Source organism: Phalangium opilio, unplaced genomic scaffold (assembly GCF_054372755.1).
Source record: "Phalangium opilio isolate 3A_F unplaced genomic scaffold, DU_Popi_V2 ptg000217l_1, whole genome shotgun sequence".
Classification (NCBI taxonomy): Eukaryota; Metazoa; Arthropoda; class Arachnida; order Opiliones; family Phalangiidae; genus Phalangium; species Phalangium opilio.
In genome coordinates this window covers 7,719,358-7,778,150 of record NW_028324218.1, presented here as the reverse complement: position 1 = coordinate 7,778,150, position 58,793 = coordinate 7,719,358, and the positions used below count along the sequence as shown (strand labels likewise).

At 37.6% G+C, this 58,793-nt stretch overlaps 7 protein-coding genes across 8 annotated transcripts; all 7 read right to left on the bottom strand.

The window, feature by feature from the left end:
• Positions 1–11,111: 11,111 nt before the first annotated feature.
• Positions 11,112–14,446, bottom strand: LOC149616039 (sulfotransferase ssu-1-like). Of its 2 annotated transcripts, XM_089857449.1 has the most exons (3): positions 14,305–14,446; positions 12,975–13,394; positions 11,112–11,706 (listed from the first exon to the last, which is right to left on the bottom strand). In XM_089857449.1, the coding sequence occupies exons 1-3, from the start codon at positions 14,345–14,347 to the stop codon at positions 11,213–11,215; spliced, it is 957 nt and encodes a 318-aa protein (XP_089713575.1). In that variant the 5' UTR covers positions 14,348–14,446; the 3' UTR covers positions 11,112–11,212. The 2 variants fall into 2 exon arrangements, with proteins under 2 accessions (XP_089713575.1, XP_089713574.1); XM_089857448.1 differs by having other exon boundaries at positions 12,975–14,446.
• A 1,157-nt stretch (positions 14,447–15,603) lies between these two features.
• Positions 15,604–17,128, bottom strand: LOC149616038 (sulfotransferase ssu-1-like). The gene is made up of 2 exons (XM_089856083.1): positions 16,742–17,128; positions 15,604–16,547 (listed from the first exon to the last, which is right to left on the bottom strand). The coding sequence occupies exons 1-2, from the start codon at positions 17,103–17,105 to the stop codon at positions 16,054–16,056; spliced, it is 858 nt and encodes a 285-aa protein (XP_089712209.1). The 5' UTR covers positions 17,106–17,128; the 3' UTR covers positions 15,604–16,053.
• Positions 17,129–18,466: 1,338 nt separating this feature from the next.
• LOC149616037 (sulfotransferase ssu-1-like) lies at positions 18,467–20,055 on the bottom strand. The gene is made up of 2 exons (XM_089856656.1): positions 19,472–20,055; positions 18,467–18,970 (listed from the first exon to the last, which is right to left on the bottom strand). Exons 1-2 carry the CDS (start codon positions 19,935–19,937, stop codon positions 18,537–18,539), a joined length of 900 nt encoding a protein of 299 aa, XP_089712782.1. The 5' UTR covers positions 19,938–20,055; the 3' UTR covers positions 18,467–18,536.
• Positions 20,056–20,609: 554 nt separating this feature from the next.
• On the bottom strand, positions 20,610–22,299 carry LOC149616036 (sulfotransferase ssu-1-like). Its single transcript, XM_089856698.1, has 2 exons — positions 21,819–22,299; positions 20,610–21,407 (listed from the first exon to the last, which is right to left on the bottom strand). The coding sequence occupies exons 1-2, from the start codon at positions 22,282–22,284 to the stop codon at positions 20,914–20,916; spliced, it is 960 nt and encodes a 319-aa protein (XP_089712824.1). The 5' UTR covers positions 22,285–22,299; the 3' UTR covers positions 20,610–20,913.
• Positions 22,300–23,550: 1,251 nt separating this feature from the next.
• LOC149616035 (sulfotransferase 1B1-like) lies at positions 23,551–25,752 on the bottom strand. The gene is made up of 2 exons (XM_089856139.1): positions 25,290–25,752; positions 23,551–24,332 (listed from the first exon to the last, which is right to left on the bottom strand). The coding sequence occupies exons 1-2, from the start codon at positions 25,750–25,752 to the stop codon at positions 23,551–23,553; spliced, it is 1,245 nt and encodes a 414-aa protein (XP_089712265.1).
• A 429-nt stretch (positions 25,753–26,181) lies between these two features.
• LOC149616034 (sulfotransferase 1B1-like) lies at positions 26,182–28,266 on the bottom strand. Its single transcript, XM_089856138.1, has 4 exons — positions 27,801–28,266; positions 26,722–27,207; positions 26,551–26,624; positions 26,182–26,313 (listed from the first exon to the last, which is right to left on the bottom strand). Exons 1-4 carry the CDS (start codon positions 28,264–28,266, stop codon positions 26,182–26,184), a joined length of 1,158 nt encoding a protein of 385 aa, XP_089712264.1.
• A 2,297-nt stretch (positions 28,267–30,563) lies between these two features.
• LOC149616033 (uncharacterized) lies at positions 30,564–36,356 on the bottom strand. The gene is made up of 5 exons (XM_089856137.1): positions 35,512–36,356; positions 34,145–34,627; positions 33,508–33,513; positions 32,005–32,532; positions 30,564–31,057 (listed from the first exon to the last, which is right to left on the bottom strand). The coding sequence occupies exons 1-5, from the start codon at positions 35,975–35,977 to the stop codon at positions 30,564–30,566; spliced, it is 1,977 nt and encodes a 658-aa protein (XP_089712263.1). The 5' UTR covers positions 35,978–36,356.
• Positions 36,357–58,793: the final 22,437 nt, after the last annotated feature.

The window sequence follows — 58,793 nt, the reverse complement described above, 5'->3', positions numbered from 1 at the left end:
ACGAGGAGCTGATCAAGGAACGATGTTGACTGGTCGCCGGCGCAGAGAGAATAAAAAACCTGGACAAGTGGCGTCCGAGTTTTATAGTAAATTCCGTCGTTGGGGGCGCTTCGAAGTGTGACGTGGGCGCTAATTCAAATTAAAAAAACACACCGTTAGGCCTATATAATATCATAGACAGCGCCCCTAGCGGCAAATTACTTCATGTATTAGATGTCAGTAAATACGTAACTACGTATACAGCGCCCCTAGCGGCAATTTATGAACTATCTATTGCTTACACGAATGTCAAGCAGAATTTTATCATGTTTTAGATGTCAGTAGATACGTAACTACGTACACAGCGCCCCTAGCGGCAATTTATGAACTATCTATTGTTTACACGAATGTGTAGCAGAATTTTATCATGTTTTAGATGACAGTAAATACGTAACTACGTATACAGCGCCCCTAGCGGCAATTTATGAACTATCTATTGCTTATACGAATGTCTAGCAGAATTTCATCATGTTTTAGATGACAGTAAATACGTAACTACGTATACAGCGCCCCTAGCGGCAATTTATGAAATATCTATTGCTTACACGAATGTCTAGCAGAATTTTATCATGTTTTAGATGTCAGTAAATACGTAACTACGTATACAGCGCCCCTAGCGGCAATTTATGAACTATCTATTGCTTACACGAATGTCTAGCAGAATTTTATCATGTTTTAGATGTCAGTAAATACGTAACTACGTACACAGCACCCCTAGCGGAAAATGTGTGAATGCTTAATAATCAGTTCATAACTAGTAAAATAATAACAACCCGTAGCCCCTAAGTTACCCACAATCCCAATCCCGTTTAAAATCGGTAACGAGTTTTAGTGAGTAGCCCCTCGATGATTACTTGTAATTCAGACGCAACCATTAATCCCCATCCATTTTAAATCACCAATGAATCCCTATCCCTTTTAAAAGCGTGAATAAAAATCACCAATAAAAGAAAATTTTCATTAATGAATAGCCCCTCGACGCGCTGCCTTTAACAGTGCTAAAGAGATTACCGGGAACCTATAATTAACCCATATTTCCAATCCTTTTTAATCTAATTAATGCATTTTAAAATCCTATATATGCCTGCTGTAACTTAATTGACAGAAAAGGAATAAAAAATGAGATTCATTAAATCGACGAACAATTTATTTATTCTATAGTACATTTATGAAGTATGAACAAAAGCATATAGATATAAAAACAGAAAGTAAACTTCGTTGAATCTTGCTCGCGTCGTGTGATATGAGAAGCCCTCCTTTATCACTGAATGGCATCGACCCCGTCCCTTCTGCTTGGCACTGGGAAGATGACGTGAATAGGCTCATAATGCGGCAGATGCTTGTATTTTTCTTTGAAATTAGAAAAGTTCATTTTTAACTCATTATCGACATAAACACTAGTATTAATACTTGGAATGCATTAGTTAGCACCACAGAAACTACAATAAAACACACAAAAACCACAATAAAACGCACAAAAACTACAATAAAACGCACAGAAACTACAATAAAACAGCATAGAACAACATAAACCACAGTAAAACAGCATAAAAACACAATAAAACATCATAGACACACATTAAACAGCATAAACATACTTTTAACAGCATAGAAACACAATAAAACAGCGAAAACAGACAATAAAACAGCTTAAAACAGAAAAAAAACAGCATAAAAACACAACAAAACAGCATAAACACAAATTAAACCGCTTAAAACAGAATAAAACAGCATAAACACACATTAAACAGCATAAAAAACAACAAAACAGCATAAAACCAAAATAAACAGCATAGAACAACATAAACCACAATAAAACAATTAACAAACAAATAGAACAATAAGGTAACAAATTAAAAAATAAACGAGCAAATAAGAGAATAATTTGTTCCAAAAATCAGATAGATAAAATTTAATTATGTTAAATTGGACAAGAAAAATCTACATTCTTCACTAGATCTCTATAATCTACTTTTGAAAAGAGCTTAAGGTTATATCCAGCCCTGGGGATACCTTTTTGTATACCGTCACGTGATTACTGTCACACGCTTACTTCAAAATCAAGTTAAGCCTACTTTTTTACCTCTCCGAGTGACAAGGACTATATCTGAGCATAATTTTCTGTTATTCAACGAAGGCGACGAAGATAAGATACTCATTTTCGGAACTGATCGGATGGTTGGGAGAATCTGTAGTGCTCAACGCATATGCATGGATGGAACATTCAAAGCTTCACCAGCACTATTTTATCAACTCTCTACATTGCACTGTCTCGTTAAAAAAACATATTACCTCAGCTATTTGTATTGCTACCTGATAAATCTCGCGAAACTTATGATCGTATGTTTCGCGCAATACAAATAATCGCCGCAATCCGTGGTTTATCTTTCAGCCCTGCAGATTTCATGTGGTGCAAGAACGAACAATGATTGTGAAGGCACACATAACAAGTGGAACAAAGCGTTGAAGGTCCCTCATCCCAAAATTCTCAACATCTATGAACTCATACAGTTTATGAAAAGAGAAGAGGTCCACCAAGAAATTGAAATAGACTCCACGAGCCGTCTTCACTCTGTAGACCACCTCTAAAAAGTTCCGCGATCTTGAGAGCAAACGGAATATTCTAAGAGAACAATTGGACACCGGCGCTAAAACACCCGAAGAGATTTTGGAGGCAATAAAATATGGTTTTAATTTAGAATAGTAAAATGTATACGATACTTATTTTAATTTTGGGAGAAATAAATATTTGGGTTAAAAATCATTGGGAGAAATAATTTTGGGTAAACTGGGATTGGGATAAGTAGCGTTTGGGAGAACTATTTTGGGGGAAATGGGACTAAATCCTTCAATCTCACTATAATTATATTTATTGTCGAGGGGTCCGACATTTACACGAAATCCCGTACAAAATATTTGGGAAATCATGAAATCTTTGGGGAAATCACGAAATTGCGTGCGCTTTTTTTTGGGGTGACGGGGTAGAATGTCGGACCCCTCGTATATTTCGTTCCTATGCATGTTTTATCTGTAAATATTTATACTTTCAATTATTTGGAGCTGTTTGGCCATCTTTTTTAGCCACATCATATGATGAACATCTACGATGTGGGTCTTAGTTTGACCTGGCCTGTTGTTGTCGGTGGTGGTGGTGATGGTGGCGTCGTGAAAGAGAACCGCATTAGGCAGTATAAATTTTTTCGTTCGTCAGTGAAGGGAGAGTGAATGAGAGAGAATTGTGGTGAAGTGATATTTTTCGTTCGTGTATTTTAAAAGGATGGGGACTATAATAGTAAGTTTAAGCATCGCATTTAATTGTACTAGTAAGGTTAAGCATTGTAAATTGTGTTTTACGTATGCTCGATATATTTAAAGCGAGAGAGAAGATTATGGTATTGCCTTAATTTAAATTGAAGGTTTAATACTCCCTTTAAAATTCAAGCCATTCTTTTTTAAAGTGTAAACAGGGATAGATTTAATTTTAGAAGTAGGAATGGAGAACGGTTAGTATTTTCTTCAGTCCGACTCATAGTCCAGTATAGACCCCCTCCCTCCAACACGTAACGAAAAGTTTAAATTATCCTATTGGCTCATTAAACTACGTTTCGATGACGTTGCTGACGGGGACAGCGAAAAATACGAAAATCCTTTTTACCTCTGTTGCCATGACTCGCCTCTTCTTTCATACCCCTCCGTCCAGTGGAAGGGGGTCCGGGACTTTGACGCGCGCCCAGATTACTCTGTTCTCCATTCCTACTTCTAAAATTAAATCTATCCCTGGTGTAAACTAAAAAGAGTTTGAGAAAAATTCATCAAAAATTAACCGCAAATGATTTTATCGGATACGGGCTAACTAGTGAAGCTACCACCCTTTCTGGCAAGAGAGCTAGGACAGAGGACCCTGATCCCTCGCCTAGCTTACAAGCTGCGGCGTCAAAGAAGACCAAGTCTTACTGCGACGTCGCCAGTATTGTCAAGATGGCCATCGTTAAAGATGGCTATCCGACTAATGCGGTCACGGAGGAGGACGTCGTTCCTATCCAGGCCGCTATACTTGACGCATTGGACGCTGAGCTTTCTTCGGGAAGCTCGCTGCCACGTCCTCTCAATTTCCACATCATGGCTGGGGCCATGATCTATTCATGTGGGGATTCTGCGACCAGTGAATGGCTCGTGAAGGTGCTACACCATAATGAGCGTGCCATAGGGGGAACACGGCTTTCAGTGATGAAGGCCAGTGAACTCCCGAAGCCGTTCAAGGTGTCCTTCCGGACCAAGGACCGTCGCACCACTGATCCGGCGGCTCTTCTCCGGCGATTGAAGGCCTACAATGGAAGGTTTCTGACCGACTGTTGGCGGTGCCTGAAGTCGTTCGATGAGAAGAGCACCAGACGCTGGATCTTCCTAATTGATGGCTCCTCCATGGAGGCCATCAAGGAAGCCGGCTTCGAGGGTCTTACTGGTGTAGATGTCGGGACATTTAAAGTCCTGAATGCGCCAAAGGACCCTCTCCAGAATGCCTCTGAGGCTTCTGAAGAAGAGGGTAATACTGCAGCCAGCGTGAGTGGGGAGCTGGCAGCAAATATTGCTAGTATTAATTTAGAGCCATCCCTTCCAGATAGCTCAGACATTGACCTCGGGACAGAGTCCGACTTCTTGAAGGACTCTGATACCGAGAGGACCTGCGCTCCTGTTACTGGGATGGAGCTGGGGGCCGAGGGTGCTGCTGGTGGTGGCGAAGGAGATACCGGTCCTGGATCGGGACTCCACGCTACCGCCAAGCGGTAGCCGGGGCCGCCTCTCTCCCTAAGTCATGAGCATCAAGGTGATCCAGATCAACCTGCATCACTGCAAAGCAGCCTCGGCAGTTCTCTGCCGGAGGTTTGCCTTAGAGGGCCTGGATGTGGCCCTCATTCAGGAACCTTGGATTCATAATGGCAAAATCCTTGGTTTAAAGAATGCAGGTAATATCTCTTATGACTTTACCTCACCCAACCCCAGGGCGTGTGTTCTGACCAGGAAGGGTCTTGACATCCTTCCGCTTCCGAACTACCTCACTAGGGATACTGCTGTGATTAAGGTAATGCCCTCCTCTTCTGGAGAGGCAACTGGCCTTATCATGGCGTCTGCTTACTTTCCCCATGATGCCACTGGCTCCCCTCCACCACAGGAGGTTGTCACTCTTGTCGACCGCTGTGAGAGGCAGGGGGACAGGCTCATTCTGGGTTGCGATGCCAATGCCCACCATGTCACGTGGGGCAGTAGTGACTGCAACAGACGTGGTGATGAACTGCTAGAATATCTGGTCGGTACGAACCTGCATATTCTCAACAGGCACAATGAGCCAACCTTCGTTACTTCTAACAGAAAGGAGGTCATTGATGTCACCCTGGCCACAGGCAATATCAGTCTGTCGGTTTCTAACTGGCATGTGTCTAATGAACCGTCTCTTTCGGATCATAGGCACATCTGCTTCTCGGTCGCGGTCAAGTCAACTTCGGTTAAGACGGAACTGCGTAATCCCCGTCGGACCGACTGGTCCGGCTACAGGGAGGAACTTTGCATCCTACTCAGAGGTAATGCTCCAAAGCTTTCCTCGGTGCTGGAATTTGATTTGGCAGTTGATCTCATGCAACAAGCCATTATCAATTCCTACCACCACAACTGTCCGGCGAAGCCTGCCAGCCGGCCGAGGCTCGTTCCTTGGTGGAATACGGAACTTGGCAAGCTTCGCAAGCTCACTCGTAAACTCTTTAATAGGGCTAGGAGGACTGGGGACTGGACTATTTATAGACAGACCCTTAACAAGTATAATAAAGCCATCCGGGAGGCCAAAAGGAACTCCTGGAGGGACTTCTGCGGTAGCATCTCTGATGCCCCCGCTACTGCCAAGATCATGAGGATCCTGGCTCACGATAACACTCACCAGCTCAGCACCATTAAGGTGGCAGAAGGTGAGTTTACCAAGTCAGGGACTGACACCCTTAAGCATATGCTTAAGGTACACTTTCCGGACTCCGAGGCTTTTGACCCCACAAGCACCGACACTCCCCCCGTGCACTTTCGAAGAGCACACAGGGCGGACTGGGGCATCGCCAATAAGATAGTTACATACTCTAGACTTAAGTGGGCTGTAAATTCGTTTCAGCCCTATAAGTCCCCTGGCCCAGATGGCGTCTTTCCCGCCCTCCTTCAGGAAGGCATAGACGCCATTGGCCCCTATCTGTGCAGGATATTTAGAGCCTGCATTGCTCTGGCGCATATTCCAGATATCTGGAAGCGCTCGAAGGTTATCTTTATTCCCAAACCTGGGAAGACGAGCTATCTTGAGGCTAAGGCATTTAGACCTATCTGTCTTACCTCTTTCTTCCTAAAGACTTTAGAGAAATTGGTGGACAGGTATTTGCGGGATGGTGTTCTTTCCCACACACCCCTGTCCACTTTTCAGTTTGCCTATCAGAAAGGCAAATCTACAGAGACGGCGCTCCATGGCATCTTGAACTGCCTTGACAGGGCCATCGAGTTCAAGGAGATGTCTTTGGCCATCTTCCTTGATATTGAGGGGGCCTTTGATAGGGTCTCTAGTGAAGTTATCCTTCGCGCTGCGGAGCGGTTTGGTATTGACGACACTTTGTGTCGTTGGATAAAATCCATGCTCACGTACCGTAGGGTGACGGCGTCTCTTCTCGGGGAATCCTTGGAGATCTCCACCGACCGTGGCTGTCCTCAGGGAGGGGTTCTTTCCCCTCTTCTTTGGTGCCTGGTGGTGGATGAGCTGCTGGGCCGACTCGGGGAGGGGGGGTGTCACTGCTTTGGCTATGCGGATGACATCGCAGTGATTGTTACAGGGAGGTTCCCTGCAACTATCGCTGCACTGATGAAATCTGTCTTACATGATGTTGAGGAATGGTGTAGGGAAGTTAACCTCACCGTCAATCCCAATAAGACTGTCCTTATACCGTTTACCCGGAAAAGGACTAATGACCTCTTCAATGATATTTCCTTCTTTGGACAGGTTTTAAAGAAGTCCTCCGAGGTCAAGTACCTTGGCGTGACCCTTGATGCCAAGCTTACTTGGAAATCCCATCTTGATCTGAGCATCAAGAAAGCCAAAATTCTATTTTGGCGTTTAAGGAGTTCAGTCAGCAAGTCCTGGGGTTTAAGCCCTAGCGCTGTAAACTGGATTTATACTAGGATCATCAGGCCAGTGGTCTCCTATGGAGCCCTTGTCTGGTGGCCCAGGGTTCGCCTTAAGACAGCCCAAGATGAACTACGCAAGCTTCAAAGGCTGGCGTGCATCGGTATCACGGGGTCCATGAGGACAGCCCCCACAGCCTCTCTGGAAATCCTTCTCAATATGCTTCCCCTTCACCTCTTTATTGAGGAAGAAGCTATTATGGGAGCCTGTAGGCTCAACAACCTCGGCTGGTGGAAGCCCAAGCACTGGGACTTCAGTCACACCAAGCTTTTCAGTGAGTACAGCAGTACTGAGCCATCACTTGTGATGGTCTCAGATAAGTCTGTTATATCACACCACTTCGACAAGCCCTTCAGCGTGCACTTTCCCAGTCGCGCTGTTTGGGAGACCACCCCAGTCCTTGGAACTGGGGGGGAGTCCGTCTGGTTCACGGACGGCTCTAAAACGGACTCTGGAGTTGGTGCCGGGGTCTACTGCTTGACCAAGAAGTTTGGTTTTTACGAGAGCCTTGGCAACTTTGCCAGCGTTTTTCAGGCGGAAATCATGGCCATTTGTTTATGTGTGGATTTCTGCAACAAGAAAAACTACCGCGGACGGACGATTCAGATTTATTCGGATAGTCAGGCCGCTCTCAAGGCGCTAAATCAGTGCCTTGTCGATTCTAGACTGGTGCTCAGCTGCCTGGATCTGCTGAGTTCTTTGGCTGCCCGCAACAAGGTTCAATTGCTGTGGGTGCCAGGGCACTGCGGATACCTGGGCAATGAGAGGGCTGATATGTATGCCAAAAGGGGGGCTGAGGCGAAGTTCTTCGGACCTGAGCCTGCGGTTCCCATCCCCCATGGCATCATTCGCCATAGGATTCACTGCCGGATGTCTGCACTTCAACTGCAACTCTGGCTAGACATGGATGGGCAGAGACAAGCCAAGGAGTTTGTCCCGGGTCCTTCTATTACTAGGGCAAAGGAACTGCTTGCCCTTACCAAAAGCAAAATTAGGCTGGTCACCAGTCTCCTCACTGGACACTGCCGGCTGAATAGACACCTGCACCTACTGGGCATCGTTGATGACCCACTCTGTAGGTTCTGCCGGGAGGAAGAGGAAACCTCCTCCCATATCCTATGTTGCTGCGACTATCTCGCGGCCATGAGGTTTGAGCATTTCGATATGCATACTATGGAACGTCACCAGTTCTCTACTGTCTCGGTCAATCGGATTCTCCGATTCATCGAGGCGACAGGACTCTTCGCAGTCTAACCAGTTCGGGGCGCACAATATACCCTTGGTATCGGTGCTCGACGCGGCGACGCGTCACCCCCTTCAACAATAACAATAATAATAATAACTAGTGTTTAATCTACATGCTCAATAATTTGCGCAAAAAACGTGGGGCCCGTTATTTAAGGTACAAAGTATAAATAAAACGTTATCCAGACTAATATTTGTACAAAGTTCAAATATAATGCTACAATATGTTTTAGGAAATTGAAAGTCATTTGCGGTATATTTTGGTCAATATTTGCGTAAAAAACTGAACATATGTATTGAGTTTTTATCTCTCAAAAGGTTATTCAAAATACGAAAAATATTTCGCATTCGAATAAAACTAAAAGTTTGTGTATTTAACGATTTATACGTTATGTTTGGTCAGTAAAATTGTACACGGTCCATGACCTCAACATCAACTTTTTTATTGTGATAAAATATTCAATATAATCGTGTGCAATATGATCAATATATTTGTCCAATAAAATTTAAAATTTTTGTTCTACATATTGAGCTTTCAATATCATGATAGATTTTTATTTGCACAATTAGTGAAAAGTCTTGGGAATAATTTATAAGATGATGAGTTTTATAAATGTCCCCCACTTAATTTGTGCAAAATATTGAGCGTGTAAAGGCCGCTTTGTTAGATTTATCAACACAGTTGAATTTGAATAAAAATTGTTATTTTTTAACATTCGCAAGTTCGAGGATATTATCTTCAAAAAATTATCCAAGACTAGCTCAAATTTTGCAAAATAATTATGTAGCTAGTGGAGATAATAATAAAAAATAGGAATATTTCTTTCTTTTTTTTTTGATGCTGCAAGATTGTAATTCCGTTCATAATAATTAAAAAACATAGTACAATAGACCACTTCGACGTAAAAAGTGGAGGTAGGCAACCTTCGGTATTGGGACATACAATGGGGTTAATACATTGCCATCCGTCTCTGCGCATTCTCATGTTAGAAAAATACTACAGCGCAGGCGCCAAAAAGCGAGTTGGAGGGCAGAGTTTTACCCCCGGTGTCTTTCCCTCTTAGTTACATCAAAATGGTCTATCATTGATCTGGAACATAGGTCATTAATTCAATTTATTTCTTTTTAATGCCGTCTATATTGGAAAATTCTATGGAGTAATTTTCTTGGAGTGATAACGAAAGTTCCTAAAAAATTCCTTTAAACACATTGATGTCTAATTTATTATTGCTCCATGGTGGCAAATTTCTTGCAGCCAATTCAAATCGGCATTAGAGGCATGTTTACCACTAAAATTTCTCTTTCTTACTGGATGTTAAAACATTTCTGCCTTAAAATTCTCTCTACCGTTTCCGATAAACCTAAAAGTTATGTCAGGCGATGTGTAGTTTAAACATACCTTCAATTGGTTCCGTATATAACGCAGGTGTTGAATAAACCATAACAAAACACGATTGAAAAAGCTGATTTTTAACCACAGGAAATGAAGTGAATTAATATTTCCGATTCCACGTTCCAATTCCTACACTTTCATTGTCCACTTTTACGGTTTTCCAGTCCCCATTTATGTGTCAAGAAATTAAGAAGATGCGAGAGAAAGAGAACGTTTCAAAAAAGACGTTAATTTGGTTTTAAAATTTAAAAAGCATTTCTGTATGTTAATTAAGGTTCAAAAATGTTATGCACAAAACAAGAAACTTCGAATTTATTGTACTTTTTTCAACAGTAGATCTCTTAACAATGAAATGCTCGTGTAACGTTGGGTAGTTTAAACCAAGGGCTGTATAATTGTTTATTAAAAGGTACCACATTGTACTTGAATTTAGGCCAAAAAGAATGATATTATTTATTCATCAAGTTTAATTACGGTATACAATTCTAAATCTATGCACTAAATACAACCAATTGACTTCCAATACTGGTACAATTCAGTTTCTTACCATTTATCATCAATTTTGGCATCCAAATTTAGCTTTGTTCACTGGAAAATAAATTTCTCCAGTCTCCAACGATTTCTTTTCTTGAATACTTCAAAGGTCCTTCTTCATTCGATTCAACTTTCGAGGCATTATCCTTGGACAACAAAAATTGAGCGGACTCTTTCATTTTCTCGAAACGACTGTGATTTACAACGGAGTGTAGTACATTCGAGTCTTTTACCATCTCTTCAAATTCTGGTTAGCAATGTCCTTACAGCTTGGACAGCATCTTCCTTAATTTTCTCATAAAACAAGATCAGTACGTTGGGGTCGTTCCGGTGCTCGTACCAAGACGTTGCATGTTCAAAATGGTCGTTGTAAATCACTTCCCCTTTAACGGACATGGTTCTAAACAAAAATTTTCAAGATATCAAATTAGAATACTACATGGGCAAAAACATGTTGACTTGTTCATTGCAAATAGTACCATGAGTTCCTTGTATTGAAATGGGGACTGGGAATATGGTGCGCGCATACTTAGACATCTAATACCTTCTCCCTAGTAAACTAGAAATCGCTACGTTAATAATTTTAAGATTGCAGTGTTTTTACCATGAGGCGCTAAATAACTAATTTTGCTTATGATATCCGATCGCTGCAGCATGTAACTCAAAACTCGAATAAATAAATAAGTGAAATCTATTAAAATTTGTAAAATATTTAATAAAATACGAATTTAAAATTCTCATTAAGCTTAATTAAAATTAATTCTGCCATGGATTTCAGTCAATTCAGAAGCCGTGAAGTTGTCCTAAAGACACCTGATTGAGTGCCAGTATTGGAACATCTCAGTCGAAAACAATCGATCTTTTATTACCCTGTCCACGATATCACTTTGTAGAAACGTAAATAAATTCTTCCAATCATTCACAATTCCTTTCCTCATAATGGTTAAGGGGGGTTTCATAGCAGGCCCTTCAAAAACAACTTCCTTCAAACGATTTAGAAACTCATTTGCCGGATGCTCATGCTCGTAAACCTTGTAATTGATAACAGTGTACGTCATAAACAACTCGACGGAAGATTTCATGTGTACGAAAGAAGTGCATTTCAACACTTTGTTGAGAATTTCCTCATCGTCCAGCATTTCGTTATAAGAATTGCCCATGAACATAGCAATAGACCGAATAGCTTTAGCAAGGTTTTGATGAACATCCTCATAATACAAAAACAGTACGTTGGGATCGTTACGATGATGGTACCAGGACAAGGCGTGTCGAAAATAATCGTTATAAATCAATTTACCTATAAATGCAGCATTGAATATTTAAAATACAATACTTAATGTCCTGATCACATTTTCACCAGGAATGTATACAGCTAATAGGTTTCGTTGTGTAGACATTTTCTCAACGCATTTAGTCGGATTTTGTGTGCAGAGGTAGACTAATTACTATGTATGACAAATTTTACCTCTAGCGTTGCTCCCAACCAATGAAAGACGTTTGAAGAGACGGGTTGTACTCAAAACTAACTCACAAAACCGGCATAGAAATTAAAACGGAATATATGGGGGCCCAATGATTCCAATTAGCTCTATGCATTCCTGCTTTTACCATAATAATTGCTTAAATTAATGTACCATAGAGTTTAAGCAAGGATAGATTTAATTTTAGAAGTAGGAATGGAGAGCAGGGCAATTTGGGCAAGCGTCAAAATCCCGGACCCCCTGCCACGGGACGGAGGGGTATGGAAGAAAAGGCGGGTCATAGCGACAGAGGTAAAAAGGAATTGGGTACTTATCGCCGTCCCCGTCAGCAACGTCATCAAAACGTAGTTTAATTGTACCAATAAGATAATTAACTTTTCGTTACGTGTTGAAAGGAGGGGCTCTATACTGGGCTATGAGTTGAACTGAAGTAAATACTAACCGTTCTCCACTCCTACTTCTAAAATTAAATCTATTCCTGGATTAAGTCAAAATAATAACGAGGCATATTTTACTTCGCGTTGTCATTGATGACACTAAAAGCCTTTTATGTGAACCCATACATTAGCATTAACTGGTTATGGTGTAAACAATGCAAAGTTACTTTTCACGCTTAGATAATAATTTTTGGGTTTTTTTGGCCCTTTTTTCAAGTCGCATACAAATCTTCATACCTCATTACCAAACACCATCAGAACCAAGTTATTGCTTACATCATGAGTTCGTAAGATATGTTCCATAAGTTTGTCACTGGCTATCTGACTGCTTGACATGAAATGACGTAGGTGAAACACCATAGGTGCTCCTAAAGTGAAACCTGGTACTGTGAGGCTTAGTACAAACTAAATAAGAAGACGGACGTCCTGCAGAATTAACTGAGTGCAATCAATTCTCGCTTTTCGGACTCGAACTAGTAAATCTCTAGCATTATCAAGTATACGTAGTGTCATACTTGTGGAACATATCTTACAAAACTATGCTTACATTAACTACTACCTCATTAAACGGTAATTAAAATTGATGAATAATTGATTTAATTGCCTTCGCGCCAAGGAAGACTTAGTGGAAATTATATCATATTTACCTTCCAGAAATAAGTGCAAAAACTGATCAAATCGACAATTTTTGTATCCATATAGATCGTTTTTCATGGAATGATACAAAGAAGTTACGCAGTCCTTCGGATTTCTTACTATGACGATGTATTTTGCGCCTACATTCTTGGGTACTGTGTCGTAATCGTAATAAAAGCAGTATCTTCTGGGTTCAGGCATTTCATTAAGAATTGCCACACCGTAATGCCCAAGGAATGGACAACACTTAACGTATTCTGAAGACGTTTCTAACGGCTCTCCTCGTCTGATAATGAGTTCCATAATATAGGCCACCCATATGTTGCCACATTTCGGGTAGCTAGACACAATTATGTCTCCGGGTTTCGGTTTCATAGATTGAGCTTCGAATTCCGTAATAGTTGGGCAAAATCCGGGAATAGTAACACTACCTACATTGACCGTATAGGGAGGTGCTTGAGCTTGAGTTTGAGCCATTTTTTTTAATGTAAACTAAAACGCGATTGAGAAAATTAACCGCAAATGATTTTATGGAATACTGGCTAACTAGTGTTTAATCTTAGAGCGAGATTAAATTTAAACTAATTCAAGAGCCAGGACTGAAATGAACAACGATGTTGTTAGATTTACAACGCAGACTTTCATTTGAATAACAATTGTTATTTTTTCACATTGGCAAGTTAGAGGTTATTATTTTTAAAAAAGTATCTAAGAGTAGCTCAATTTAAAAAAAAATAATTATGTAGGTGGAGATAATAGAAAAAAATAAAAATATTTTATTTTTACGATCCTGTAAGATCTTAATCCCGTTCATACTTCTCAAACAAAAATCAAACAGTACAATAGACCACTTCGACGTAAAAAATGGAAGTAGGCAACCTTCGGTATTGGGACATATAATGGGTTTGATACATTGCCATCCGTTTCTGCGCATTCTCATGACAGAAAAATACTACAGCGCAGGCGCCAAAAAGCGAGGTTGGAGGGCAGAGTTTTACCCCTGTGTCTTTCCCTCTTAGTTTCATCAAAATGGTCTATCACAGATCTGAATCATAGGTCATTAATTCAATTTATTTTTTTAATGCCGTTTATATTGGCAAATTCTATGGAGTAATTTTATTGGAGTGATAACGAAAGATCCTAAAAAATTGATTTAAACGCATTTAATATTGCTCCATGGTGGCAGATTTCTAGCAGCCAATTCAAATAGGCATAAGAGGCATGTTTACCACTAAAATTTCTCTTTCTTACTGGATGTTAAAAAATTTCTGCACTAAAATTATTTCTACCATTTCCTATAAACTTAAAACTTATTGCAGTCGATTTGTAGTTTAAACATACCCTCAAATGGTTCCGTATACGGTGCAGATGTTAAATATACCATGACAAAACACGGTTTAAAAAAACTGATTTTTAACCACAGGAAATAAAGTGCATTAACATATCCGATTATACGTTCCAATTCCTATACTTTCATTGTCCTCTTCTACGGTTTTCCCGTCCCCATTTATGTGTCAAGAAATTAAGTAGTTACAGAAAATTCGACGAGAAAGATAACATTTAAAAAAAGACGTCAATTTTGTATTAAAATGTAGCATTTATGTATTAAGGTTTAAAACCCTTATTCACAAACAAGACTTTATTGTATAGTAGATCTGTAAACAAACAAAGTGTCGTATAACGTTGGGTATTTAAGCCAATCCTATATTAGGGCTGTATAAGTATTTATAAAAAGTACCACATTGAATTTATGCCAAAAACTATGACATGATTTAACTTATGATATACAATTTTAATCTATGAACTGAATACATCCAATTGACTTCCAATACTGATACATTTCAGTTCCTTTCAATTTCTCATCAATTTTGGCGTCCATAACTTTGCTTTGTTCGCTGGTAAATTAATTTCTCCAATCCCCAACGATTCCTTTCCTCGAAAACTTCAAAGATACTTTTTCATTTGATTCAAGTTTCGAGGCATTATCCTTGGACAGTAGAATTTTCGTCGAAAAGACTGTGGTTTACAACGGAGTTTAGTACATCCGGGTCCTTTACCAACTCTCCAAATTCAGGTGCCATGAAGTTAGCAATGTCTTTTACAGCTTGGACAGAATCTTCTTTAATATTCTCATAATACCAGAACAGTACGTTCGGGTCGTTCAGGTGCTCGTACCAAGACGTCGCATGTTCAAAATTATCGTTGTAAATCAGTTCCCCTTTAACGGAAATGCTTGTAAAGAAACTTTTTCATTATCTTGAGCCTAAATATGTTGACTTCTTCATTACAAATAGTACCATACGTTCATAAGACATGTTCCATAGGTTTTTCGCTGGTTACTGAGAGCTTATCATGAAGTGACGTAGGTGTCACGTCATATTATATTATATCGTAAAGCGACGCCTGGTGAGGCGCTGTCAAAGGCTTAGTACAGACTAAATAGAAAGATGGGCTACAAAACCGCCTGAAGTCAATTCTGGCGTCGTTCTCGAACTAACTTGAGAGCTTTACGAAGTATGGGAAGTGTTATATTCATGGAACATATCTTACGAACTTATGATAGTTCTACTATCCTTATAATTTCAAGATCGTAAGTGATCAAATATTTATGAATAAAATTATCTCCCTGGCTCACTTGACCTACGTCTTGATGACGTTGCTGACGGGGACGGCGAAAAATTAGTAATTCCTTTTTTTACCTCTGTCGTTATGACCCACCTCCGTCGAAGGGGTCCGGGACTTCGACGCGCGCCCAGATTACTCTGTTCTCCATTCCTACTTTCCAAAATTAAATCTATCCCTGGTATTGCCAAGAGTAAACATAAAATTGCTTTCAATTTTGTCTTTGCTGTATCAACTACGTTCATGATTTTAAGATTGCAGTATTTGAACCGCATGAGGCGCTAATTAACCTTATTTCGCTTATGATATCCGATCGCCGCAGCATGTAACTCAAAACTCGAATAAATAAAAGAAATGCATTAAAATTTGTAAAATATTTAGTAAAATATTATTTTAAAATTCACATACATTAAGGGTAATTAAAATTAGTTCTGCGATTACAGTCAATTCAGAAGCCACGACGCTGTCCTAAAGACACCCGATTTCGCGCCAGTAAAAGTACATCTCCGTCCCAAACATTTTATCTTTTACTACCCTGTCCACGATATTACTTTGTAGTGGCGAAAATAAATTCTCCCAGTCATTCACAATTCCTTTCCTCGTAATTGTTAAGGGGGGTTTCATAGCAGGCCCTTCAAACACAACTTCCTTCAAACGTTTTAGAAACTCATTTGTGGAATGCGGATGCTCGTAAACCTTGTAATTGATAACAGCGTACGTCATAAGCAACTCGACGGAAGGTTTCATGTGTGCGAATGAGCTGTATTTTACCACTTTGTTGAGAATTTCTTTATCGTCCAGCATTTCGTTATAAGAATTGCCCATGAACTTGGCAATAGACCGAATAGCTTTACCAGGGTCATTATGAACATCCTCATAATACAAGAACAATACGTTGGGATCGTTACGATGAAGGTACCAGGAAACGGTGTGTCGAAAATAATCGTTATAAATCACATTACCTATAAATGGAACGTTGAATATCCTCATCACATTTTCACCAGGAATGCATCCAGCAAACGTATGACAAATGAACATATTTTACAGAACTATGCTTATATTAACTACTATCTTATTAAGCGGTACATATTAATGAATAATTTATAAAATTGCCTTCGCACTATAGAAGAGTTCATGGAAATTATATCATATTTACCTTTCAGAAATAAGTCCAAAAAATGATCAAATTGACCATTTTTGTAACCATATAGATCGTTTTTCATGGAATGATACATAGAAGTAACGCAGTCCTTCGGATTTCTTACTATGACGATGTATTTAACGCCTACATTCTTGGGTATTGTGTCGTAATCGTAATGAAAGCAGTATCTTCTGGGTTCAGGCATTTCGTTAAGAATTGCCACACCGTAATGCCCAAGGAATGGACAACACTTAACGTATTCTGAAGATGTTGTTAACGGCTCTCCTCTTCTGATAATGAGTTCCATAATATAGGCTACCCATATATTGCCGCATTTCGGGAAACCAGACACAATTATGTCTCCGGGTTTGGGTGTCATAGATTGAGCTTCGATTTCTGTACTAGTTGGGCAAAAACCGGGAATAATAACACCACCTACATTGACCGTGTAGGGAGGTGCTTGAGCTTGAGCCATTTTTCTTTTAATGTAAACTGAAACGCGATGGAGAAAATTAGTTTATAGGATACTGGCTAACTAATGTTTAATCCTATTGCGAGATTAAATTTAAACTAGTTCAAGAGCCAGAGCTCAAATAAACAACCCTGTTGTTAGATTTACAACGCAGACTTTCATTAAAATAAAATTTTGTTACTTTTTGGCATTCGCAATTTTGAGGGTATTATCTTTAAAAAATATCTAAGTCTAGTTCAAATTTTAAAACATAATAATGTAGATGGAGTGAATAGTAAAAAATAAGAATGTTATGTTTTCCGATCTTACAAGATTGTAATTTCGTTCATACTTGTGGAATTAACGAATATCAAAGTAGTTAAAAAACTAGTACAATAGACATTTTCGACGCATAAAAAGAGGGAGGTAAGAGGGTTGATACATTATCATCCGTATCTGTGCATTCTCATCATACCATAAGACTACAGCGCAGGCACCAAAAATCGAGATGGGGGCAAAGTTTTACCCCCGTGTCTTACCCTCTTGGTTTCATCGAAATGGTCCATCACAGATTTGGATCACAGGTCACTGATTCAATCTGTTTCTTTTTTAATGCCGTTCTCCATTGCCATTTTCTATGGAGTAATTTTCTTGGAGTGATAATGAAATTTCCTTAAAGTTCCATTAAACGCATCTATGTCTAATTTAATATTGCTCCATGGTTGCAGATTTCTAGCAGCCAACGGAAATCGGCATGTTTACCAGTACAATTTATCTTCCTTACTTGATGTTAAAACATGTCTGCCTTAAAATTCTCTCTACCGTTTCCGGTAAACCTTAAAGTTATGGCAGTCGATGTGTAGTTTAAACATACCTTCAAATGGTTCCGAATACGGCGCAGATGTTAAATAAACTATGACAAAACACGGTTTAAAAAAACTGATTTTTAACCACAAGAAATGAAGAGAACTAACTTTTCCGATTCTACAATACAATTCCTATGCTTTCATTGTCCACTTCTACGATTTTCCTGTCCCCATTTATGTGTCAAGAAATTAAGTAGTTACAGAAAATTCGACGAGAAAGATAACATTTAAAATAAGACGTCAATTTGGTTTTAAAATTTGAAAAGCATTTCTGTATATTTATTAATGTTCAAAACGAAGGATAATACGAATTTATATTATATTCTACAGTAGATCTGTAAACAAACAAGTGTTTGCATAACTTTCGGCATTTTAAACCAATCCTATAAAAGTGCTGTATATAAAGAAGTATACCACATGAAATTTAGGCCAAAAACAATGATATTATTTATTCATCGAGTTTAATTTCAGTATATAATTTGAAATCTATGCACTAAATACAATCAATTGACTTCCAATACTGGTACATTTCAGTTCCTTTCAATTTCTCATCAATCTTGGCGTCCATAACTTTGCTCTGTTCGCTGGTAAATAAATTTCTCCAATCTCCAACGATTCCTTTTCTCGAATACTTCAAAGGTCCTTCTTCATTCGATTCAACTTTCGAGGCATTATCCTTGGACAACAGAACTTGAGCGGAGGACTGTTTCATTTTGTCGAAACGACTGTGGTTTACAACGGAGTTTAGAACATCCGGGTCCTTCACCATCTCTCCAAATTCAGGTCCCATGAAGTTAGCAATGTCCTTTACAGCTTGGGCAACATCTTCTTTTATTTTCTCATAATATAAGAACAGTACGTTGCGGTCGTTCCGGTGCTCGTACCAAGACGTTGCATGCTCAAAATAATCGTTGTAAATCACTTCCCCTTTAACGGAAATGGTTGTAAAAAATTTTCAAATATCAAATTAGAATACCACATGCGCCCAAACTTGTTGACTTATTCATTACTAATAGTACCATAAGATATGTTCCCTAAGTTAGTCACTGGTTACTGAGAGCTTGACATGAAATGATGTAGGTCATAGATTCTTGTAAAGCGACACCTGGTGAGGCGCTGTCAAAGACTTAGTATAGACTTAGTATAGACTAATTAGGAAGATGGCCTGAAAACCCGAGTTTAGACAATTCTCACGTCGGTCTCGAACTAGCTATCATTATGTCTCTAGCATTACGAAGTATAGTAAGTGTGTTACTTATGGAACATATCTCCTAAACTTATGATAGTTCTAATATCCTTATAATTTCCAAGATCGTCAGTGATCAAATATTTACTATATATCTAAGTCGTGAAACACAACACAACAAACAACAAAGACACAAAGGATCTTAATTCGAAAAAAAAAACAAAATCAAAGATTTATTTTACCTTTCATAAACAAATCGAACAAAACTTGAAATTCACCATCTCGGAAATCGTAAGCATCATTTTTAACAAAATGGTACAGAGAAGTTACACAATCCTTTGGATTACGAACGATAACTATGTACTTGGCTTCAGGACACTTGGGTACTCTGTTGTAGTCGTAATGAAATCGATAACTTCTGGGAGACGGCCTTGTCTTCAAAAGTTCGTAACCAGACGTCGCCACAAATGGACAACCGCTAAAAAGGTCATCGTTTGCCTTCACAGGTTCGCCCTTTCTCAACAACAGCGCGATAATGCCAACCAACCAGTGGTTACCACATTTCGGGTATCCCGTTACAATGATATCGCCAGGTTTAGGGACAAAATTTTGCGTTTTTATTTCCAAATCAGTTGAAAGGAACGACGGTATTATAACGCCGTTAACCTTTTTCGTGTCGGGAACCATTACTCCATTAACAAGAGGCATTTTAAAACAGTTGTTGAACCGAACTAACGCTGACTGTTATAAACTAGCTCTAGCGGATCTCTGTTAGAAATATTACATCGACCGTCAGACCGTGCTGATACTAAAAGTCTTTTGTCGCCATCTTGTCTAATCTGTGTTTAGAAATTGAGAGAGATAAATCAGAAAACGCGAGAGATAAGTGGTATTTTACTAGGATTCAGAAGGTTAAACTAAAAAGGAAACTTCTTTCATGGAATTTTTGTTAGAAATATTAATGATAATAAACTTGGCGCCATATTTGAATTCATTGGGTTTTACACGTGATATAATAGCGTGCTTCTGATGGAATTGATAGCTTTTGCAGTAAATTTCTTACAAGGAAAATTATCTTTATTATCATATTTATTTAAATATAAGTTTAAATATGTTAAGGTAGTGAATAAACTTTGAAATTAAAGCTTTAACAAAGACTTCAGAAAAATAAAGACAATATATTGCTTAAACCGAGTTGGTCAGAGTCGTTGGGTATTTGATAAGAAACATATCTTACAAACTTGTTTTTATAGTTCTTATACTTACGAAGTTCTATATTGAAAGAACTATAATATGTTGTAATCAAGGATATGTATAAATACTAACGTACTATGGATTCCTAAGTACCCCAAAAAGCTGTCCACCAAATATGAGTTACATCCGCAGATGTAAGACGACTGCAATCGAGGCGGAATTAGCTATTTCACGTGGGGAAAATGAAGTATATCTCTCTGGAGAATCCCGAGTGGTGGGTTTGAAATTATGCCCATGCGCAGAGAGAAAACATACTAATTCCCCTCTCACTCTCAAGGTTGTGGGAAGGGGGTTTCAAGTAATATTTTTCCTCTGCTGAACATCCCCTAAGCGAAGTACCTTGTAGAACGTAAGAGATGGGAATCCATAATTCGTTGGTATTTATACATATCCATAGTGTAATTCCAGTCAATATTATCAGAACTATGCACTAAATACACCCAATTGACTTCCAGTAATGGTACATTTCAGTCCCTTTTAATTTCTCATAAATCTTAACGTCCATAACTTTACTTTGTTCGCTGGTAAATAAATTTCTCCAATCTCCAATTATTCCTTTCCTAGAATACTTAAAGGGCACTTCTTCATTTGACCCAAGTTTCAAGGCAACATCCTTTAACAACCCACGATACACATCGGAGCCACCCTCTTTTCCATCTCCTTCATTTCTTACCGAGGATAGCATATCTTGATCGGATAATTCTTTCATTTTCTCGAAACTACTATGATTTACCACGGAGTTTAGTATAATTGGGTCTTTTATCATCTCCCCAAATTCAGGACCCATGAAATTGGCAATGTCCTTTATGGCTTGGGCAACATCTTCTTTAAGTTTCTCATAATACAAGAACAGCACGTTGGGGTCGTTCCGGTGCTCGTACCAGGACATAATGTGCTCAAAATAATCGTTAAACATGACTTCCCCTATTGAAAGAAGGTTTTTACAATATAATCAGTTTGAAATATTAAATAAAACGGTTAACTTAATCTCATATAAGCCGAGACAAGTGGTCATGCTATGGGTATTACATGCCACGTTACTAGGAATCAATAAGCATAACACCATAAGTTCATAAGATATGTTCCATAAGTTTGTCAGTCAAGAAGTGGCGTAAGTGAAACGTTATAGATTATCGAAAAGATTCTGTCAAATGCTTAGTACGAGATTGAATAGGATGATGGACTGCAAAACCAAGTGTAGTCATTTCTCGCATTACGAAGTTTAGGTAGTGTCATTCTTATAGAACATAGCTTATAAACTTATGATAATACTCATAGAAATATGTTAAGAATTAAAGTTTCACGTGAAAAAGTTACGGAAGAATAAAAATTTACCTTTCATGAACAACTCGAACAACACTTGAAATTCACCATCTTTGAAGCCAAACGCATCATTTCTTATGAAATGATACAACGAAGTTGAACAATCCTTTGGATTTCGAACGATGATTATGTACTTGGCTTCAGGACACTTGGGTACTTTATTGTAATCATAATGAAATCGATAACTTCTGGGAGCAGGCCTTTTTTCGAGATCTTCGAAACCATGTATTGCCACAAACGGACAATCACTATAAAAATCATCGTTGCGCTTCACAGGTGCACCTCTTCTAAATAAGAGCCCGATAATGTGACCTAGCCAGTTATTACCGCATTTGGGGTACCCCGTTACAATGATATCACCGGGTTTTGGCGTTACATTTTGGGCTTTTAACTCCAAATCACTCGAAATTAAAGTTGGTACTATTACACCGTTCACTTTCTTTGTATCGGGAAATTTCTTAGCACCGACAACGGACATTTTATTTTCAACCACACTAAGTGCCAACTGAAAGAAAAGCCCTCGCACCACTTATGTTAGGAATTTTAATGATGCCTTAAATGAATGGTGCCAAATTTTAATTATGATTTTTTTTATCTCAACTTAAATGCATGGCCAATGACGCTCTAAAATGTAAATGTATAGTCATAATTTTATAAGATATATTCCATAAGTATCACACTACGTATGATTCGTAATGCTAGAAACTTACTGAGAGCTAGTTCAAGGGAGAACGACAAGCGAGAATTCAAGTACTACACTCGGTTTTACCGTCCATATTCCTATTTAGTTTGTACTAAGCCTTTGACAGCGCCTCGACACCAGGCGTCGCTTAACGAGAATCTATGACGTTACATCTACGTCACTTCTTGACAAGCTCTCAGCAACCAGTGGAAAACTTATGGAACATGAACTTATGCTATAATTTAAATCTAAATAATTATACCGAAATCACTATATCTCTATTCATACTTAAGTGAAAACCAACTCAGGTGCTAAAAGGTGCACCTTTAGCTTTTGTAAGAAGTAATAGATGCGAGTTTAAGAGTTACCGGTATTATGAGAACAATTATTTTACATCGGAGATACTATTTAAAATCCGTTTTGATTCGAGCTATAGCTGCTCCTTCACGTCCTCATTCGAAATTTGCCAATGACCATATTGAGTCGAATTCTTTGGTTGTTGTCATGGGGAATTATAATCTTACAACTGTCTGCAGCAATCGAGAGAAATAAATCGGAAAAAACGAGAGGTACTTAAATATTTTTTATAGTCATTGAACCCAAAAAGTCAAAAAACCACTCTGAAAGATATAGTGAAATTAGAGTAATAATTATTAGTGAAATCAGTCAAAGCGTACGGACGTTTTTGCATTAAAAAGTTTTTTAACGTTTCTGACCGCCATTTTTCAAGATGGCGAATGATTGAAAAAATATTTCTTAGTGCGTGTCTAACCAGGCATCGCTTTACCTCACTCACTTCATGACAAGCTCTCAGTAACCAGTGAAAAACTTATGGAACATATCTTATGAACTTATTCTTATATAGATGTAGATATTGCTTTTGAGGAAAAGGTTCAAATAAAAAAATGAACATATCTGGTTTTAGAAATTGATCAAAAATATTTGCAGCGTACATCAAATTCGCTAAGATTATATTCCTCAATTACCAGTACACAAAATACAAACACTAAATTCAGTTATATCTATAATGGTAATTCCGGTCAATATTTTCAGAACTAGGTGTTAAATACATCCAATTGACTTCCAGTAATGGTACATTTCAGTTCCTTTCAGTTTCTCATCAATCTTGGCGTCCATAACTTTACTTTGTTCGCTGGTAAATAAATTTATCCAATCTCCAACGATTCCTTTTCTTGAAAATTTGTAGGGTACTTCATCCTTTGATCCAAGTCTCGAAGCAATATCCAATAGCACACGACGAAATACATCGGATCCACCCTTTTTTCCTGTTTCGTCACTTTTAACAGTCGACAACATATCTTGTTCTGATGATTCTTTCATTTTCTTGAAACTACTTTGGTTTACCACCGAGTTCAATATACTTTGGTCTTTTACCATCTCCCCAAATTCAGGACCCATGAAATTGGCAATGTCCTTAATGGCTTGGACAGCATCTTCTTTAAGTTTTTCATAATACAAGAACAGCACGTTGGGGTCGTTCCGGTGCTCGTACCAGGATATTACGTGCTCAAAGTAATCGTTATAAATGACTTCCCCTTTAACGAAAAAATTTGAAGAAAAATTATTTTCGACAGTCGACAACATATCTTGTTCTGATGATTCTTTCATTTTCTTGAAACTACTTTGGTTTACCACCGAGTTCAATATACTTTGGTCTTTTACCATCTCCCCAAATTCAGGACCCATGAAATTGGCAATGTCCTTAATGGCTTGGACAGCATCTTCTTTAAGTTTTTCATAATACAAGAACAGCACGTTGGGGTCGTTCCGGTGCTCGTACCAGGATATTACGTGCTCAAAGTAATCGTTATAAATGACTTCCCCTTTAACGAAAAAATTTGAAGAAAAATTATTTTCAACCTATACTTATATATATCAAAGTCCTGATAATCAACGCCCAGCCCAAACCGCTTGCCCTAGAAGGCTGAAAAAATACAGGAACGTTACTCGTAAGAAGTAGGCGCGTACTATGAAAGATTTTCCAATCCGCCGCCACCTTTATAAATGGCGCCCAGAAATGTAAAAAAACTTCTCTATGCAACAAAGTCCGCGCGTTTCAACCGATTTCGCAAATATCTAGTACACTGGTTTCCTTTAACCTATAGACGGGCTGGATGGTCTTTTGGGTTCGACTTGTTGCCATCTTTTTAAATTTAAATTTAAAAACCCTTCTTTATGGAATAATGTCCGTATGAAACGTAATAAAAAATGTTCCGACGGGCTGGCGGGTATTGCCGAGTGCCTTCGCTCCTATGGTGCTACAAAAACATTAGTCATTAGTAAAATCTACCCATTCTTTACATCATTTTGATGGAAGTCCCTATTACACGCGAGCGACACCGCAGGTCACAGCTAGTATCTAATATAGGCGGAGACTTTCACGTTTTTATAAGAAATCTAAATACTTTGCCGCTACGCCACTAAAAGGGACTGATAATATACTTAATAAAGGCCATTAAATTAATTGTAGAAAAACCAACACAGACAGGAGGCCGCTCTCTAGGGTCATTTCCCAAGCGACAAGAGACAACGAGAGACGGAGGTTAGCCGACTCGCACTGCCTCTAGCGGTGCTTCTTGGTACGAGGAAAATAACCCAAGAAGGTGATTTCCTCGTCCCTGTGATGTTTGCTTCTGTTCTGGAATTAGTGCAATGGCATTATTAAGAAAAATAATGATGGTAGTATCAGGCATCTCTAAACCAATGCTAGCAAGTTGCTTGAACGAGGTATTAAGATAAGGAATTGAAATTGGAAGTGGATTTTTAGAACGGTATTTTACCTTTCATAAACAAGTCGAACAAAACTTGAAAATCACCGTCTTTGAAACCAAAAGCATCATTTCTTATGAAATGATACAACGAAGTTACACAATCCTTGGGATTTCGAACGATGATTATGTACTTGGCTTCTGGACACTTGGGTACTCTATTGTAATCATAATGCAATCGGTAACTTCTGGGAGAAGGTCTTTTCTCGAGATCTTCCAATCCAGTTTGTCCCAAAAAGGGGCAATCACTATAAAAGTCGTTACCCTTCACAGGTTCTCCTCTTCTAAGCAAGAGACCGATAATATGACTTAGCCAATTGTTGCCGCATTTCGGGTACCCCGTTACAATGATATCGCTGAGTTTTGGGCTCATCTTTTGGATTTCTATTTCCAAATCGGTAGGAAGGAAAGACGGTAATATTACACCGTTTACTTTCTTCGTGTCTGGAATGACTACACCGTTTACAAGAGGCATTTTAAAATACTTGTTGATTCGGACAAAGGCTTAACTATAATAAACTGGCTTTTCTAATGTTCGTTCGAAATTTCTTTGACCTGTGATAAGAAGTACTGTAGTTCATAAGATATATTCCATAAGTTTGCCACTGGTTACAAACTGGAGCTTGTCATGAAGTGAGTGAGGTAGGTCATAGATTCGAGGTAAAGCGAGGGAGGCCTGGTGAGGAACTGTTAAAGGGTTAGAACTGACGAAATAGGATTAGATGGACTTCAAAATTAACCGAGTGTACTCAATTCCAGCTTGTCGTTCTCGAACTAGCTCTCAGTAAGTGTCATGCATATGGAACATATCTTATAAACTTATGGAGGTGCTGATACAAACGTTGGAATTCTTATCTTGAATCTCTCTGCAAAATTTGAGACATAAATATTTATTCTAGTTTGATTAAGACGAGACATTTGATGATGTACGTGAAATATGAAAACTGATAAATGTTTCTTTTTTGGTTTTAAAGTCACCGACGCATAAACATTTTCTAGGCCACACGGAACCGCTATCCTTGGGTCCAAATTCACTCTTTAAGACGATGAGGGGGCTTCAAATATAAGGCATAAGATTTAACAATCATTTCTGTGCCACTGCCGATGGTGGTTACATGTGTGACTTACACCGTTGGCAATAAAACAATTTCTACAAACCCTACCTCTAGTCTGTGTCAAACTTATGAATCAGTGTCCCCAGTAAGATAATATTCCCAAAATAGAATAAAATTTGAATTTAACATTTACATTTAATAAGGTTTCAAAACATTACATGGAATAGTAAAGAGTCTAAGAAATTGATCAAAAATTCGCTGCTAAGATTACATTCGGAACATTCCTCATTTGCTAACATACAAACACCATAATGAATTATTCACATAAACTATAATATTATTATATAGCGTAATTCCGGTGAAAATTTCAAGAACTATGCACTAAATACAACCAATTAACTTCCAGTATTGGTAAATTTCAGTTCCTTTAAGTTTCTCATCAATCTTAGCGTCCATAACTTTGCTTTGTTCGCTGGCAAATATGTTTCTCCAATCTCCAACGACTCCTTTTCTCGATATCTTAAAGGGTACTTCTTCCTTTGATCCAAGTTTCGAAGCAATATCCAATAGTACACCACGATGTCCACTGGATTCACCCTGTTCCCTATTCCCTTCACTTCTTATAGTCGACAACATATCTTGCTCGGATGATTCTTTCATTTTCTTGAAACTACTTTGGTTAACCACCAAGTTCAATACACTTTCATCTTTTATCATCTCCCCAAATTCAGGACCCATGAAATTTGCAATGTCCTTTATGGCTTGGGTAACATCTTCTTTAACCTTTTCGTAATATAAGAACAGTACGTTGGGGTCGTTCCGGTGCTCGTACCAGGATATAACGTGCTCAAAATAATCGTTATACATGACATCTCCTATTAGAATAATTTTTTATTTCAATACCTCATATTTTTAATATTTACAAACTATATCTCGGCGTGACGGTTCCAAGTGTTAGATAGGTTTACTATAGCCGTACTTTTGAAGACATTATTGTAACCTCTTTACACCAAATGTAATCTTTGAAAGCTCAATTAGTAACATATTATGAAACTTTTGGAAAATTATATCAATTCGAACACAGAGCTGGATTATCCACTAGGTACTGTTGGCACCTGAATAGAGCCCTGGAGCTCAGGGGGTCCCCGATCGTCAGCCTTAAGCTCTCAGCTGTCATATCCCAGTAGGACCCGAACGCCTTGTGCCTAGGGGAACCCAAGGGTGTTGATCCGGCACTGTTTGTACAAGTACTACTTGAAATCAGTTAGCATAGAAATATGTTCAAATATTTTTTGTTCGCGTCCCGTGTTTGCACGAACCCAGAACCCATTGCAGTATTTATCTCAATATACTTATGTGTAGTGTTATAGTTACAAAATCTAAAATTTTCCAGAGACGTCACTCATCTTAACTAAATATTTATCATCCCCTAAGTCATAGGATTTACAATTTTAGATTAAATTTTTACCTTTCATGAACAAATCGAATAACACTTGAAAATCACCGTCTTTGAATCCAAATGCATCAGTTTTGAGTAAATGATACAGGGAAGTAAGACAATCCTTTGGATTTCTAATGATAATTATGTACTTGGCGCCCGGACACTTGGGTACTCGGTCGTAATTGTAATGCATTCGATAAAATCGAGGCGCAGGTAGCTGCTCGAGAATCTTTAAGTCCAGCGCTTGCACGAATGGGCAATCCATGAAGAAGTCGTCGCTGCTCTTTCTTGGTTCGCCTTTTCTCAACAAAAGGCTGATGATATTGGCTGTCCAGTTGTTGCCGCATCTCGGGTATCCGGTTAGAATTATGTCTCCAGGATTTGGGATCAAATTTTGGGCCTTCATTTCCAAATCGCTCGAAAGGAAAGACGGTATTATTACACCGTTAACTTTCTTCATATCGGGAATCATCTTACCACCGACAACGGACATTTTACTTTGTTTCAGTCTAAGCATAAATTACAAAGAAAATTATCTCTTTATGTTAGAAATATTAATGATTTTTTAATCAAAATTCTAATATATCTAATAGCGGCAATTGAGTAAAGCCAAGCTATACAATGTAATTTTTTAAGCAGGAATAGAGAACGTTTAGTAATTACTTCAATCTGTCTCATAGCCCAGTATAGAGCCCCTCCCTTCAACACGTAACGAAAATTTTAAATTATCTTTTGGCTCACTTAAACTACGTTTTCATGAAGTTGCTGACGGGGACGGCAAAAAATGCGTAATTCTTTTTTACCTCTGTCGCTATGAGCCGCCTCTTCTTTCATACCCCTCCGCCCCCGGGAAGGGGGTCCGGGACTTTGACGCGCACAAAAATTACCCTGTTTTCTATTCCTGCTTTTAAAATTGCATGGATCCCTGGCTATACTTTGTCTTTCTACCGTTGCTGTTAAATAAAATATGAATGAAAGAACGCAATTTGATTTCTAATTATATCAACCCGTCAAATAAATATGAAATCCGCCGCAGGTGTCAGATAAACCATTTCATATACAGCGAGGAAATCAAATGAACTAAAATAACTTTTATCACTACCATTTACTTATTTGCTATATTTTTTACCTCTACCTTTATCACGAAGAACCGAAAACTATGACTGCCTTAGTACGGATCCATGCAAATTCGTGCACTGAGCGCATTTTAATTTTGTAGTTGTTGAAATTCCGAAGCCAATTAATATCTCTTGCCAAATCCAATTAAACTTTCTAGCCAAAGTCCGCAGCTAATTAATCACTAACGTATAAAATAAAATGTCATTGTGGTTTCTGGTCTGATTTTATAGTAGTACAGACTAAATAGGAAGATGGACTGAAAAACTGAGTGTAGTCAAATCTCGCGTCGTTCTCGAACTAGCTCTCAGTAAGTGTCATGCATATGGAACTTATAAACTTATGGAAGTACTGATAGTAACGTAGGAATTTTTATCTTGAATCTCTCTGCAAAAATTGAGACATAAATATTTATTCTAATTCGATTAAGGCGAGATAGAGATGTGAAATTACCGTAATTTTTAAAAACAGTAATTTACCGGGTAAATTACCGATAAATTACCGGTAAATTACCGATTGAAATTTTGGGAAAACAAAAATTACCGTTCAGTTGGTAATTTTTGGTAATTTATATTTTCCTGTGCTTACAATGCATTACTTAAAACAAAGTTTAATTGTGAGCACTCTGACTCCTTTACACGTATTTGCGGCCTTTGCTACCAAGACGGCACCCGTGGCCTTTCTAATCTGATTTCTAATTAAAGATTTATTAAAAGACTAATTTCTGGCGCAACTTTGTAAGTACTGACTAGCGAATAGCGCCTGGTGAGTCATTTTGGAAGTAAACACAGAAATGATTGATCATTTAAGTGTAAAATGAACATTTAATGCGTACTAAAAATGTTTGGTAATTTACCACGGTAATTTACCGCCGTAATTTACCGGTAAATTACCATTGTAAAATTACGGTAAGATATAAAACGGTAATTTACGCGGTATTTGGTAAATTACCGGTAATTTACGGACGGTAAATTACCGACTCACATCTCTAAGGCGAGACATTTAATAATATATGTAATCTTGCAGAGGTTAACGGTAATAGTTAGTATAGGGCGCTGTCGGTTAGCTGTGGCATATGGGCTAGCCACCACCCCTCTATGCATTGTAACGGAACCCACCTGTAAATAAGCCACAGGCTTAGTGTGGAAATCCCTTCATAGACAAAGCTTAGATTATATTATTATTATTTTTATATTCCCTAAGAAAGAGTCACTTCATAGACAGTTTTGCAGTTTTATTCCCTCGGATTTCAGTTTGTATTACTCTAAACTCTTTCTAGGCTACACGAAGCCGCAATCCTTGGGCACAAATTTTCTCCTTAAGAGAAAACATTTAATCTATGGCAACAGGTTTAACAATCATGTCTTTGTCACTGCCCCACTGTTGGCAGCAAAAGAATTTTTATAAACCCTCCCTCTAGTCTGTGTCAAACTTATGAATCAGTGTCTATAGTACGAAAATATTCCAAAAATAGACAGAAATTTGGTTCTAATATGAACGACCTCTTTACATTTATTAAAGTTTCAAACCATTACATAGAATAATAGAAGAGTCTATGAAATGAATAAGAAAATACTTGTTAGCTAAGACTATATTCAAGCACCATATTGAATTATTGCCATAAACTATAATATTATAGAGTAAAATTTCGGTCAAAATTTCCAGAACAAAGCGCTAAATACAACCAATTGACTTCCAGTAATGATACATATCAGTTCCCTTAAGTTTCTCATCAATCTTAGCGTCCATAACTTTACTTTGTTCACTAGTAAATAAATTTCTCCAATCTCCAACGATTCCTTTTCTCGAAATCTTAAAAGGTACTTCTTCCTTCGATCCAAGTTTCGAAGAAATATCCAATAGAACACCACGATATCCACTGGATTCACATGGTTCCCCAAATCCTTCACTTCTTACAGTCGACAACATATCCTGATCGGATGATTCTTTCATTTTCTTGAAACTACTTAGGTTTACCACCGAGTTCAATATACTTTGGTCGTTTATCATCTCCCCAAATTCTGGACCCATGAAATTTGCAATGTCTTTTATGGCTTGGGCAGCATCTTCTTTAACTTTCTCGTAACATAAGAACAGTACGTTGGGGTCGTTCCGGTGCTCGTACCAGGACAAAATGTGTTCAAAGTAATCGTTGAACATGACTTCCCCTATTGGAGTAATTCCTTATATCAATATCTCACATTTTTAATATTTACTATTTACATCTTGGCGTAGGCCAGATAAGTCTCGCCTCTAGGTATTAGATCGTCGTACTTTTGAATACATTATTGTAGCCTAATTATACCAAATGTAAACTTTGAAAGCTCAATATTAGAAACATATTATGAAAATTTTGGAAATTTATATCAATTCCTTCAGTAAAGTGCTGAATTATCCACTAGGCACTGTAGGCACCCGAATAGGGCCCCGCAGCTCAGGGGGTCCCCGATCGTCAGCCTTAAACTCTCAGCTCTCATATCCCAGTGGGACCCGAACGCCTAGTGCCTAGGGGAACCCAAGGATGTTGATCCGGCCCTTCTTTAGCGACTATTTGAACCCAAAACCCGATGCAGTATTCATTGAAAATAGTACATATACCTATAGCCAGAAGTAAGATAAGGGACTAGAAGTATCGAGGTTACCAAATTCTTCACTTGGCGAAAGTGAATATTCTTGATAACCCACCAACAGTTGGCCCTCTGGTATAGGTTTTTGAATTTTCCCTCCAAAACGTGAGACGCTCGCGGAGGTAGACGGCCGAACTAGATTCAAGCGCCCGCGTCCGTGTTTCGCGGCTTTAGGTTGAGGGGAAGGGGGTAGGAAATTCTCTTGGAACTCGACCAATTTTTTCTCTCTAGTGTAGGGGCGCGATGGAAGCGGCATAAAATCCTCAAATTTGTTCACTAGTGCCAGGATCTATTACCAATGCTAGAGCACTTTACTTCTAGTCCCTTATCTTACTTCTGCTATAGCCAAGTAGTGGTATAGTTAAGAGTTAAAAGTTTTGGTACGACGTTACTCATTCGGACTAAACACTTAACATCCCTTAAGTCATAACTAGCCCAGATGCGAGAACACAAAGCTTCTGACCAAAAAATCTTAATTACATTTTTACCTTTCATGAACAAGTCGAACAAAACTTGAAATTCACCGTCTTTGAAACCAAAAGCATCATTTCTTATGAAATGATACAATGAAGTTAGACAATCCTTGGGATTTCGAACAATGATTATGTACTTCACTTCAGGACACTTGGGTACTCTGTTGTAATCATAATGAAATCGGTAACTTCTGGGAGGAGGTCTTTTCTCAAGATCATCGAATCCCGATATTAGCAGTAATGGACATTCACGATAAAAATATTGGTTGTTCTTCACTGGTTCACCTCTTCTAAGTAAGAGCCCGATAATATGAGCAAGCCAATTGTTTCCACATTTGGGGTACCCCGTTACAATGATATCGCCAGGTTTTGGGACCCAATTTTGGGCTTTTATTTCCAAATCGCTTGAAAGGCAAGACGGTAGTATTACACCGTTAATTTTCTTCGTGTCTGGAATGACTACACCTTTCACAAGAGGCATTTTAAAATACTTATTGATTCCGACTAACGCTGATGGGTAAATAACTGGTTCTTTCGCATTTTCTTTGGAAATATTCCAATGGTCACTGATAAGTCTGTTACCAAGGTTTGATGTTTAAAATTTATTACAAAGAAGAAATAACATCTTTTATCTCAGAATTTAAGAATATGAAGCGGTAAAGAATTTTTCTAGACATTTAAATAAACATGTAAGATATTCAAATTGAAAACTGATGACTGTTGCTTGGAAATCTATTAAGAAATCTTTTGTAGCTGTACCTGAAAAGATCGAAAAAAATCTTCTACGCTATTTATTGAACAAGGAAAAATATCTTTAATGTCAAATTCACTTGCGTATAATTATAATATGTTGATGTTTATATATTGACCTTCAACTAAAAACCCCCAAGCAATAAAGACAAGTTTTCATGCTTGCTATTTTTTTTCTCTCTCTCTCAAAAGCTAGTTGGGCAAGATTTTAAGCTACAGGGAAGTATTGTGCTATTAGAAACAAATTATCCAGAAATATAACTGAAATCTTCGTATATGTATTTAGCTAATATTTAAGCGAAAAGTTAAGATAACATAACAGCAAGAAGTGATACTAGTTTATTAGGGAAAAGGTCTAAGAAGCCCAAGTATTCGCGCGCCATAGTCCCAGTCCCCCTTTCAAAATACAAGGGGGGACGTAAAAGGAGGCCGGGCTATTTTGCCTCTCCTCAGTCGGAGAATACGTAATTTCCGTCATTCGCGTCGCGCTGACGTGGGTTTTCAAGAACCAATGAAATGGTGGTTGCAGTTTAGAGGCGGGGATTAACTCCGGACCTACGTTTGGACTGGAGATAAAGCTGGAAATGTGGTGAATTTATACCTTCACATTAATAAAATAGACATCACTTCTTGATAACATATAGTAGATATTATATATGGGATCCATGCTGTTTTTTAAATTCTAACTTTGTTAATTTAAATAAGAAAACCAGTTTCTTATTTAAATTAACAAAGTTTGATAACATAAAACATATCTTAAAAAATGACCTTCATCTAAATATAAAAGAAAAATTTTAGAAGAAAAAATGATCTCCAATGGCGGCACAATAGCTCTCGTTTTTAAGACTAATTAAATGCTATTTATATTGTAATAAGAGGTCTTTTTTCAATATTTTTTTCTTTTATATTTAGAAAAAGTCCGTTCTTTTAAGGTATAATCAGAAGTGAGATGAGACTAGAAGTACTGAGCTAACCAAATTATTCACTCGGCGAAAGTGAATATTCTTGATAACACACCAACGGTTGGCCCTCTAGTAGCGATTTCTGAGTTTTCCCTCCAAAACGTGAGACGCTCGCGGTGGTAGACGGCCGAACTAGATTCAAGCACCCGCGTCCGTGTTTCGCCGCTTTAGGTTGAGGGGAAGGGGGTAAGAAATTTTTTTAGAACTCGACCAACTTTTTTCTCTCTACGTAGGCGCGATTGAAGCGGCGTAAAATCCTCAAATTTGTTCACTAATGCCAGGATCTATTACCAATAATAGAGCCCTTCACTTCTAGTCTCATCTCACTTCTGGTATAATGTTATGTTACCGGAATTTTTCTAACGAGTAATTAAAACAATTATTTAAAAAAAGAGGTTCTTAAATCGTTTATAGACAAACTGTTTAAAAACAGAACTAAATACAATCGATTGATTTCCAATACTGGTACATTTCAGTTCCCTTCAGCTTTTCCTCAATAATTTCATCCATAAATTTACTTTGTTCAAGAGAAAACAAGTTTCTCCAATCACCAACTATTCCCTTTCTAGTAAATTTAAACGGTGCGTCGCCATTTGATCCTTTTGAAGCAGCCTCCTTTATTACACTGTGTAACAGAACAGAGCCGATTGGTGTCTCCTTCTCGTCGCTTTGCATGATGGACAACATATTATGATTGGTAGTAGAATGCATGCTTTCGAAACTACTCCGTTTCAATATGGAATTCAATACTTTGTTGTCCTTAATGATTTCCCCGAATTCAGGCCCCATGAAGGTAGCGATGTCCTGAATAGCCTTAACTGGATCTTCTTTAACTTTTTCGTAATACAAGAACAGTACGTTGGGGTCGTTCCGTCGCTCGTACCAGGATATAACGTGCTCAAAATAATCGTTGTATGTCACTTCCCCTTGAAAAAAATCATTCAAGGCTTTAGAATATTTTCCAAGTAGCGTTCCGCTTTCACATTTATTTATGATGATATTGCCTTTCAATACAAATAATTAAAAACAGGGATAGATTTAATTTTGAAAGTAGGAATGGAGAACGGTTAGTATTTACTTCAGTCCGACTCATACCCCAGTATAGAGCCTCTCCCTCCAACACGTAACGATAATTTTAAATTATCATATTGGCTCACTTAAACTACGTTTTGATGACGTTGCTGACGGGGATGGCGAAAAATACGTAATTCCATTTTACCTCTGTCGCTATGACCAGCCTCTTCTTTCATACCCCTCCGTTCCGGGGAAAGGGGTCCGGGACTTTGACGCACGCCCAGATTACTCTGTTCTCCATTCCTACTTCTAAAATTAAATCTATCCCTGTTGAAATAAAAATTTTCCCAAAAATTCTTTCTCGGAAATAAATCTACATCTAAAAGAAGTCAGAAGTCTTGCATGGACGTCACTCCTAAGCAGTGAACTTGCACTACGAAAGATTCCGCCGCCATATTTTAAAATGGCGGCCCGAAAAGTAAAATAACCTTAAAAATAACATCCGAGTTTCAACCGATTTTGCTAATATTTAGTATACTGGTTTATTATGTCCTATAAACGGGCCTTGTGGCTTTTGGGCTTCAATTTTCTGTCATCTTTAATGGCATCGCCTGTTGTCACCCCTAGCGGGAGAGTGCCGAAACCTTTCGAATCATAGATCACATTATGGCTATGGTTTTAGTCGAAAATTTTTTAATATTGGACGTGAAGTGGCGATGCCCTAAAAGAACCACGCGCCACCCGTATCTCCAGTTCATCTGTGTTAAATGGTCTTAGGAATGACTTAAACATTTACCTTTCAGAAACAAATCTAACAAGACTTGAAAATCACCATCTCGGAAATCAAATACGTCAGATTTGATGAAATGGTACAGAGAAGTTAGACAATCCTTTGGATTTCTAATGATAATTATGTACTTGGCACCGGGGCACTTGGGCACTCGATCGTAATTGTAATGCATTCGGTAACATCGAGGCGCAGGTAGTTGCTGCAGTATATCCAATCCCACCGCTTGAACAAATGGACAATCCATGAAGAAATCTTCGCTGTTCTTGCTTGGTTCGCCTTTTCTCAACAAGAGGCTGATTATATTGGCTATCCAATTGTTGCCGCATTTAGGGTACCCGGTTAGAATGATGTCCCCGGGATTTGGGATCATTTCCTGAATACTTATTTCCAAATCATTTGAAATGAACGACGGTATTATTACACCGTTAACTTTCTTCGAGTCGGGAATTAGTTTACCACCAACAACAGGCATTTTGCCTTGATTCAGTCTAAACTTGAACTAGAAAGAAATTCACTTTTCGTACTGTAGATATGTCAATTTTATGCCAAAAAAAGCGGTTTGAGGTTCACCGTTTTTAAACGGCCAGTTATACCTATCCAAGGAACTGAACTAAAAAAACTAGTTTTCAGATTCCATTAGTTCGGTTTTTTACACCCCTATTTCGAAGCACCATAAGTTCATATGATATGTTCCATAAGTTTGCCACAGGTTACTGATATCTTGTCATGAGGTGACTTTGGTCATAGATTCTCGTAAAGCGACTATTGGTGAGGCGCTGTCAAGGCATAGTACAGACTAAATAGGGAAGATGGACTGCAACGCTAACCGAGTGTAGTAAATTCTCGCGTCGTTCTAGCTCGAACTATCACTCAGTTAAGTCTCTAGGTAGTGTCATACCAGGGATAGGTGTAATTTTAGAAGTAGGAATGGAGAACAGAGTAATGTGGGCGCGCATCAAAGTCCCGGACCCCCCTTCCACGGGGCGGAGGGGTATGAAAGAAGAGGCGGGTCATAGCGACAGAGGTAGAAGATAATTACGTATATTTCACCGTCCCCGTCAGCAACGTCATCAAAACGTAGTTTAATTGAGCCAATAAGATAACTTAAAATTTTCGTTACGTGTTGGAGGGAGGGGCTCTATACTGAGCTCTGAGTCGGACTGAAGTAAATACTAACCGCTCTCCATTCCTTCTTCAAAAGTTACAACTATACCTGGTCATACTTATGGAACATATCTTATAAACTTGTGAAAATATTAATGGTTCTATTGAAGTGTAATTCTTCAGAACGTTTTACGAGGCATGGAGGCACATTAGTAAAGCCAATGTGGCTCGAAAATTTATATCTATTAGGAAACACCATATAGTTATATATTAATTACACAGTCAAATGTTTCCTTGTGTGAAAACAGCCTCAGGTGTTCAATAATGATGAGAAAAAACACTTAATTTATTTCTTATATGAGATATGTGCCCAGTTTAAGAATTTCACCTTAAAAACAAACAGGGCATAATTCAATTGGCATTTTCATTCGTGGTTTTCGGTTAACTTCTTAAACTTTAAATTTTACAAAGAAAGTTACCTTCATTCGCATATACATGTAAATGTATTATAAATATATACTAGGCATATCTGGGTAGATTTTATTGATGGCTGGTGAGATAACACCGATAAAGGGACCGTCCATAAACTACGTCACGCAAAAAATGGCATTTTCTGACCCCCCCGTCCCCCCTGATCACACTTTGTCACGTTTTCTAAGACCCCTCCCCTGAAAACCACGTCACATTTCTTTAACCCCCCCCCCAACGGACTATTATTTGTCTTAATTTACCCATTTAATTTGATTAATTTAAAAAGAGATTCTTTCTTCTTTTCCACTTAGAAATTTTTTGCTCGACTTGAAAGTCAAAGTTCATTTCCGCTTTTAGCTTTTATGAATATCGTTTGCCACTGATTGAGCTTTAGAACTATGTGCTTTTTTATAACCATCTAAAATATTTAGTTAAAGGGGCACACTTAAGAGTTTTCAACATTGTCACTTGAAAACCTAGGCTAATCGAGCTTGGGATTCAGATTTTAAAAATATGCGAAAAAAACGAAACCATTTAAATCGGATGGAGGATCCGATTCTTCCTCGCTAATGCTAGTGGCGAATATACAGTGACATTAGAGAGTTTAAGCTGACACTACATTTAACAGTCCTTATGCGTACGTGTAGTTAGTTCTGCAGAGAACGGGTCTCTTAATTTTAAATGCGCTGTTTAAATTGGCTACACGTACGACTAGGTGATCATTTCTTACAATTTCTACTATTTAGGCAATGGTGGAAAAAAAGTTTTGTTAAATTATTGTAGAGGTCGTTCTCACGGTGGACTTTGAAGCGTTGTGTTTTCTCTTCTATAACAAAAGGGTCAAGCGACCTTTTACTGACTTCGTAATAAAATTATTTTCAAATGTGACGTCACAAATCGAAGGACCCCTCCCTCCCCCCTCGTCACGGACCGTCACAAACTTACAAACCCCCTCCCCCCCATAAGAGTGTGACGTAGTTTATGGACGGTCCCAAAGCAGCCAATCAGCTGAAATATTTGATTAACAAATAGTTAAAATAAAATAACAAACTCGTTCAATAATATAATACAACCGTAAGCTCATAAGATATGTTCCATAAGTTTGTCACTGGTTACTGAGAGCTTGTCATGAAACGTCATAGATTCTGGTGAGGCGCTGTCAAAGGCTCAGTACAGATTAAATAGGAAAATGGACTGCAAAACCCAGTGTGGTCAATTCTAGTTTGTCGTTCTCGAACTAGCTCTCAGCAAGTCTGACGAATTACGAAGTAAAGGTAGTGTCATACTTATGGAACATATCTTTTAAACTTATGATATAGCCTTATTACTCGATGTTATAACAGTTGATTTAATTCGATGTCGAGCTTACACGGTTGGGTCGAAAGGTAATTATAGGGAATGAGGACCATAACTTTATTCTAGTAAAAATGTAAAATATTATTGTTTCACCAAAAACTTTGATCGCATTTTAATGGTTTGATCGCATTTTACAAAAAATGCGATCAAACCATTAAAATTGTGCAAAGTAACCTAAAGAAATCCACATTCAATGATATGCCATTTATTTTTAATCGGGAAAAGACTTGTCGTAACTTCAAGAACTTGCATAAGAAACACTGATAAAGAACACAAAAATACGCTTTAATTATCATCGTTTAGAGACGCGAGTTACTTTGTGATATTATACCAAATCTACTTCAATTTGCAAAGGAAAATTCCAAGAAGGAAATATAAATTTAACCAAGGTCTTAAGAAGAATCATAAGTATATGTTCCATAAGTTTCACACTACCTATACTTCGTAATGCTAGACATAATGAGAGCTAGTGCGAGAACTGACTACACCCGGTTTTGCAGTCCATCTAATCCTAAGCCTTTGACAGCGCCTCACCAGGCCTCCCTTGCTTTACCCTGAATCTATGACCTACTTCACTTCATTATAAGCTCCAGTTTGTATAACAAGTGACAAACTTATGATGAACATATCTCATGAACTTATGGAAGAATATAATAGAAATACCAAAGTAATGTTCCTCTTTTCAATTCTTCCAAAGCTCATGTTTTGTCACGTACTTCTTGGTTAAAGTTCAGATAAATATATATTCATTCACGATTCAAACTAGCTTCGTTAGTAAATAAAATTCAAATTGCGATTCCTTAACCGGGGCGGTTGCATTTTATTGTCTTTGCCAAAGCTGCTTTTTTGGATAAGATGTAGGGGTACTCCAAAATCTAAACTTAGATTATCTTCCAAGAAAATCGTACTTTTAAAGAATATAAGTCCTTATAAATGTTACCATCATTAAATTCCTAACAGTTAAAAATTAGACCGAATTAATGAAGAAGTTTCAATATACGAGACAAGTTTAATTTTAAAGGGATACTTCGAGTTATAATTTGTTTCTTCTTTTAATCAAGAGAGTGTAAAATAATGAATATATCAATTGGAACCATATTTTTATCTACAATCTGAAAGAAGATACGAGCATTTAAGTTTCCTCAGAAGTGAGATGAGACTAGAAGTACTGAGCTAACCAAATTCTTCACTTGGCAAAAGTGAATATTCTTGATAACACACGAACGGTTGGCCCTCTGGTAGCGGTTTCTGAATTTTCCCTCCAAAACGAGAGACGCTCGCGGTGGTAGACGGCCGAACTAGATTCAAGCACCCGCGTCCGTGTTCCGCCGCTTTAGGTTGAGGGGAAGGGGGTAAGAAATTTTTTTGGAACTCGACCAATTTTTTTCTCTCTAGTGTAGGCGCGATTGAAGCGGCATAAAATCCTCAAATTTGTTCACTAGTGCCAGGATCTATGCTAGAGCCCTTCACTTCTAGTCTCATCTCGCATCTGGTTTCCTTAATGGATACAAAGCGTTAGGCCTCTCCGCGAAGCACTGGGAAGTACCTCTATTGGACGAATCCGTCAGCTGGTACTAAGCGTTCAATAGGGTACTCCCGGTGAGTGCTTCGCGGGGAAGCCTAACGCGTAGTGCCATCCATTACGGAAACTTAATTGCTCGTATCTTCTTTAATATTGTAGATAGAAACGTGGTTCCGATTGATATAATCATTATTTTATACGATCTTTCGGTTAATAAGAAAAATATTCCATGCCAAAGTATCCCTTTAAAACAACACAAGAGCTATATTTAATAAGTTTATTTATTAATTAAAAGTTAAAAATAAGGCGCATCACAAGTACTACCATATTTTATAAATTAATTAACAGGTAAACGTTTAATACCGACTTCTCAGTCAGCGTTCTGGCTGAATTTTGGGAGGATTTAATTTGTTTTATTTTTAAATTAAAATTGCCCCAAGCTAATTTATTAAAAATTCAAAAATTAAAGGCTGTAGACAAAATACTCCCACCTGGGAAAGTTTGAAAACTTCTGTTTAAATTTGCATTTCATTTTTAGTTCACGAAGTTATATTCCAGACTTCAACGTTATCAAAAACAGAACGCGTGCGTCCAATTTATTTGGTTCAAGCAGGGATAGATTTAATTTTAGAAGGAAGAATGGAGAACAGAGTAATCTGGGCGCGCATCCCGGACCCCCTTCCACGGAAAGGGGGTATGAAAGAAGAGGCGGGTCAAAGCGACAGAGGTAAAAAGGAATTACGTATTTTTCGCCTTCTCCGTCAGCAACGTCATCAAAGCGTAGTTTAAGTAAGCCAATAAGATAATTTAAAGTTTTCGTTACGTGTTGGAGGGAGGGGCTCTATACTGGGCTATGAGTCGGAAATACTAACCGTTCTCCATTCCTACTTCTAAAATTAAATCTATCCCTAGTTCAAGGGACCAGTATTGGCCAATAAGAGAGATCCATCTTTGTCTTGCATCCTTGATTACCTTAGGTAACTTAAGTAATAGCATAAATTCATTAGATATGTTCCAAAGGCTAAACAGGAAGATGAACTGCAAAACCGACTGTAGTCAATTCTGGCGTCGTTAGCGAATTAGCTCTCAGTAAGCCTCTAGCATTGCGAAGTATAGGTAATGTCATACTTAGGGAAAATATCTTATAAACTTATGGTAGTAGTAACGTGACCAGTTCTCGTACCAGAATCCGCCACCAAGTAGTAGCCTCGCGGTCATCTACAGTATCAGCGGATCATTTACCAGCTATCGTTTAAATATTAGGTGTATGCGTCATGAAATCAAGGATGACGTCATAAAATTTAAAAATCATAATAAATTAAGCTTAGTTTGTTAATTATACTTCTGGATAATGTAAGGCTAGAATATAATTTGAAATATTAAAACAAAGATACGTTATTATCGGATTTCCTATTAGTGAAGTTACAATCCTAAAAAATGTACTTTGAAGTCTGCCTTGGAACTTCAAAGGCTTTCAAATAACTTTGAAATTCAAGACTAATTACAACATCTAAAACTTTCTCATACTAAAAGCCATATCCATTAGTTGTGCATTCTGATTTTCCTAATTCTCACACCGTTTCTTTAGCCTTTGCTATAGTGTCCACCATTGAGTCATGATTTTGTATAGCCAAGGGTAACAATCTATGTACGTAATGAATCAAATACTACTGAAGGCTTGAGGGGAGAAAACAAATAATTCCTGTTGAGGTTGTAGGTAGGTGTTAAGGACGTGGTTAATGCATGAATGATACACCCGTGAGCCTTCAAAGAATCTTTTGAAATATTTCTCTATATATTTGAAACCAATTTTTTTCGTATTTACATTTCCGATATTCCGCTGAAAAATTCTTTCATTGCTGGTTTCTTAAGATTTCTCTAAACTTGAATGAAAAGAAAATATCGAGATCACGGCCTATTTAGGCTTGAAAATCGTACAGAAATACTCAAGGGAATGTCTTGGATGTCTGTATTTGCCAATTCACCTCAGATTTACCCTAAAATATGTAATATTCACCAATAAAAAATAACTTTTGACCTTTTAGTGATTCCACACAATTTTTCATTTTTTTTTATTTTTTTTTTTTTTAAATTTGAAAATGAAAAACTTCGTAACTTGAAAGTAAGTGCATAATGTCTTTCATTGCAAAATGTATGTTGTTAATATTGAAAGAAAGAATGTATTGAAGGAGACAAGGAATTATTTTGGTGATGCGATGATACTTAAAAATTTATATTAGAAGCTTGTATTGTAGCCTTTTATAATATCTCATTTGTTTCTCACCTTATAGAATACCCCAACCCTTATCACAAAATATCATATTTACGCAATGGAGACAAAGGGAGAGGAATTCCCATGCTCGCTATAATTTCAGATTAAATAGAGCATAAAAATAGGTTCGATCAAATATTTAGCACATTTCGACTTCAGTTCAATACATATTTATCAGACTAGGAGGATTCATACCATTTACTGGCTTTTGACACTGGCCTCCTTGTGTTAATGGTATGAATCTTCGTAGTCTGAAAACTCTGTATAGATAGTATGGAAAATGGCTCTAGCTTTGTTACCAAGCAAGAAGTCACGTGTTGGAATGTAGTACATTTACTATCGAAGAGAGGGCGGAAATAGCTCAATATATAAACAGTAACCCACGTGAAGGGAAGGACCCTTTGACCCCAGTAGGAAAAGTCTAGGCTCACAGTGTAGAATATTAGTTAACCTCACAATACGACTATTTCAACTCCTCCCTGACATCATAAAGCCATCAAAATCAAATCCAAAACAGTATTTAAAGATCTTCAGAACACTACGGGCCGCCATCTGGCAATTATTTTGAAAATTTTTGAACACAAGCGTAGGTAAAATTAACAATACAAACTCAAATGTGTTGAACTTAAGCATTAAGTATCATGTTCATCAGAGTTGGGTATATATTTATTATTTAGTGTTATTGTATAAATAAATCATAAGTAGAATCGATGTAATCGATTTCCCCCAAAATACTGATACTTATGGACAAGTAATTACATATTAAATTAATATAAATCTATTATTGACGTTTAAATATAAAGTAATTTGGTAATAGAACGAAACTAACCACGTAATTAATTTTTTGATCTACGGAACAGTATTTTTAGTAAAGATGGCGCCTTTTAATTGGAACATTTCAAGAAGCAATCGATAATAAAAATCATTTGTTCTGAAACTAAAGCGGAATAACAATGTTTCTCGCTACATCGCCTCGAAATCGAAATAAAAATTACTTCTATCATTTCTGCTGTGATTAAAAATACATGATAGAAATGAAGGGACTTTAAATTATTCAAATTTAATTAAAGATAACGCTCTGAGAACAAAATTGGAATTGAATTAAGTTAGATTAAAATTTATTTCGATTTACGAAGCAGGGCTATTTCTTGATTAAAAAATTATTGAGATTAAAATTACAAACTTGTTTAAAAATTAAATATGGCCTAAATTATGAAGGGGTAGTGTAGCTAATTAAATTTGTTTTCGACGTAATGGCAGTTGGTGAATTAGGTTTCTAGATTAAGACGATTAATGAAATTCAATGTCTATCTTACCAGGGATAGATGTAATTTTAGAAGCAGGGGACCGTCCATAAACTACGTCACACTCTTATGGGGGGAGGGGTTTCTAAATTTGTGACGGTCCGTGACAAGGGGGAGGGAGGGGTTTTTCTATGCGTGACGTCACATTTAGCATTGATTTTGTTACGAAGTCAGTAAGAGGCCGATTGGCTCTCTTATGTTATAGAAGAAGAAAGACAACATTCCATAGTCCAACGTTATAATAATTTACCAGAATTGTTATTCCATCATCGCTTAAATAGCGCATTTAAAATAAACAGCGTGAACTCTCTTATGTCTCTGTTTATTCGCCCCTATTATTTGTGAGGATGAATCAAATCCCCCTACCGATTGAAATGGTTTCGATTCTTTGGCAAATTTTCTAAATCTCAAGCTCGATTAGTCTGTTTTCGGTGAAAGTGTCGAAACCTGAAAAGTGTGCCCCTTTAACTAAGCTTTATGGAACTTTTTTGAATCTTATAAAAAGCACATCCAGACATTAAAATTCTAAAGGTCAATCAGAGGGAAAAAGCTTAAAACGGAAGAGAACTTGAATTTTCAGCCGAGCAAAATATTTCACTCAAAAAATTAATCAAATTAAATTTGTAAATTAAGACAAATCATAGTGCGGAGGGGGGGGGGTTAAAGAAATATGACGTGGTTTTTAGGGGAGGGGTCTGAGAAAAGCGTGACGAATCGTGATATGGGGGGACGGGGGGGGGGTCAGAAAATGTTTTTTTTCGCGTGACGTAGTTTATGGACGGTCCCCAGGAATGGAGAACAGTTAGTATTTACTTCAGTCCAACTCATAGCCCAGTATGGAGCCCCTCCCTCCAAGACGTAACGAAATTTTAAATTATCTTATTGGCTCACTTGATGACGTTGCTGACGGGGACGGCGAAAAATACGTAATTCCTTTTTCCTCTGTCACTATGACCCGCCTCTTTCATACCCCCGTCCCGTGGAAGGAGGTCCGGGAATTTGACTCGCGCCCGATATACTCTGTTCTCCATTCCTTCTTCTAAAATTAAATCTCTCCCTGACGCTTAGGTCAAAAGGTGATTATTGTGAATGGCAAGTGCCCATATATACTGTATAAAGGCCTTTTGGCCAACATGATTTGCAAATACTGAAATTAATTTTAAAAATCTCAAAGTATCCCATTAAGAGTAAGCGCCTTCTTAGCTCATAAAAACTTTCTATTGGTGGGTCCAAGTGCACCATTATGTAGGATTTATCGAATTGAATAGCGAGGAAAAGCTTTCCGAGCTAGAATCTACTAAGCGGCTTAAACTCGTCAAGAAACGCATTAAATTTTTCCAAAAATTTATTGAAATAATCCTTTGTAGTGTACGCTTTATGAACAATTTAGAAAAAGTTCTTTGAACTTCATTCTACTCCCTGGTTTTACGTGTATTGTTGTACGGTTCATCGTGTGTTTAAATCGCATTAAATTTTGATGCTACTTTAAAAGCTTGTAAAAGCGAATAAAACTAAGCCTTTGTACGTGAGAATACGAATTTTCATACTAGGGTTTTGGATCGGTTAGCGACTAGCTTTTAACTGGAATTGCCTGTTTAATCTGGATGAGTAGCGACAAATATTTTTGTGCAAAGATAACGATACTAAAATGCGAAACAAAGAAAAAACGTATATCAATTTTATTTAAGATAACCAGGGATAGATTTAATTTTGGAAGTAGGAATGGAGAACAGAGTAATGTGGGCGCGCGTCAAAGTCCCGGACCCCTTCCACGGGACGGAGGGGTATGAAAGAAGAGGCGGGTCATAGCGACAGAGGTAAATAGGAATTACGTATTTTTCGCCGTCCCCGTCAGCAACGTCATCAATACGTAGTTTAAGATAATTTAAAATTTTCGTTACGTGTTGGAGAGAGGGGCTCTATACCGGGCTATAAGTCGGACTGAAGTAAATTCTAACCGTTCTCCATTCCTACTTCTAAAATTACATCATACTCTGAAAAATCTCACTTAATAAAATGGCACCATTTACCATTGGCTGCTATAGAACTCTTCCACCACTTATCACTCTTTCGCACTGCAATAAAAATACTCCTTTTAAAATAACAATATTCAATAAATGGCAACCTAACAAGTATGACTGAAGGGCATTCCATTCCAGGCAAGACGTAACAAACACATCTAAAACATTTATAGCCCTCAAGAGATCAAATAACACTAAAACTATAGGTTTAGACAGTCGTAATCGGTAACATCTTATAGGTAAAATCTCTTTACCTATTTATAAATGAAACAACATTATCGATGAAAGATAAATCGATTGAATATCCTATGGTATTTAGCCCTGTATCAGTTTGGCATCCTATTAAGAAATAAACTAAATGGAAGACATCAAATTTAACCCTAATTCTAATACCGTTTTTAATCTTTCCCGTGCACAAATAAGAAACAGATTCCTATTTTTCAAGCGAATAGATTTAATTTTAGAAGTAGGAATGGAGAACGGTTAGTTTTTACTTCAGTCCGACTCATAGCTTAGTATAGAGCCCCTCCCTTCAACAAGTTACGAAAAGTTTAAATTATCTTATTGGCTCACTTAAACTACGTTTTAATGACGTTGCTGATGGGGACGGCGAAAAATACGTAATTCCTTTCTACCTCTGTCGCTATGACCCGCCTCTTCATTCATACCCCTCCGTCCCGTGGAAGGGGGTCCGGGACTTTGACGCGTGCCCAGATTACTCTGTTCTCCATTCCTACTTCTAAAATTAAATCTATCTCTGATGACACCTATTAGCTGATGTCACGAGTGATGAGATCATAATTGCCTTCACGGACTTTGACTTCAAGTTAGTGTACTTTCCATTAACAAAATAAGAGTAGAAAAAAAGCGCTCAACCACTATCAGCTGATGCTGGTTCATCCGTTTTCTTTTCGGAGCCATTTGGCAAATGGCGATTCCGCTACGGCGGCTAAGTATAGTTTCTCCTCAGACCGATATTATATAAATGGGGCTTATCCATATCCCGAAGCCTGGCCCCATTCCGCTGCCTTACCCATGACTAGATGTGATAGTATTGGAAGCCCATTGTGAGCGTCAATATTTCCGCGGTTTATTGGGAAACTAGCTACCCAAGAGATCTCAACGAAGAAAAGAAAAAAATGCTACATATTCCTTTAATACACGCTTTTTTCCCACTGAAGGTGCCATCAAATATATATGAGCTACGTCTTTGAGTATAGCAAGACTCTGCTCTCTGCCCACCCTTAGATATGAATATGGCATGAAGAAGTTAATTATTTTACTCAGAAAGGTTTTACGCATTTTAGTCTGATATATTAATTACAAATATTGCCAAGGACAACTTGTAGTTGGCCAAGAAAGCACTCTGCGACAATTTCTTGGGTTCTAGAATTGGCTACCATCTCCGAAGGGCTAGTTATTCACCAAAATTTTGTACACCTGATTACCGATTTTTAAATTTATACATGAATTCCGATGATTACTGAACGAATTTCTTGATTTCTGTGATTACGATTATTTTAGGTGATTTCCATCATCTTTACACTGATTTCCCGTTATTGTCGCAGATTACTTGTGATTCCCGTTTGAATTCCAATGAATTCCGGTGGTTTTTTGGTGAATGCCGTGATACCACTGGATTCTTAGTGAATTTTGATGAATGCAGTGATTATTTCAAATGATTAAGATTTTTATTTTGCATTTTCGAATTCACCCATTGATTATGTGTGATTACCGAGGTGATTACTAAAGATTACTAGTTAATCATGTGATGATTTCTGATTTTTTCAAGATTTCATGTGATTTCCAGTGACTGTCGGAGATTTCCGATTACCTTTGATTACCCACATGAATGATTTTGGTTACTGATGATTTCTAAGAATTCTAGAAATCAAGTAATCGATTTCAGCGGTTTTGTACACCTGATTTTTTCAAGTGACTAACCCCTCGCAAATCTCGCTGGCCTATTTTCATTAGCGTTCACCTAATAGTCAACCCTGAACATAACGCGTGCATATTAAAGGCATGCTTTATACAAAAAACAGTTTGAGAACCGGTTTTAAACTGTCGATTTTAAAGACCGTTTTGTATCTTTCTTAGGCATGCAATCATAGATGTTTCGGTAACACTTAACCCTAATTCACCCTCCTTTACAGATCAGAATCAGATTGATGGGGATAACACCCTATCCATCACGCTTTTTGCGCCTGCGCTATTTAAAGCCAAGGCTTCATACGCTAAGAAAGGTTTGCCCTTTGTCTATCTACACAGGCCATGCAGGACCTTGCTTTAAGAAACCTTCAAGTCATTAACGCATCAAATGGGAAAAATATTTTTTTTTTGTTTTTCGGCGTATAATTTCCGAAACAAAAACTTACTGGCTATACAATAATCTTTCTTTCGCGTGTTAATTTCTCGCTTTCAAACAATACTCCCAAAAACTTCCTAAAACCACCACACATCACATCACATTAAGGCTTGCAAAGGTTCGCTACTTGAGGCAACAATCTTTGAGTAATAGAGAGCCGCTAGAAAAATGATTAAGAGTTTTTGATGCTAGCCTAGGAACCAAGTTAAACCAACATTCTCGCTTTGAATGCTAATAATAAAAGCAGAATGATTTTTTATGCAAAAAAACCTTTGTTAGATTGTGGCAGGTAATTTCATTTCCATTTTTATTACGGCGTCGCGTCACGCGAGAAAGGGCGGTAAAAATCCTCGAGGGAAAATAGCGCGTTCATTTTCAATCTACGTGAAGGCTTAATTTCGAAAAGAAGCCAGCCAAGGCCTAGCGCAGCCGAGGCTTAAGGCAATTTTTATTCAAACTTCCGAAACGAGTCTCTTGTCGATAATTTAGATCTTCGGGTCTTTCTTTTCGTTTCTCCTTCCTTTTCTGTAGCCTTTTTTGATAGGCCAGTTATCAAGGGACTATAAGCGCCCGCTAGGGAACAATCATTTTTGGCCCCTGCCTTCCGCGATCTTTTCCTTCCTGTTATGAAAAGGCGTGCCTACGCAAATATAACTCTACTGGCCGCAAAAATTTGCGTATATTTTGGCGGGAAAATAAATTTACTGATATACAGAAGGGGCTGGGGCAACTTGGGTATAAAGTTAATTTATCATTGTGCCATACATTTTAAATTTTTGGGGGGAAAACGTCATTCTTGTAAATGAACTCGTAAGAAAAGTTTAACAAGTAAAAATAACAACAAATATTGGTACGCTGCCTTTTGACACTGAGGTGCAATTGTTAATTGACAAATATAACTGACCATGTTTGACCTTTTGCGTAAGTAATATTGGAACTCACCCAATTCAGCGTCTGTTGGTTTTAAAGCTGAGTGGTGCAGAAGTGGTCATGATGGTCAAGTTGTTATTTCACAGTGATACAATTTTTCAAATTGGATGCAGTTTAATTTCCTGTCATTGCTCTGAAGTTCAACATTCCATAGAATTCGACACCAAGCAATAATTGCTGGAAAATATTGAGATCGGTGCTATAGTCACATCTAAATAACAATCGCAGCCCGCGTCTGACGTATCGTCCCTTCACAAGTCTCGAGTGTTCATTAGCATGTCTTCAGTCTCTAAATAACAAAATTGGAGATATATTGAATGCAGCAGATGAAAAAATGCCGCAAACTTATTTTTTTTTTCAATCAAAATATATGCTATGGCTATTTTATGATTATTAAAAAGATATCATTTAACCAACATAAAATGTAGCAAATCAGACAAAATTTGGTAAATAAAATTGCATCCAGTTACGAACCTTTTTCACCTCACAAGTTAATTTTCAGGAAAATCTTGTAGGCCAGAATTTAAGTGAATCGTGATTATTAAAACCAGAAGTGAGATGAGACTAGAAGTGAAGGGCTCTAGCATTGATAGTAGATCCTGGCACTAGTGAACAAATTTGAGGATTTTATGCCGCTTCCCAAGCGCTAAAACTAGAGAGAAAAAAAAATTGGTCGAGTTCCAAAAACATTTCCTACCCCCTTCCCCTCAACCTAAAGCGGCGGAACACGGACCCGGCTCCTTGAATCTAGTTCGGCCGTCTACCACCGCGAGCGTCTCACGTTTTGGAGGGAAAATTCAGAAACCGCTACCAGAGGGCCAACCGTTGGTGTGTTATCAAGAATATTCACTTTTGCCGAGTGAAGAATTTGGTTAGCTCAGTACTTCTGGTCTCATCTCACTTCTGTTAAAACTTAAAAAAACCATAGAAAATCAGTCAACTTTCGCCTATTTTACTCCATTGTTGCAAATGGTGCTGAAAAATAGGTTAACATTAGCCCTATTCTGGCGTTTAGCCAACTGCAAGAGTAGATTAATGAAAAGTAATTAAATTCTCTTCATTTAAAATATAACGAATTACCAAGACATTAAACAAAAGAAAACATACTTCATATTAAGTAATTTCTGCAGAATCTGCATTATAATAAAACCGAGTTTTTTTTGGGAGAATTTAAGTAACAATGAAATAGAGTAATGAAAGAAACCGAGATGTCCCTAATCAAACTAAATTAAAAAGAACTCATACGCTTCATGGAACGTCATTAGGGCAATTCCATTGAGCTCTAGCTTTAGCCAAAAACGAAAATAAGAAAATTTTGGAGAAAAAAAAGGACTTTCAATTGAGACTACCTTTTGGTTTTTCAAGAAGGGAAATCAATTTGTTAATTGCAGGCAGTAATTAGCCTCTAATGAGTAAAACTGCTCTCCGCTTTCAAACGCTTAACCGATTTCCAGAAACTGATCTTCAAAAAATTCTCGTGCTGGGCCGAAATAAAAAATAATAAAATTCGGTGGTTTTTTTAAACTTCATTTAAATTCCACGTGCGGTTTAAATAAAAGTGGGCTCAAGTCGAAAGTGCATTAAAAATGTCTGGCTTTTGGGCATAAAAACCGCTAATTGCCTTCATTGGTATTTACAAAGTCAGCTGATGTTTTTACGAATAGAAAGTTTTAGTGTTTAGATGCAATATTTTTTTTGTTGAAGAATGAGGTACAGATAAATACGGTTTCATATTTGCTCAACGATGCGTTTAATATTTAAAAAGATGAAAAGCTAATTAGTCTGGAGCAGTTACATTTTATTAGCGTTCTTTTGCCAAATCATTGGTTAAGGATTTTGGTAGGGGAATTGTTAAAAAGGAGACGATAAAACGGAGATCAATGATTGGTTATGTCTGTGGACATCTAAGCGTGTATTTAAAGAGCCTGACTCAGCAATGGAGATCACAGAACACGGTCATGTTCAGCCTCAAAATTACTGATTTCTGGTCCAGTGGTCCTTATTCTATCAATGTACCAGTGGCGTCGCTAGGCCTTTTTAGGGGGGGGGGTTAGCTCCCTCAAAATAATCCGTAAACCCAAGCAAAAAAGTGCTCGTAGCCCCCTAAAATTCTGTAGCAATATAGTGTATAAAAATTATAATGATAAGTTTCATCTTTGTAGAGATGAATTTCAATATCAAACAGTAGTGGGGACTAAAAGCAAACGAAAACTAAACTTAAGACGAGTGAAATTCTTTCATCCACAATTGTCTCATAGTCAATAACTCGGTTCCGTATTCTTTATCAATAAAATTTTGTATATCTTTATAATTCGAATTATTTCACGTTGACACAAATTTTCAGATAATTATCAACGTCTACACATGCTCCAATGAACCAATTATGTTTTTAATTAATTTTGTTATTAATTTCTTATAACAACTTTCAAACAGTTTGCCCAGATTAAGCCCCCCCCCCAAATTTCAAACCCTAGCAACGCCAATAATTTACTTCAAAAAACTTTAATATATAACAATTATTATTATTTTTCTAACAAAATTACGTCATATCTTCCCTGAACTTTGCCCTTCACCAGAGTTTAATATTGTCCTTATTACAATACTTAAAGGGTTTTATTTCTAAAGACAACTTAGTCTTCGGTAGCCGTTTTTATCTTAATGAAAACAGGAGCTTGTTAACGCTTATTTTCGTGAACGTCCTACGCAAATTCCGCGTTAATTTGCATGGTCTTTAAAAACCGTCGCTAATTACCAACCAAACCTTCACCAGCAGCACCCCGTGGGTTGCCACGTCGTACGTCGTACTTATAAGAAGCTAACGACGCGTCTTTTGTTTCAATTAAAATTAGCAAGAGTTTATATCGCCGCGGGACTCGAAACTTTCATAACCTTACATCCAGCCAAATTCCATGCACAAAACATTGTCAAGTACCTTTTCGGAAAAGGTGTTTTAAGCTTGAATGGTTTTCCTTAACAAAGTTTCCCAGGGAGGAGTTTAAAAGGAGACGTATAGACTTTTCCCATGCAAAACAAGCTGCCCTGGCAGAAAGTACACTCGAGCGGGATATGTAAGATAATAAAAAAGTGAAACAATAGGGGCTAAAAAAGCGAGCATGAGGTAAAAATTTCTTTACTAGGCGCCATGCCTCCAGTTCTGAGCGAGACTGGTAAATATTAACTTAACAGTAGAACTCGCAGCAGACAGCTTAAATCTTTAGAAGGAAACTTAGCCCCTAGCACCATCTCATCACGCGCCTCGGAGTCGGTGGAGGCGTAGTCTATTTATGTCGTTTAAAAAAAGTCGAAATCGGAATGATGGGGATGAAAAGCCCCGAACACACGGTATTCCTGTCGGCATACATTGCCAAGGCTAGGGTACTTGAGACCTTGAAAAGTCGGCGCAATACTCGTACGACGGGGGATTCTCTTCCGCACGAGGTTCTTTGTTGTCACGTGGGTTACGGTTTTGCGTCCTCTCTCCTACACAAATTGTACTATTTCCAAAAAGTCTCGTACTGATTGCGCAGCTACACCATTCTTTTTCTAATTAAGATTTTCCCGAGATGGCAGTTTGTATAGACCATAACGATGTAACTAAGGGGTAAAAATCTGCCTTCCATATCGCTCTTTGACGCCTGCGCTGTAGTCTTTACGTATCATGAGAGTGCACAGAGACCTATGGCAATGTATCAACCCCCTTGTACGTACCGATACTGAGGGTTGCCTACCCCTATCGCGAGTTTGCGGAAACTTGCCAGCTGATAAGTTCTAACCAATTTTTCCCTTTCTCACATTGTTTGAGTTGAGATTTACGGTTGCCACTCTAAAAAGGCGAACTACTGCTCTCCTTTTTTACTCATCCCTGGTATTCCTATCGTTTTTGGCAGAGATGGGCGCCCGCCAAGGCAAGACCCTCTTGACTTTGTCGTCATTATTTGCCGAGCTTGACTTGACAGCCTTTGCCCAAAACCTCAGAAATTGAAAAGCCTCGTATGTTGGAAGATTCGTCAGGTTAGGTCAAAGCTTTTATTGGATGAGACCCGGCCGCCGTTAAACTTTTACTACAATATTATTACGCGAATTGACCTTTTGAACTTTTGAGGTTTCCTTTGATTTGTCTTTATTTTCTTACAAATGGAAGAAAGGAATTTAATGTTTGATTGTTTAAAGTGTTTATGTAACTTAACGGACAGTGTACGTTATGGTATTAAATAAGCAAGAGTTGTTGTTTTTATAATTAAAATAGTGTATCATTTTGCATTGATATAAATTTGAAAATATACGTTAAAGTGATTATGTTTGGTACAATTAATTTTTGAATTTATAAAATATTTTAAAAAACAATAAAAAAAATCACCTTTTAAATATGTAACCGATTTAAAAATTCTCGATTTTACGCCTAAAGTCTAAAAAATAAATAAAAATTAATTTGACAATTCCGAATTTTTAGACAAAATAATAACTTCACTATTATTGGTCAAAAATTAAGTCAACCTATAAGTAGGGTAGTTAATTGTTTAAACTGAGATTTTAGTAGATATGGAAATATTAGCCGACTTTCATTTAGTGAAATAAAATAGGCCAAACTAATCAATAGTAATTAGTCTAATTGCTATCTTGTGTAAATATCAACAAGCACGAAGTATATTTCTAAAATAATAAAAAACAAAGTTGTTATTAGAGTCCAAGCTTTTGTTGAACAAGAAAAGACATACGATTAAAATTACAAGGACTTCCTAATTACGAAAACTCTTTTTCTTTAAATTTGATGTATCAGTAATGAAGAAAAGTCTAAAGCGGAAGTCAAAACTAGTAGTTGTCAAAGGCCAATTGTTAATATGTAACTCGGTGCATTACCAGACATCAGAAATTGTTAAACTAAGTCACGCTTCATCGGAACTTAAAGTTCCATTTACATTTTTTAAAAACCACTTTTGAAAATTAATGGACATACATCCGCTAAAATATATACCGAGATATAGTTTTTGGAATTTTTAGTTCATAAATATCTTTCGTGAATCAGCTAGCCTATGGATTCTGCTAGCTCGGTATAAACAGAAGTTATACAATAACGTCATTTGAAGTTAGATACTAGACATGCCCATTTTGATATGACCTTGAAAAACCCCAGTCAACTCTTCAACAGACAATAAGGTGACAGATAGTAATCTGCCATCGTAGAGCAATATAGGGTGTTCTAAAATGGGGGTAGGGTCGAAGGGCAGGGATTTTGAGTCGAAAACTTTGTATGAATTTTTTGCCATAAGGGCTACCGTTTTCAAGTTATGATCGGGGTGTGTTGTTTATGATTCCTTAATTAATTTTAATGGATAATCCGTAAATCACTCCAATTATAACTTGGGTAAACGTCATAGAACATTATTGACTCAAAAAAGGTCATAAAATTTACTATACTTTTGTCCTACCACAGAGACATAGCTGCAATTTTAATGTTACTTTAAATTCCTTTTCCACTGCAATTTCAGTATTACATCATAGAAAACGGCAAGAAGTGAGTGAGTGAGTAACCTGTAAGCATTTTTTAATAGTTTAAGCAACTGTTTCTTTCAACCGGTTAAGATAATTAATTTACATTAAAATAATTAGTGATATATATAGACCATTCGACTACTTCCAGAAGATAAGCAAACAACACAAGGGTGGGGGAAGTCACCTTCATGGGTTATTTCCCTCACGTCAAAAAGTACCGCTAGAGGGCACCGCGAGTCGGGTTGCCTCCCACCGCTACTCGTGCTCCGTATAGCGTTGCCTCTTGGCGCCAGGGAAGCTAACCTTAGAGGCTAGTCTCCCGCCTAAGCTATGGTTCTTATGCAAGTAATTCATAGTCCATTTTTCAACATTGCTATAAAATACTTCTAGGGACGTTAAAACGCAACTTCTGGTGAGTATAGTTCTAAGCGGCGTCGGGGTCGCTCTAGGGGATGGAGGATGTTAGAGGCTGGATGCTGGATAAGGAGAAAAGGAAATGGATGATGGAATTTGCCAGGGAGAAACTGCCGGAAACGGAGATGGGAAAACTCATTATATACTTCTCTATTTCGCGCAGCTTTTTATTATTTCTTTTTTTATGCGCCGAGTTTCGCAAGTTGGTCATTAAAAGTTCTGACACAAATAGGAAATGTTCGATTTATGAAATTGAACAACTCGTTGAGAATTTTTAATAAGCAACCAATGCCTTTAGTTACTTACACCCACGTGACGCACCTTGATACTATGTATGCAATTACCAAGGTATTTCAAATTCATTAAAAACTGATAACTTATTAATAGAGCCATCGGTTTGTAAAGTCAGCATGCATAATTAGACAGTACTGTATACTGTCACAGTCCTTGTAGATACACGTTGTTATTGCAGGAATACACCTCAAAAGAATGGCCTTTTTACTAAATACAAAATGGAGAGCATTAAAAGATAAATAAATGATCTCTTTTTACAAAATAATTAGTATTTAATTAGTCTTAAAAGCGCTGACTACAGCCTCACCATGTTTAGAGGCGTCTGCCAGCTAGAATCATCCCTTACCCATACGGGATTGGTCGAACTAATCCCGTGCGGGTTCTTGCTAGCAGACGTCTCTAAACATGGTGAGGCAGTAGTCAGTGTTTTTAAGACTAATAAAATTCTAATTATTTGCAACAAGAGATAATTTTTTTCAATATATTTTTTCCTTTAAATATATATGATATCAAGAAGAGATATCTAGTTTACTAGGAAGAAGGTATAAATTCGCCTCATTTCTAGCTTTATCTCCAGTTCAAACGTAGGTCCGGTGTTAATCCTCGCCTCTAAATTACAACCAGCATCTCATTGGTTCTTGAAAACCCACGTCAGCGCGACGCGAATGACGAAAACTACATATTTTCCGACTGAGGGGAGGCGAAATAGCCAGGCCTCCTTTTACGTCCCCCCTTGTATTTTGAAAGGGGGACTGGGCGCGAATACTTAGGCATCTTATACCTTCTCCCTAATAAACTAGATATCACTTCTTGATGATATATAATATTTAAAATATTTCAAAAATACCGTTCTTTCAAGGTATAGTGTTATGTTATCTGAAATTTTCCTTTAATTAAAATTTGCAACATAACACAATTTCACACACCCCTATTTCTTTGACTAATCCTGATTTCATTTGTTTATTTGTTGAAGCCAATTTAACCCCATCATTCCGTCGCATCTCGAGAGCCTCTTATTCATTTAATCAAGATACGATGGTCAGTGTACGAAAGATTGGCTAACAAATCAAATACTTTCGCGATGGCTTTTACTTCGAAGCAATATGACCCAATCAATTGCCAACCAACCCAAAATTACACTGCAACACTTACGCTATAGAAACCACCACAGAAAACATTCGAGGAATCGGATTCAAGCATTTGTCTCGCAACAGACAAGCTAGAGGGTAGCAGCATTCGAAATACGTGACCCCAATGACCGAGAATATCGCCGGGAATATCTATATATATGTTGGACGTTCCTGAATAGCAATCCATAACAAATTCTTGAAGTTCTGTCCCCACAAAATACCCCCATATCTTCTTCTTCCTTCATGGCTCTTACTTCAAGTTTTTTTTCTTTTCCATTTCGTTTGGATTTTTTCAAAGAAGACATTTATGTTATTTATGTTTTTCATTTAAAAACGCAAAGAAGAAAAAAAATAAAATAAATGTAAAAAAGAATAAAAAAAAACTGAAATATTTTTAAAAAATGCCAATGGAACAATACTTACTTTCTACTGTGCCCAAAACGCATTTTTTATGCCTAAGTCGTTTCGAAAGATACGCAATAATACCCGTAAGATTCGAATGGGATATGGTATATACAATTTTTGATACGGAATCTACTTTTCTTACTTCAAAGGGGTAGTATTACTTCGGAAGTTTATAATATTTACTATAAGGAAGTGTTCAACTGTAGATTTGCAGAAGTTCGAAGAAAAAAGGTTGGGCCTATAGCAGTGTACAATCTGTAGACTTTAACTTCCATTCCCATAGACCATTTTGAGGTAACTATGAGAGAAAGACACAGGGGTAAAACTTTGCCTTTCATCTGGCTTTGTGGCGCCTGTGCTGTAGTCATTTTGTATAATGAGAGTACGCAGAGACAGATGGCAATGTATCAACCCCTTTGTATGTCCTGATACTGAGGGTTGCCTAACCCTTTTTGTACGTCGAAAAGGTCTATTGGTCGCCTCATTTATTTAGTTTCGGTAGCGTCAGCAAGTTCATTTCCTTGTTCAGACGTGAGAGCAGACGATTTGAAACGAGTCGCATATATTATGGTGATTTTGAACCAAGACTTTTCAGTATTAAAACAACCGAATTAAAAATGAAAAATACGGCCAAGAATTGTAAATTTTTTCATATATGGTCTGCTACTGAATTTTAAAACTAAACCCACGTGTCTATTTAAGTGAGCAAAGCGACTTCACCAACGTGAACCCAAGATTTTAGTCTAAGTTGAATGGTCCGTAACACATAATTTGTGTAGAGGAATTCTGTTCACACAATTTAACCATCACCGTATTAACAAACAGAGTTAGCTGAATGCGCCATTAATAAACAAACCAATTAATTATAATTATCGCAATTCAGTTTTGGCAATACAACTGTTGCATGATAAAATTTCAATATATATCCCCCATATCAACTTCAGTTGTTAAGCCTCGTTGGTTAGTTAATTTAGTTTTCGATAATGAATTCAGTATCTGTTAATTAAGTATTTAGAATCCGAAGACTTAATTGCTATAAGAAACTTTAATTAGATTGATGCTGTGTTTAAAACCTTTTCTAGGCTAATTTCTATTCCCATGAGATTGTAATCAAAGTTCATTAAGGATCGATGGCAACTTCAAACTGTGGTCTTTCAATTTCCAGAAAGTTTAACTTAAGCTGTCCCTTGACACTTAAACTGTTGTCTTCGAAAACCGAAAATTGCCTATCAAAAACGAGTGAAACTATCTCTTTAAGAAATTCGTTTTGCCGTAAGTGATTTTAGAAGCTCTTTCAGGCATTTTGAACCCCTTTAGAAAACTAGATGTTCTATCTCTGGGATCATTTTCTACTTTTGGCTTCTATATATATATGTGTGTGCTCTTTTCTCTTTTCCGACTGTACTAGACAGTATACGAGACGAAAACGTTAATAAAGACACATAAGGAAACTATAAAAAACTATAGAAAAAATGCATGTCCTTTAACCTTTAACCCTATTCCCTTATACATCACGAACACGCAAAACGTCTCTATGGATTTTCTTGAGATCGAGAACTGACTGAGTGCCTTGGACCAAGCAATGGTTATATTGCGATACGGACTAAGTAACTCCCGAATATTATTCTCGGTAAAACAACCGTTATTTCCTGTTGGACAAACTAAGAACTTCAGAACAAAAGGGACAAAATAGGTTTCGTGGGGTGCAGTTTACCGTGAAGGCAACTTCGGTTACTTTCGAGTCTATCTTTTCTAAATGTTCTGTGTTTCCCCTCTATAGTATCAGAGCCATAGAACGAGGGGAATTTCGCTAGAGGGAGCGGTCTGTACCCTACCACGGGGTACCACCACCTACGAGTACCCTTTTGGCTCCCTTTATCCGCTAGAGTTCGCCCCCCACTTCTCAAGGCATAGGACAGATCAATAAATCCTAAAGATCTCATCGAGGAACTCGGTGGAAAAGAAAACTTGGAGGATTTATTATGGGAGGAGTTACTAACAAAGGCGATATGACCTGGCCAACTTGAATTATAAGAAAATGCTAATAAAAACTATCTTTACCACTTAAAATCCTCCATTTTAACAATATAAGTAAAATATGCTTCGCCTTTGATGGTCTTATCTTATTCAGACTTCGTTTTTATGTAAGGACAATTTGAACTCTAACTTAAAGAGTGTACCATTGAGGTTGTAATTTATAGCGTTAC

Coding starts and splice junctions, on each gene's coding strand:
- LOC149616039 (XM_089857448.1), bottom strand. CDS start 13,440: ATGGCTCAAACTCAAGCTCAAGCACCTCCCTATACGGTCAATGTAGGT. Junction 11,707..12,974: donor TTTGCACTTATTTCTGGAAG/GTAAATATGATA, acceptor CTGCATTTATAG/GTAAATTGATTTATAACGAT.
- LOC149616038 (XM_089856083.1), bottom strand. CDS start 17,105: ATGACACCCAAACCCGGAGACATAATTGTGTCTGGTTTCCCGAAATGC. Junction 16,548..16,741: donor TTTGGACTTATTTCTGAAAG/GTAAATATGATA, acceptor TTCCATTTATAG/GTAATGTGATTTATAACGAT.
- LOC149616037 (XM_089856656.1), bottom strand. CDS start 19,937: ATGCCTCTTGTTAATGGAGTAATGGTTCCCGACACGAAAAAGGTTAAC. Junction 18,971..19,471: donor GTTCGATTTGTTTATGAAAG/GTAAAATAAATC, acceptor TTTCCGTTAAAG/GGGAAGTGATTTACAACGAT.
- LOC149616036 (XM_089856698.1), bottom strand. CDS start 22,284: ATGTCCGTTGTCGGTGCTAAGAAATTTCCCGATACAAAGAAAGTGAAC. Junction 21,408..21,818: donor GTTCGAGTTGTTCATGAAAG/GTAAATTTTTAT, acceptor TTCTTTCAATAG/GGGAAGTCATGTTTAACGAT.
- LOC149616035 (XM_089856139.1), bottom strand. CDS start 25,752: ATGCCTCTTGTAAACGGTGTAGTCATTCCAGACACGAAGAAAGTAAAC. Junction 24,333..25,289: donor GTTCGACTTGTTTATGAAAG/GTAAAATACCGT, acceptor TTTTCGTTAAAG/GGGAAGTCATTTATAACGAT.
- LOC149616034 (XM_089856138.1), bottom strand. CDS start 28,266: ATGTCCGTTGTCGGTGGTAAGATGATTCCCGATATGAAGAAAGTTAAC. Junction 27,208..27,800: donor ATTCGATTTGTTCATGAAAG/GTAAAAATTTAA, acceptor TTATTCTAATAG/GAGATGTCATGTATAACGAT. Junction 26,625..26,721: donor ATACTGGAAGTTAATTGGTT/GTATTTAGTGCA, acceptor TTTGTATGTTAG/CAAATGAGGAATGTTCCGAA.
- LOC149616033 (XM_089856137.1), bottom strand. CDS start 35,977: ATGCCTGTTGTTGGTGGTAAACTAATTCCCGACTCGAAGAAAGTTAAC. Junction 34,628..35,511: donor GTTAGATTTGTTTCTGAAAG/GTAAATGTTTAA, acceptor ATTTTTTTCAAG/GGGAAGTGACATACAACGAT. Junction 31,058..32,004: donor GTTCGACTTGTTCATGAAAG/GTAAAAATGTAA, acceptor TTACTCCAATAG/GGGAAGTCATGTTCAACGAT.